The sequence below is a fragment of the Rhincodon typus genome, chromosome 3 (genome assembly GCF_021869965.1).
Source record: "Rhincodon typus isolate 14 chromosome 3, sRhiTyp1.1, whole genome shotgun sequence".
NCBI classification, from domain to species: Eukaryota; Metazoa; Chordata; class Chondrichthyes; order Orectolobiformes; family Rhincodontidae; genus Rhincodon; species Rhincodon typus.
In genome coordinates, this window is record NC_063334.1 from 63341387 (window position 1) to 63410709 (window position 69323).

Consider the following 69323-nt stretch of genomic DNA (forward strand, 5'->3'; position numbering starts at 1 on the left):
AAAGCCTCTCTGCTCCTATGATGCTGCTTGGCCTGCTGTGTTCATCCAGCCCTGCACCTTGTTGTCTCATGAGGTATGAGGTATTCTGAGGTATGTCGCCTTATCCAAATATATATTCCACAGCCAAACTTTTCGTGCTTCACTGGGGGAGTAGAACTCTGCAGTAAGCCACCGTGATAGACTCTCAACCAAAGTAAATGCTCCCTTCTACGTTGTCGACCGAGTCCTTGCCCATTCACTGTTTAGTGCACAAATGTAGCAGCCATGAAGTGTTGTCTTTCAGTGCTGGCTACGGAATATGTTTGTGAAATGGACATTTCAACTGCTGATTTTAAGTGCCTTTGTCTGATTACATTTCGTTAGTTGACATAACAAGGAGGCCAGTTTTGTGCATAATGTAATGGTGATGATGCCATAACTCTTAATATGCATTTTTGGTCAATTAATGATTGGAAGGGCCTCAAATGCCAAGACTTTTACTCTGCCACTAAAGAAAAAGAATTGTGACCTACTCTGCTCAGTTTACAAGCTGTGTCAGTCATTTTGTCTAGTTTTGCACAGGTAACTTTCAATCCAACAACTTTCCATCTCAATCTCAGTGAAATGACTTGCAGGCTCGGCCTATGATGCCTGTGAATTATCCCTCATCCTTTATGTTCCCTTCTGTATTGTTGTCCCTGTGTCGCCAGTGAACTTTCATCCTCACCCTGTTTCTATTGAACCACTTTACATGACAGTTACTATCCCCATTTACCCCAGACCCCATGGCTTTGAAAATTCCCATGTACTTGTTAGCCTTACATTCTCTCATTTAATGGCCTGAGTGAACTGTTTGAACTCTCCCCACCCCGCCCCACTTACCAGAGCTCCTATGAAGGGTGAGGTCCTTTGCAGGATAGGTGGTCGCAGCTGTGATCCCCTGATCCCTGCATAATCAGTGCATTGCGGGGAAGGAAGTGAAGGAGACATCTCAAACCTAGCCAGCTGCTGGTAAATTGTGTCCAGGTACTTCTTGGGCTTTGGCCTCAATGGGGAGTCTGTCCCGTGTTTGGAAAATCCTGAAGATGTCCCTAATCTTCCTATAATTAGCATTTAACTTTGTAGTCTGGTAACCTCCTTCTCGGTGGGTAGTCCTTGCCAGCTTTACCTTAAATTTGGCAAGATCATCCAGAAGAAGGAATGCACCAGATCACTGATCCAAAGTGATCTTTTCAAACTTTCTTTCTGTCTTAGTTTCAAGCATACTTGCAACAAAAAGGGTGAATTCCATTTATTGAATCACATAAAGCTGAAATACGTGAACAATGTAAAAAAGTGTCATTCTTCATCAATGACAGTCTTACTTTTAGGGATACAAATATTCTCAAGAAATACTTGTAATCAAGAGGAAACACAGAGTGACTTTCATTAGCAGATTTCATTATCACTTTAATACATTGATTAACTGACATGTAGTGTAAATACGTCTCAATGAAGTATTTGCAAATAATCAAGACTAATTGAAATACTCCTGTTACGAAGTTGTGTAGAATAATCATGAATTGGAAGGCAGGGAGCTAGAGTCAATACAATATGGAACTGGAGGAACGCAGCAGGTCAGGCAGCATTAGAGGAGCAGGAAATTCTATGTTTCAGGTCAGGATCCTTCATCAGGACCTGATGAGCCCTGATGAAAGGTCCTGACCCGAAACTTCAACTTTCCTGCTCCTCTGATGCTGCCTGACCTGCTGTGTTCCTCCAGCTCCACACACTGTATTGACTTTGATTCTAGCATCTGTAGTTCTTGCTATCTACGAGTGGTAGAAAGCTAGAATTTGTTTGTAAAAAATGATAAGGGAGAAGAGTGCATGGTTCCTTTTAAGAGATAAAGTGTTTTTCTAAGCTTAGAGATTTATACAGAAAAAAAGTGTCTATATGTAGCTGAAAACGTACAACCAGTTCTGAAATTGAAACATGTATCAATTGGCTGTATGATTGGAAACCTTAGGCTTGTTTTGATGTTTTGGCAACTAGCTGGGATCAGCCAATTAATTTAAACCAAGCACTTAGTGATTGAAAGCTAATCAAATTTAAATCTGTTGGTTTTGACAACTTTGGACCAATGCTATTGTAAGCAGGTTGATATGTCATCCAAGGTATATAAGGAGAAGGTTTTTGAAAATCAGTGTGAGAGCGAGCCACCATCTGAGAAATAACCATCTAGCTCTCACAAGAAATTTTTAAGCTCTTTATCCATCTATCCATAAAAGGTACTATAGCACTTCTAGCTAAGAGTCCTCACAGAAGACTTCACAGAAAAAAAACATCCCTGATAGCCGGATCAGTGGAAGAAAGGCGTTATGACTTGAGAACAGCAGAAGAAAGACATGTAGCCTATGAGAGACTAAGTTTACATTTATTTTCTTATTACTTGGGTTTATATAAGTGATACTTGTGTTTATTGGAACAGCATACCAGAAGAATTTAGATCAGTTAGGGAATAGTTAGTAGTTAAGGGGGAATTGTTCGGTTTGTTAGTAATTCTGTTAATTTGTTCACTGTTAGCGTTAAATAAATAAATTGTTACTTGTTACTTATAAAGAGAATATCAGGGATTTTCTTTCATTTAACCACTCTTTTCAACAGATTATAAAGACGAGGCGAGCTTGTCTGGGTGTTTCAGGTTTAATTATTACAAGGGAACCTCTACTCCCACCATAACAGATTAGGGGCTTGTGTTTTGGTTTAATTAACAGAAGGGTTGACCTCCCCCTTTGTAACACTTCAAACAAAATTTGACATGTATTTATTTCTGTGTATTGCCTGCCTCAGTAAACAATAACAAATGGGTAAAAGTAATAAATTTCATCATTAGGTGCTAAAATTAAACAGATTTCAAGAAGCAGCAGAAGACTATAAGATCCACAAGGTGAAAAATTATAACTTTGATGACATTCCCTACTTTAGTCTGCCGGAAGTTAGTTTATTTACCAGTTATGTGATGGTACTTGTAGTTCAACACCATTACTCATGTAATTAGGTTTTCTGATCAATTTTACCATTCTGTTCTAGGTATATAATCAGAATAAATTATAGTTTTTGGTTTCTGCAAAGTTTAACATTTCATATCTTCTTCACTGAAGTTTCCAATGTGGACATTAATATAGGATTAGACTCTATCTGTTTGGTGGGACTCTATATTATGTATAGTTGCTTTGCCATTAAGATGACACTTTAAATCGCATCTACAGTTTTTCTTCCAACTCAAGGTTCAAAACAACTGCAGTAGCACAGCAATTTGCTTCACAGGCATGCCACGTGCAAAGTAATTTTCCATTTTAGTTTTTGATGTGCCATTTGATCTGCATCCTCTGTTTCAAATAAGTTAACACAGTTATGAAATGCTGCTGATCAACTGTCCTTTCCAATGATATGTTATATACGGGGCGAATTGAAAATCAAATCAAAAAAGTAATTCAAGAGCAGTAATGTTCTGCTGCATTGTTACAATCACAATCATTGGAGCACTGTAGACTAAAGCCTATAGCTCACATTATCTCTTCCCGTTGGTATTAAGAATGATAAAACAGTTTTGTGAGAATATTGAAAACAGAAGATAAAATGTCGAACTAATAACCCAAAATAACTAAGTATACTTTGGTATATGTTAACCTTGGTTAATTTAAGCAGTAAATGAGCTATGAGTGAAATATTCTGCAAAGTTAATGTGAGTAGATTATTCATCCAAGCTGCTCTTCAGTTTTTACTGGTTAAGTATGTTTTAATAAGCTGTAGCAGTTGAAAAAGAAAGCAGTTTTTTTAGTACATCAATGGTGGACTTATGCAGCTTTCATCAATTAAAGTGCAAAAGCAAAAAGTGAATTAGACTTGTTTCAACAACAACTTGCATTTATGGAGCACAATTAACATAGCAGAATTTCTCAAGATTCTTAAAGTGAGCTTTAGAATGAAAATATTTCAGTCATCGCAGCTGTGATAGAAGTAAATAGTAAAATTTCCTGGTTGTGCCAGACATTAAAATATGGGGTACCATGGTCCCTTATATTCCCACTTCCTCACCCACCCCAACTAAGAAGTCACAGGAAATCTGCCCATGATCCTGACCAGTGCCCGGCAGCAATTGACACTTGGAGCAGTGTTAACTGCTTGAAGGTAAGCTTTCTACCTCTATCTCTATCGCTTGATGCAGAGAGACCCAAATCTAGGGCCACAGTTCTCAGTGAGGGCAGTGGGGGTTTGGGTTCAGGAGACTGCAGAAAGGTTAAAATGGGAATGATCTTTGATGGGGATACCTCTAATGAGCCACCTAGCTTGACACCAACTCACACAGCTAAAGCTGTTAGGCATCCTGTGTGGCACGGACCTTCCCCTGCTGTGAGTAATATACCAGAGCCTTCAGTTGCATGGTCACTGTGCTGCACCCTCTGCCCACTGTGATATTTCTGACAAATTGGGAGTGGGTGGAAATGCAGTGGGAAGGCCACTGACTACCTTGAAACACAGTAGCAGGGGAACGTAAACCCCAGGCCCGTATCTCAAATAACGGGCAGAGCCTTCTGCCAGCGACAGGTATTTCAACCTCTGGCTGGAGTGTCAGCAAGACCTCCAGGTCACTGCTTTCCAGGAAGGCCCATCAGTACTGCACGTTATTCAGGCGGTTGAGAGGCCAGCAGTAGGCCTTTCTTGGGAATCCGGATACTGGGGACAGAAGTCCCACCAGCGAACCTTGCCAGGCAATCAGAGGATGAAAACTCTTTTGAAAGGCAGTGCTACTGGGGAGGTGGTGGCTGCTGCACAAGCAAAACCCTCTTGAAGCCCTTGGCCCAGACGAGAGGCTGTGATATAAAAACAGAAAATGATTTGAGTCCGATATGACTCTTCCTCAGAATAGTGGTGAGTGACGATGGCTTTCACACTATGGTAGTTGCTGGGAAGGGGATGGTGGAAAGTTAGCAGGATGGACAGGAGACAGGCCCTGCCTTATTGATGCTGAGTCCCGTGATAATGTTTAGAAACTTTGAACGAATAACTACCCTTGGCAGCCAGAAAACAAACGTACCAGGTTTGTTCTTCATGCTCCCTACAGGGTGATCCCCTGTCCACATCTAGATTAGTGCCTGGGTTAAATGTCCTATTAGTATCTCCTCAATAATGGATTCTAGCATTTTTGCACTGACAGCTGTTAGCATAACTAGCCTATAGGTTTCTGTTTTCTTCCCTTGAATCATTGATGATACATTTGTAGCTATCCTATCTGTTGGGACCTTTTCAGAATCTAGGGACTTTATGAAAATTGCATCTAATTTTTTCGCCATCTCTGCTCCCCATCAAAGACTTCAGGGTGCACCGTTCAGTTCTAGGGGACTTGTTAGTTTTTAGTCTCATTGGCTTTCCCAGTGCTTTTCCTTAAGTGGTTATGAATTTTGAAGCTCCTCTTCCTTTAGCCTCTTGTTTTTTTTCTACAATTATTGGGAAGCCTTTTGTACCTCTTATTATGAAGACAAATACAAAATATGTGTTTAAAGCCTCTGCTATGTCTTTTGTTCCCATTATTACTTACATAGTTTCATCATCTAATGCACTAATCTTTCCCTTTTTATTTGAAAGGTTCAACTGCCTGTTTCATATTTTGTGCTCGCTTTTTCTAATACTCCAGTTTCTCTCCTTTTTTGTTATCCTTTGTTAGCTTCTCAAGTTTTCCCATTCTACTATCCAATCTTTGCAACACTGTATAACAACTCTTTCAATCTGATACCATCCCTAACTCCTTTTGTTAGCCATGGATGTTATTTATTTCCTGTACAGTATTTCTCTCTCAGCAGAATATATTTACATTGAGAGTTATGCAATATCTTTTGAAATGAGCCACTGCTTCTCCATCACTTTTCCTTTCAACTTATTTTAGCCAGTTAATTCTTCATACCTATCTCATTGCCTTTACTCAACTTTAAACACCAACTTCAAATCCAGATTTCTTACCCGCAAACTGAATGTGAAATTGTATCATGTCGTGAGCACTCTTATCGAGTAGTTCCTTTACTATGAGGTCTTTGGTTAATCTTGTCTCATTCCACATTACTGGATCTGAAATATACTGTTCCCTGAGTGGTTCACGAATGTACTTGTTTCTAAGAAGCTGTCTTAAATATACTGTCTGAACCCATCTTGCAGGATACCTTTACTAATTTGTTTCATCCAATTTGTGCCTTCTCTGCAATTTTCACATCATATGAAAGAATAAAAGAAATGATATTTGTTCTGTTTGGATTCCTGAGTAGTTTCGTCATCCAGCGGAGTCAGTGAGGATTTGTTCAGATTTCTTTCTGCATAATTAGACAGTTTTGCTTCATATGCTCCTTGTCCCTCACATGGTTATTGGTGAGTGGAATCTGTTGTAACTCATGCTTTAGGGATCATGGTTTTATGATGAACCAGTTAGTTTTCTCTGCAGTACATTTTACTGAGAACTTGATGTTAACCAAAAGAAGTCACATACTAAAATGTAAGGTAAGGCAGCTGGTTTACTGAATTACACCAATGTCTTGGTGTTTATTTTCCAACAGTGAGCATTGAAGTGGATAATGATGAAAGTGATGATGAGCAGAGTGAAGAAACAGGTAAGACATTTTCCCATGCATGTTCTGTATGTCCATCATGCATGCACAAAGATAGAATTACTAGGAAATGTCACCATAGTAAAAGTGATTTGTAATGAGGAGGGTACAACTTCCTAGATTTTGTGTTCACCACTCCCAGATTTTGTTTTGTTAATTGAGAGACATCAGTAAGGAATGTGTTTCAGATGTATATAGCGGAATTTCCCACCACTGTGATGCCCATGCACTTTGTTCTGTCATTCGTTAGAAATGCTAGATCTTATTTGGGAGAGTATATTGCAAACACAATAATAATGAAGTGCCAAGACCATAGGGTTCACTTTTCATCAGATGCAGGCAAAAAAAATTCTCTTCTTTGTTATGTATTGTTCTCTTGCATCTGTCTTTGTGATGAAGAGCTGGTAGTCATTCTTCTCCAACGGCAAATGTGGCACAAAGGCTTTCCCGCTTTGAATTCCTGGAGAAAACCTAATGTTAGGAGCAGCAAAAGAAATAGTGTGATTTCTTGACCTTTAAATAGCATTGGATTTTAACACCATCTGACCAGTTGGAAACAGGCAGAGACCATGTTAGTTTAACATTAGATCTGAAACATATTTCTTCTAAGATGTAACATTTCCTTAGTAATTGAATGAACTGTTAGCTGTCTGAGGAGCTATGATTTATCTTTTACATTGCTTATTTTATAAACTGTAAATTAACTGGCAATGCAACATATCATTGGAGCGCCAAGCATGCTGTCCACAATCTGCAATTTCAAACATAAGATTATAGGTTTGCTAAATTATTGTATCACACAAATCTTTAAATAGATTTAATCATATTGGGAATAGTGATACATTGGAATATATCCTTTTGGCTTTTACGTGTCTTAAGGATGTCACAAGGAATTATTCATTTATATTTTATTGTTCCCCAATGGTTATTATTTAGATGTACGTTTAGGAGTAGAGCCGCTGATTGAGTGCAAATGTAACCTACAAATCTGTTCATTTGTATTAAGATAATGACAGCTCAGAGGTGGAGCCACAAAACACCAAGGAATCAGTAGGAAGGAGTGGAAATAGAAAGAGAAAGATTGAACAAGAATCAGAGGAGAAATCTGATGACTCGGAGGAGGAGGAGGGGGAAGAAGAGCAAAGTAGAAAGAAAAATTTGAAAAATAGAAACAAATTAACTAACAGAAACAACTCAGATGAATCCGAAAAAGAAACACCTAAAAGTAGGAAGAACAGGAGAAATGTAAAATCTAAGAAGAAAGATTCTCACAACGATGATCATGATGATGAGTCACTGGACAAGAAAAAGAAAGGAAAAGGTGACAAAAAGGAAATGGACAGTGAGAGTGACAAGGAGGATAACAAGAAAAGGGGCAAGAGAAAGGATAAGAATTGTAAAAAAGATGGAAATAAAGGCAAAGGAAATAAAAAGAAATATAGTTCAAGGTATGTCTCATTTTTCCAAAAGTTGGAATTGACTGGATACAATATGTGGAATAACTTAATGAGTTAAGAACTGGTTTGGTCATGGTTTGCATAACTGATTAGTAATGTTTGCAAAAAAACAGTTATTTCACTGTTTTATGGATTCTTGAAATTCAGACTATAGAGATTCTTTTCATTTATACCCGTTTCAGATGTAGAAACTAGAACAGTCTGAGTCTTTTGCTGAATTTCTTTTATGACCTGACTTTTATTTACAGGTAGGAATTGGCAAAGATCCAAGAATACTTCACTTGGCAACTTGTCACTTCTCATTTGATGACTGATAAATTGTAGAAAGTAAAAATAGTGCAAATATAAAGATTGGCAGGGTGGAAATAAATCTATTGGTGTGATAAGCTTGATATGCAAACTTTGCAGGCCTCACATTATTGAACAACAAAAAAATTGTACTCTTGCTTTTTTTTTTATTTGTGAGTAGTATGGCATAGATGTGTTGCTAAGGATCTCAGGTTTGCTAATCAGTTTAATGCCTTTAGCAAATAAAGTAATAATGTAGTTTTAGGTCTAAGAAAAAGATAGATGAAGACATTAGATTTAATGTTTCAAGAAATCGTTTGGTATTCTATGTCAACAAATTAGGTATAAAAAAACCTATATATATAATGCCCCAGTTTATGGCGTGGATCTAATTGCTGCCGGGGAAAGGGAATCTAGGCAATCATCCTTTTCATCATTTTATTGGTTTTGACATTTCAAATTAGTATTACAAGATGACTTCACATTAATATCCATTCATAGAATTTCAAAATGAAAACTGTATAAGTTACTTGACTACAATTAATTCTCGTTCAAAACAGGCTCCAGTTGATTTGAAGACATTTTAATTAGGCCTAGTTCACACATCTTGCCCTATTCATTCTCTCATTTAAAAAGTTGTAAGGTGTAAGCATTAGGAAAATCTTGTTGTTTGTGGTTTTCTCCATGCAAGCACTGCAATTTCCAAAATCCTTGATTCCATCCTAAGTATGACAGCTATTGATTGCAGGCTGAGTGACTTCACAGGTAAGTAGTTTTTTTTAAACCTTTGAATACTTGACACTCCTTTGGTTTTGCCCATGAGCTGTGAGTGGAAGTGGTCTGCTTCATGGGTCAGACACAGTGATATTGACACTTTTTTTTTCATGAAATTTGCTATGGCTGACAATGTACAAAATTGTTGCCCATCCCTAATTTCCCTTGAACTGAGTTGTCTTGATGGCTATTTCAGTTGGCAGTTAAGAGTCAACAAAATTACTGTGATTCTGGAGTCGCATGTCGGTCAGATTGCTTAAGGATTGGATTTCTTTCCCCAAAGGGCATTCATGAACGTTGTGGGCTTTTATGTCATTCATTGACAGTTTTTGTAGCTACTGTCATGGAAACAAGTTACAAGTTCGTATTTGTCAATTGATTTTAAATTGCGCAAAGTTCTGTGCTGGGATTTAAACTAGTGCCCCTAGGACATTAGGCTAAACCTCTGTGACATTACCACTAAAACACCATTTCCTTAGCATTCCTACCAGATCAAACAGAGCAGGAATTTTCAAGGTTCAGTGTACATTACATTGAGTTCTAATTTTCTAATTCAAGACTATTTAGTGGTATCTACTGTTATTTAGGCTTGTCCTTGCATGTTTGATATTCTTTTCCTGGCAAGTTGCCAAAAGTTAGCAGAGGAAACTGAGGTTTGGGTTTCGATTTGGGTTGGCAATGTAAAGTGCAGGCATTTCCGAGTCTGAACTCTGGGCAGCATATGTGTTATTCATGTGATGCAATCATCAAATGTAAATGTTCGAACAGTAGTGCATTACGCGGAACTATTTGCAAAAGAGGAGACGCACAGGCAGAGACAGTCATGAGAGGGCTGTATATAAGCTTGTGATACTAAGAGAGAGTAGTTATAGATTAATTAGACATAGGTAGGTTTATGGGCTGAATTTTACGGGGAGACAAGTTCCCTGCCCCCAAATCCTGTCAAGAAGTCAATTCTAAGCCCGTTGACTCTGTGGTTAGCTGTCCACTGCAATATTAGGTTGGAACAGTCTGAACTGAGTCCGAATGGAACTGCTGTCCCATCTTGGCCTCCAGTAGCTCTGTAGTGACAGCAGCATCAGGTTTGTGTAGTGTCTACAGCTGAGAATATAAAGAATTGAAAGAAATAAAGGCAAGAGAAGAGTTATGTGGCCAGTCTCCCAAGTAACTCCAGTATTTTGGATAAACTTGACTATGAAGCCCCAGTGAGGAAGATAGGTGGCATCTGATCTTAGTGGGGTGCCTCTGAAGGGCACTGGAAGTTCCGAAGGAAGGTATACCCACCCCTTCTTGCTTGATAGTAGCCTGCACAGTGAAAGCTGCCGGGTTACTCTCCTTGTCTTCACCTTCCCCTGTCTCGTGATATAAAGCCAGAGGGAGAATAAGACCAGTAAGTAGCCAATTCCTATCCAATATAATGTGGGAGTGTAATGATCCCAGCTGATGGTAATATTGGACAAGTCAGAGTCAGGCGTGGTAGACCATAACTTTTAATTTTTTTGCAATTTGGTTATTGTGGTGGTCAGTCACTGAACATATTCACAAGGGGCTGTATGTGTAGCTTTAACAAAAGAACATCAAAGGCCATTGTGTGCAAAAAGAAAATGAAAGCTATTTTACACTCTATAAGAACTATTTGAAACAGTTTGATTACAAATATCCATAATAAACCCCTGAACAACCTTACAGATACTTAAACATCAGTGAAGGATGATGTTTTTTCCACTTTAAAATTGGCTAATCAGTTGACATATATGTACTTCCTTTCTTTCCAGCAAACTTCCACATTTACTTGATGTTATCTTCTTTAGTTAGTCTCTCTTCCTGAGATCCTTTTTAAAAAAACTACATCTCCTAGCTCATTTATTCCTTGACACATGTTCCTTAATTTCATACATTCAACAGCCTCACAGGATGTCTTCCTCTCTGACACCTTTCAAGCCTTCTGTTTTTGGAGCTTTTCTCTTACAAGCTTCTAAGCAACTTAAGGTTGATATTCTGCTGGAGACTGTTGAATTGGACAATTGATGTTACAGGCCTTTCTGCTCTAAGTGACCTGTCCTCTTTTTGTAAGAAACTTGCTGATCTTCTGAATAGTTCTGTATTTCTAAAATAATGTTTCACTCACTCCATCTCCCTGTGTCTCAGGTCACCTTGTCGCTAGGCAGTATACCATTTTTTTTCTCTCTTCTGCTCCTTGTTTTTAACAGCACTGAATTATTCAGCTTTAGGTTTCTAAAATAAATCTGACTTTTTTGCATTTCACCAACTTTGCAGACAACCCAAGAGTATTCACAGAATTCAAAAATGAAGTGAAAACTATGTCTCCCCTTAACACACACAGGATAGAAATGAAAAACTGACTTAAATCTATGCATAGTTTTGTTCACTTTAGAATGCTAGTTTCTAAATAATTCTATGTCATGAACACCTTCATCACGGAAAACAAGGCAGGTATGGGTGGGAAGGTGGTGGGAAAGTAACCCATTTTATTTATGAGAGATTCACATTAAGATGTGGTGGTGGGGAGTGGGAGCTTAAAATAGACTTTGATATTTCTGAATATCTGAATAGCTAAATCGTGTGCATAATTGTTAGATTTTACCTAAATTTATTTTGGTGATAGTTTTTCTTTGCAACAGAAAGCTATAGCGTATTGATAAATATTGTGCTTTTGGTTTCTAGTTCAGAAGAAGAATCTGAAGAAGTTATTACTGAAGAAGATATGGCCAAGCTGAAAGATGAAGTTGATGAAAAAAAGAAACTAATTGCAACTTTACGTAACAAACCCTCACCCATGAAACATAAATTACAATTACTGAAGTGGGTGCATCTGTTTTATAAGTTATAACAATTCCTGGTCAAATCTAAAATCATGACCAAAACACTTTTGAAACATGTAACCAACACGATAAAAATAATGGAATAGGTATTGGCCTAAACTGGTTTGTGAGGACAGGGGTGAATATCAAAAGTATTCACTGTGAGCGTAATTTTCTGCCATTATGCTGTAAGTGTGAGATGGCACCTTTTTCTGAATTCTGAATTCAACTGATTTACGTGTTGGGTTGCCTCCCTGGGAGTTCTTCCTGGAGGTGGTGGATTAAGATGTTGCATTCGAGGCTGCTCCTAAGTAAGGATGCAGGATGTGTCCTTGAAGGTCCAATCAGAGGGCCTTAGAAGAGTGGTGGCTCCATTGATAAAGGTAGGCAGTAAGTCTGTAGAAGGGGTCTATGACGGCGCCTGCATATTATCAAGCCTTCTAAAGAGGTTACAATTAAATAAAGTAATGGTGGCCACATGTCACCCTTGTGGAGTGGAGAATTTTTCACAGGATGGCCAGTGACTGCAGCTGTGCCCTGCTGATGGCTATGACTCCAGTGGGTATTAAAAATAGAAGGGTTCAGGGCCATCCATTGGCAAATAACCTTCATGCATCTTCCTCATTGGGTTTAGAGTGGGACGAGGGGATGGTATACCCAATCAGCCCAAAAATGGGCACTTAATTATACAGATTGACCAGCCATCAGTGCTGGAGAGTTTGATGACCGGCCTCTCAGAAGATTGTATGTAGTCGTGAATACATTATACCTCTGGACACCCTGTTGCAGTTTTGTTCCTTGACATTTTTAGTGGACATTCAATGAGCAAACAGCTGCCCTGTCCACCCAAATTTCCCAAACCCTCCCCTCCCTTGAGATTGTCAGGTAGATGACAGAGTTTGTAACTATATTCGAACAGTTTGGCTACGGACAACACTAATTCTGGAGCACAAGTACTATTGCAAGAATGTTGGTCAGGGCCCAATTACTTCGTAGTTTCCATTGCGTTTTAGATTTGTCTGTTGCTGCTGCAGTCATCTCCATTTGTGGTGTTGATTCCTCATCTTGATGATAATAATTAAGTATGGTGTCATGAGTTACAGATTGTAGTTGAATACAATTTTGCTGCTAGCGATGACCCATAGCACTTCCTGGAAGCCAAATATTGACTTGTTCAATCTGTTTGAAATCTATCGCATTTAGCAATGTGGTAGTGCCACACAACAATGGAGAATGTCAACATGAAGATGGGACTCTGACACTACAAGGACTGTTCTGTGGTCACTCTTGCCAATACTGTCACAGACAGATTCATATACAATTGATAGATTTGTGAGGACAAGGTCTTGTAGGTTTTTCCCTCTTGTTGGTTTACAAGTCACCTGCCTCAAACTGGCAGCGATGCCAGCCTCAGCCAGCTCAGTATGTTGTGGTGCTACTGAGCCACTCTTGGAAACTGACATTGAAATCCCCTTGCCCTTGCACCCTTGGTGCTTCTTTGAATTGATGTTCAACATGGAGCAGTACCTGGAGGGGAGGGACAAGCAGTACGTGGTAACCAGCAGAAGGTTTCCTTACCCATGTTTTACCTAATGCTGTGAGACTTTGTCAGGTCCAGAGTCAGTGTTCAAGCCTCATTGGAAATCTTTGTCCCAGTTGTGTACTGTAGTGCCATTTCTGGTGTGTCAGTCCTGACTGTGAAGTGGCACATAGCCGAGTGGTGATGCTGGTGGCTCTGAGGTATGATTCCATGAAAATGATAGGCTATTGCTTGACCAATCTGTGAGACAGCTCTCCCAATTTTGACACAAGTCCCAGATCCTAGTAAGGAGTATTTTTCATGGCTGGCAAAATTGGGCCTGCCATTGTAATTTCCGGAGCTTAGCTTAATATTAGGAGATCTGTCCAGTTTTATTTCTTTTCTTTAGGATTCATAGCAGATTGATACAACTGAGTGGTTTGCAATGCCATTTTAAAGAGTGGTTAATGTCAACCACATTGCTGTAGGACGGGAGTCACGCATGTACTGGACCAGGTAAGGATGATAGATTTCCCTTTCTAAAGAACATCAATGAAGTTGTTGTGTTTTTGTAATGGAGAGTGGTATCATGTTCATCATTAGAATAAATTTTAGTTCCAGATTTATTAATTGACTTTAAATTCTGGTAGCTAATATGGTGGTATTTGAACCTGTGTTCCCAAAACATTGGCCTGGGACCCATTAAAATAGTAATCCACTAACATTATCATTACATCACCACTTTCCCTAATTGAGCTATTAGTGTTGTGTTTTCTGGTTCCCTTAAGTTTACATAGGCCTGCTCTAGATTCAAAATGCTCGAACTTCATTGAATGTATTTCTTCCAGCTCTCCACATATCTGGTGAACCAGTGCATTGATTCCCAGTGTCCAACTGAGGTGCAGTAGTAAATGTAGCAGCCTGGTTGTACACTTGCATAACAGTTAATTCCTCACTCTTTTTAAAAAAAAGAACAATATCATATCCTTCTTTGTTTTTAAAAATGTGGATCTTTTATATTGTTCCAATCATAAGCTTCTAAAAAAATATTCTATCTAACTGAGTGTAAGACAACGTTCAGTAATGAATAGCGATGGTGAAATAGAGTGCTGAGCTGGGGTGCTTGAGCAGCAAATGGTGATGGTGAGAGAAGGCGGCAGTAGCACCTCTCTGGAAGAAAGGATATCTTTTGGGGGAAAGATGCCTCATAGGAAGAAAGAGCAGATAGACAAAAGGTTCCTCAATGCAATGTAAATTCATCTAAATACTTCCTTATTTAACCTTAATTTCCCTTCATGGTTGAAATGACCTGACGCCAGTGGAATACCGAATCCTTGCTTCATGATCTTTGGGCTATACCTATGCCCAAATCTTGTGTTACATAAAGAAGATTAACAATCAACTTTTATAACTAAACAGAACAGATCTAGAGTCTGTTATAGAATGTTTCTTTTGTGAAATTATTATGTATCGCTTAGATGAGGATGTTTTGCCTCCATCTTGTGGATTTAGAGTTCATTCCCCTCAAGGGTAAATTGGTGTTGACAACTGTTTGTGTTCATCTTGACATTGTAAGAGATGTGCTTGAGTCACTGTTGTTACGCCACCTGCCAGTGATATTGATAATTCACCACTTGTTTTTGATGCTGGTGATGTTGGCTTGCTGGTTAGATATGTTATTGATGATTTTTTTCTGCATTTCCAGCTCAGTTGTTAGTTGAGTTTAGGCATTGTTCCTCCTTATTTCCTCACCAGCTGCAGTGTCAATGAACTCTTTAACTCCAACAGCTTTTTCTAGGTTTCTGGTTTTCATGATTAGATCCTGTACAGGTACAGTTTGTCCTTTCAACGATTCTGATTTGGTATTTTTCAAGTTTTAAATCCATTTACCTGTACATCCATGAGCTTTTCTCTTACTTCATTCTCGTCACTTGGAGGAATTATTTGCTTTGCAGAATTGTCTTATACTACTTTTTTCACTCTGCATGTGACTTCATATCACCTTTGAAAAATGGAGATAGGAGTCAAAAAGGCAGGGGTTAGGTTTTCCTTTGCCTTGGAATTTCGTGAGGGTTTTGTCTGCTGTCTGTAAATCCGTGTCCTCTTGGGTAATGTGGTGGTGATAGTGAACACATGCTTATAAGCAAGTTCCTTAAAATCATCTGGAGGTGAATTGTTTCCATTGTCACATACTACTCTTTCAGGAATCTTTTGGTGCAGAATGCGTGCTTTGGTTCTCACGTTTTTCACTTTTCAAGTAAAAGGAATCATTGAATAGTAGTCTGCACATTTGAGGTACCATTCTTGGTTGTGAGTGAATAAATCGGCTGGCACCATATGCAATCATCTGGATGATACTTCAGTAGCTACCATCTCCTCGTTCTGTTGTATATTTCTGTATTTGAGGCATGTAGTACGGTACATGCAGACACTATTTTTCCATTGACTTCATAAATGCCTATCCAGTACTCAACTGATCTGGCTTTCAGGTTACCTGTTTCCGTTCATGTGGCCTTCATGATTTTTCTGGAGAGGTCCTTCTTTGAGACTGATGCTCTGGATCCACCAGCAGAAAGAAGGGGTAGTGTAGTGGTAACATTACTAGCCTATTATTTCAGAGATCCAAGTTAATGTTCCATGCATATGGGTTCAAATACCGCCATAGAAGCTGGTGGAGTTTAAGTTCAGTTAATCAATCTGGAATTAAAAGTTAGATACAGTAATAGTGATCATGAAACGAGCATTAATTGTCGTAAAGATATTCACCAGGTTCACTGATATCCTCTAGGGAAGGAAATCTTACCTGGTCTGGCCTGCATGTCATTCCTGACCCATGGCAATGTGGTTGACTCTTAACTGCCTCCAAAATGCTTTAGCAAACCATTCAGTTCAAGTGTAATTTGGGATGGCAATAAATGCTTACCTTGATGGCTAGCCCAAGTTCCATGAAAGAACGAAGAAACAAAAACACCATCTTTTGGTGATATGTTATTTCTGATATATCAATATTGCCATATTACTGCCAATGTTAGCTGTATCCTTGGCAATCCCAGAATCACTCACTGAGAGACCATTGGTTGATTCTTGTCTTTGCTGGTCACATCTTTAATTTAATCAGTTTCACTGGTGTTCACCAGGTGATGGAACTTCATACCTAGGTCTTTTCAATCATGTTTCTTCTGTGGTGAAAACATCTGCTGGAATCATTTCTCTTCCTGGCCTGTATTTCAGAGTGATGTATTCTTTATTCATTAAATAGATGTGGGTGCTATTGGCTAGGCTGGCATTTATTCCCCATCCCTATTATAACTCCTCCAAAGTAGTCTTTGCAGCCTTACCAGCGTCTAAATTGATTTTTCTTGTAAATCTTCTCTTGTGAACAATGAACTTTCTCTACTATAAACTTTTTGTCCAAAAGTTAAGCGGAATTTCTCACATCCATATTTGATAAACCTAATCTGTTTTCTATGTAAACAAGTATGTTAAGGTGGCGAAATGCATTGAGCTGCAAAGTTTGCATGTGTGGATATTAGGTGAGAATTGAGCCTGACCGTGATATCCTCTAGCATGAAACAGCCTAATAACTTATGGGGCTGAATTCGCTCCTTTGTAGTATTATTGTGATGAGGTAGGCCTTCTGCTAACTATCCCAATATGCACCTTGACCTGGATTCATTTTTCCTGGGTTGAGTTTATTTATTGGGAACATGAGCCCTGCAGGATCCTAGCCACAAGGAAATTGGATGTCTCTGCTGCTCAGTGCAAAGCCTTTGCAATGCTCCAGTGGCAATGTTTTGTAGTTCCAGATTATGCTGACAGGAAAAACCTTGAAGATAATCACAACAAATCATTTTCAGCCGTGACAAAGGTCAAGGCTTAAAAGATCAAGGCACAAGTCTGAAATAGTGGGTGAGGAAGTTCTTTCTAGGTCTGCACCTTCCATTAAAAGAAATCTGAATAAAGCCAGGATCTATTACTACCACTCTGAAACAGCATACACGCATCACTCTGGGAGTGACTAACTTTTCTGTCAGCGAACAACTCTGTGCTGGATTTTTGGCATAGCTGACTAGCCACCAATTTACTCCACTTACGTCATAGATGCACAATTTCTGCACTGGAAAAGTGATTTCCGCTGGGATTTAAATGTTATTATGGTTTTAGAGTATAGAATCTCCTTTGACATTTTGAGTAGTACAGGAAGAAATTTTCCAGCAGAACTGTATTTTTGGTCTTACTTTGTTTACCTTCTAGCAAAATTGAAATTGCCATTAATTGCCACTAGCTTGTGAAGGCCACCATTTCCAGTATGAATTGGCTAAGCATATAGGATTTACCTATCTTTAGTTTCATGCTATATCATAAGCAGAATATGAGACAATACTTTGTTTCATCCGAAGCAAACTTTGACAATGATAATATCATTACTAGTCACTTGATAAACAAATTCTACTCAAGTTCCATGTTTACATGTCGGCTTTAATGCGATTAGTTGCTACTTCTTTAAGAAGTTGTAGATTTTATTTCATTGTGTTATTTCTGCCCAATTTTAAGAGAAGCACAGGAATTTGTGGAGAAATTTGAAGGCGCACTTGGGAAAGGAAAAGGCAAAAGGTTTTATGCCTATAAAGTAATGATGACCAAAGTAAGTGACAACTCTTGTGATGAAAATACATCTGTATCTTTTGATTGATTGTCCTTCATCTGGCTCTTAGTTTTTATGGAAATGTTTCTTGCAAGATTTCTGCATAAGACTACTGTATTATTACTGGTTGATGCTGGTTCAGTTTTCTTAACTTAATCAGTATATGTACAATGTCATAGTGATTTCCAGTGGCCCTACCTATGGGACAGATGTTCATGTTCAAGTCCTACCTCAGGACTTGATGGTCAAGGCTGGTGTGTCATAACGTGGCTAAACACGTTGATAATAAATTTGTAAATCCTGAAAATTCGCTTAATGGTAGGAGACAGAGGGTGGTGGTCGAGGAATGTATTTTGGACTGGAGGCCTGTGACCAATGGTAGGGATCGGTGCTGGGTCCACTGTTGTTTATAATTTATATAAACAATTTGAATAAAAATTTAGGAAGCATGGTTGGTAAGTTTGCAGATGACACTAAAATTGCTGGTGTAGTGGACAGTGAAGAAGGTTCCCTAAGATTACAAAAGGGATCTTGATCAATTGGGCCAATGGGATGAGGAGTGGCTGATGGAGTTTAATTTAGATAAATGTGAGGTATTGCATTTTGATGAAACAGACAAGGACAGGACTTATACAGTTGAAAGATAGGGCTCTGGGTAGTGCTGTAGAACAGAGACCTAGGGGTTCAGGTACATAGTTCTTTGAAAGTTGCGTTGCAGGCAGACAGGCTGGTGAAGAGGATGTTTAGCACACTTGCCTTCATTGCTTGGACATTGAGTATTGGAGTTGGGACGTCATGTTCAGATTATACAGGAAGTTGGTGAGGCCACCTTTGGAGTACTTTGTACAGTTCTGGTTGTCCTGCTATAGGAAGGATATTATTAAATTGGAAAGGGTTCAGAAATAACTACCAGGATGTTGCTGGGACTGGAATGTTTGAATTATAGGGAGAGGTGGCATAGGGTGGGACGTTTTTCACTGGGGAATAGGAGGTTGAGGGGTGACCTAATAGAGATTTATAAAATCATGAAAAGCAGAGAAAGGGTGAGTTCCAAACTAGTGGTCATATTTTTAAGGTGAGAGGAGAAAGATTTAAAAGGGATCTAAGGGGCAACTTTTTCACACAGATGGTGGCTCTTATATGGAATGAACTGCCAGAGGAGTTGGTAGATGCACGTTCAGTTACAACATTTAAAAGACGTTTGGACAGGTCCATGAATCCGAAAGGTTTAGAGAGCTATGGGCTAAACACAGGCAAGTGGGACTAATTTAGATTGGGAAATTTGGTTGACATGGACGAGTTGGGCTGAAGGGTCTGTTTCAGTGCTGTTTGACTCTATGGCTGTATGACTCTTAGGTCTGTGTCATGTGATAAAAACAGGAACATTTCAAACTGTGTGATTGCTGTAGCACTGCAGACTTCCCATATTAAAAATACATAAAGTGCAGATTCTTGCCATGAGCACATGTCATCCTTGATGTGAAGAACTACCACAAATACAAAATGCATTTGAATATTTTTGAAATTGTGCATAGTCAAATTATCTCCAATTTGGTTTGATAATTCAAGCACCTTCTGTTTGCATGCCCTCTTTCTTTCAATTATTTTTTTCAAAAATTATTCTCAGGATGTAGGTCTCCTTCTCAAGCCATTTATAACTATAACGTTTTGGAGTAGATCTGTAGCTCAGGTTGTGGGTGTTGAGGTTGGTTGGCTCGCCGAGCTGGTTTGTTGTTTCGCAGATGTTTCGTTACCGTGCTTGGTAACATCCTCAGTGCAGCCTCTGATGAAGCGTCGGTGTGTTTTCCCACCTGGTTTTTAAACTTTGGGATCCGTTGCGATGGATTGCCTCAATTCCGGGTTTCCTCCGTAGTGGAATGTATATGGGGTCGAATTCAATGTGTTTATTAATAGCCTGCTTCGTGGAGTGCCATGCTTCCAGGAATTTTAGTGCTTGTCTCTGCCTAGCTTGTCCCAGGATCTTGGTGTTGTCCGAGCCAAAGTCGTGGTTCTCCCTGTCCATGTGGATTGAGATGAGTGAGTATTGGTCGTGTCTTTTTGTAGCCAGTTGGTGTTCATGTCCTCTTGTTGTTAGTTTCCTTCCTGTTTGTCCGATGTAGTGTTTCTCGCAGTCTCTGCAGGGGATCTTGTAGATGACATTGGTCCTGTCCATGGCAGGGAGTGGGTCTTTAGTTCGGGTGAACACTTGTTGTAGGGTTGATGTGGGTTTGTGTGCCACTCTGATGCCCAGCGGTCGTAGGAGTCTTGTGGTGAGTTCTGACATGTTCCTGATGTAGGGTACTGTGATGAGTGTGTCGGGGGGTGTAGAATCTTTCCCCTGCAGAGACTGCGAGAAACACTACATCGGACAAACAGGAAGGAAACTAACAACAAGAGTACATGAACACCAACTGGCTACAAAAAGACACGACCAATACTCACTCATCTCAATCCACATGGACAGGGAGAACCACGACTTTGACTGGGACAACACCAAGATCCTGGGACAAGCTAGGCAGAGACAAGCAGGAGAATTCCCGGAAGCATGGCAGTCCACGAAGCATGCTATTAATAAACACATTGAACTCGACCCCATATACATTCCACTACGGAGGAAACCCGGAAGTGAGGCAATCCATCTCAACGGACCCCAGAGTTTAAAAACCAGGTGGGAAAACACACCGACGCTTCATCAGAGGCTGCACTGAGGATGTTACCAAGCACGGTAACGAAACATCTGCGGAACAACAAACCAGCTCGGCGAGCCAACCAACCTCAACCATTTATAACTATCTCTAATTTCCAATGAGAATGTGATAGTGAGCTTTCTTCTTGAACAGCTGCAGGTCATGCAGTTAAGCATTTTTCTAATGGTATTAGGTAGGGAGATCAGGCTTTTGACCCAGTGACAAGATATGTCCAAGTCAAGATGGTAATAAGTTTAGAAGGGAACTTGGAGGTGATGGTGTTTCATGCCCCTGGTACACTTGTCCTTTTTGGCATTAGAAGCCTCATGTGTGGGGCATTGTGTCATTTGACATGAAAAGATGTTTCTTAACAGCTTCATTTTTAGTCATGCCTATTAAGTCAAACCATGATAGAAATATGACACAGTATTACTTACTGAGTTGGCCAAGTACTAAAATAGATTGGCCAGATTGGGCTGTGGCAGGTCACGAGGGAACCAACAAGAAGGAAGTACCTACTTGACCTCATCCTCACAAATCTGCCTGTCACAGATGCATCTGTCTATGACAAGGTAGGAATTGCATAGTCATTATAGAAACTAAGTCACGTTTTCACGTTGAGGATAGTCTCCATTGTGTTACATGGCATGACTACCATGCTAAAGGGGAGAGATTTTGAACAGATTAGCAATTTGAAATTGGGTATCCATGGAATTGAATTGAATTGGATTAGCTTTATTGTCACGTGTACTCACATGAGTACAGTGAAAAGTTTACAGGTCACTACTAACCATGCCATCTTAAGGTGATGTAAGGTCAGGAGAGCAGGGCCATCAGTTCACTGGAGGGATAAGTGTCAGATCTGGGGAGGGGTCAGGTTGCCAGTGGGGGAAGAGGGCAGCAGAGGATGTTTGGTCAGTGTGTTTGTGTCTGGAAGGGTCAGGTCAGGAGTTGGAAGGTTGTGTGAAAGTGGATCGGGCTAGTGCTAGTTTGAAATTTGTTTGGGAGGTGATTGTCTGGTGCCTGTGAGGTGTATGGAATCAAAGGAGGTGAGGCTTTGTGTCAGTGGTGAGCCAAAAGTCAGTTTAATATTTATCCAAAAGTTAACTAGGTTCTTTTCCTGGGTAACTATCAGCTTAAGTAATGTTGAAGCCTGCAGCTTTTCCAATTTCAATGGATTCTTTCAGAGAGTTCCAGATACAGGTGAACTGTCCATTGGAAAATTTAATTTCTTGGGCAATTCTCACTGAGTCAGCTACGTTAGAGATTCTGCACAATCCCGATGCACAACTTCAGTCAATGCTGCAATATTAACTCTCTGACTGGCGGAGGCTCAAAATTCTGCACCTTTGGATATACCCCCACCTTGTTGAAGAAGGCAGCTCACTGTCACCGCTTTAAGAGCAACTAAGGATGAGCATCAGAAGCCAGCCTAACCACTGACGCCATGTCCCATTAAGAATTAAAAATAAACAAAGAATCCCATGTCCAATTCCCATTATTTGTGAAACATTTCAGATACCAATGTGGATGTTTCCATCATTCATTCAGCATTAGGTCCCTTGCAGCTCACCTCAGTAATTCCTACATTTGTCATCAGTGCTATTCAAAATTGCTGAGCTCTTTAATCTTGGATCAGTTAGTAAACAGGCCCACATTTGTGGGAATTTCTTACAGAATGACCTGATTAATTCATTATTATCAATCAATTTTAACTAGTTAAAGGTATTCTGGGAGTTGGAGCAAAAGCAGGTAAATGAAGTTAATCTCGCCATGATCCAGTCAAATGGAGAAACAGTCTTAAAGGACCAAATAATACTCTGTAGTTCCCATGTACAGCATTGGAACATGTACCAGATTTTAAACATAAGTTTGGAGTTAAAAGTTGGAGTTAAAGTTGAAAATTCAGAGATTATGTTTAAATCTTGACCTCAATCCAAAGTAATGTTTATTTCTAAAAGTAGGAATTAAATATATCTTTGATTTGCTTATGCAAGACAAGCTATAGATCATCTGAGATGGTTGAGAAGCACAAGTAAAGACTCAGTCCTACTTACAGAGAGATAAAGAAAAGCTCAAAAAAAGTGTGCATTTCTGTAGTGTCGTTAGTGTACAGTAAAACATCACAAATATGATTTATTGAAGTCTTCTCAAACTGAATTTAACTTAATAATGAGCCACATAACAAAATATTAGGACAGATGGTCCAAAGCTTGGTCAGATTGTTATTTTAAAAAAAAGAACCTTAAAGGAGAAAAGATGCAGAGAAAGAAAGGTTTAGTAAAGGAATTTTAGAGCTTTTGGCCTAGCCAGCAGAAGGCATAACTAACAATGGTGGGGTGCTTAAACTCTAGATTATACAAGAGATCAGAGCTGAAGAAGTACAAAAATCTGAGAACTCTGTAAGAGTGAAGAATTTTGCAGAGCTAGGAAGTGGTGAGGTCATTAAGAAATTAAATAACATGGATGATAGTTTTTAAAACTAAGGCCTTGCTGGAGAGTGACCAAAAGCCAATGCATTGTCAGTGACCATGGGCATAAATTAAGATTTCAACTGCAGATGTTTGCAGTTAATTATATTTACAGAAGGTGCAAGATGGGAAATAAACTAAAGAGAATTGGATTAAAGTGAGCCTGAAGATAGAAAAGGCATGGATGAGTATTTCAGGAATGGATGAGCTGAGGCAGGTATGGAGAAGGGGGAGATATTACAGATGGAAGACTTGGTGATGTAAAGGATAAGGTATTGGAAACTCAGTGCAAGATCAAATAACATGTCAAAGTTGCAACAGTCTGGTTTACAACAATTCCTGAGGCCAGTCTTCTAGGCCCAACCATCATCAGCATTTCATCAATGACCCTCCTCCCAACATAAAGCTGAAAGTAGGGATATTTGCTGATGTTTAATTCACACTATCTTAAATAATGAAGCTGTCTGTTCCTGCACTCAGCGTATACTACATTCAGGTTTGGATGGATATGTGGCAAGCAACATTTGTATCACACAAGTGACAGAAATGACTATCTCCAGACGAGATTCCAAACATCTCTCAATGGAATTTTTATCCTTAAACCCACCACTGTGAAAAACCTAGAGTTGTCATTAAATTGGACTAACTGAACTAACCAAGTAAATACTGGGGCTATGAGGACAGGTCAGAGACTGGGTATTCTGCAGCAAGGGTCACATCATCTGACTCACCAAAGTTAGAAGACACAAGTCTGCAGCGAATGAAATAACCTTCACTTGCTCACCCAGGACGAGGCAGCACAGTTGATTGGTAAATCATCCAACAGTTTAAATATTCACTCCTTCCACTACTGATGCATGTTGGCTGCAGTATGTACTACTGCAAGATGCAGTGCAGCAACTAACATGCTAAAGCTCCTTTGACAACCCTTTCAAACCCATGACCTCTGTCACCTAGAAAGATAAAGGCAGCAGACGCATGGGAATCTCCAAGTTCCCCACCAAGTGGGGACACGAAGTGATTTGGAAATATGTCACTATTTCCTCATCATCAAAGTGGGTCAAAATGCTTTAACTCCCTAACTAATAGCACACAAAGTGTAGTAGCTGAAGAAAATAGTTCATCACCACCTCCTCAATGGCAATCAGGAATGGACAATAAATGGTCAGTGACATCCATCTCCTGCAAATCAATTAAAAAAAGCATCAGACAGTGGTCGTGGAAAAGTAATTATTTAGTTCCTAATAACTAATTCAAAGAATGGTACAATTACAAAACTAAAATACCGTGGATGCTGACAATCTAAAATAAAAACAGAAAGCCTTCATTCCAATGAAAGGTCTAACTGAAATGTTAACTGTGTTTCCCTCTTTTCTTCCAGACCCATGAATATTTTCAGCATTTTCTGTTTCTATTTCAAGAATATCACTCGCCTAGAATCAGGCTGTATTTCTACTGTCACATTTAGTGGATAAATAATTAAAAGAAGAGCATTTTCAAGAGGAGATTAATTGAAATGTAAATGAAAGTTCTAATTTTCAATGATAGAAGGCTTACATATCTTGCATTTTCACTTTCAGAAATGGATGAAATTTCAGCGTGATTTTGAGAATTTCAAAACTGCTTGTATTCCATGGGAAATGAAAATAAAAGAGATTGAAAGTAGGTGGAACAAACTGTCTTATAAAGTCTATTACAAAATGAATTTATTTGATTGTCAGGGAATAAAGCTGATGTGGCATGGCAACTGGTTTTTCTAAAATTGCTGAACATCCTTACAATAAATATTTCCTTTCCTGGTCAGCCATGAGATGGAAAGAAAATTTTATCCTCTATCATCACTATTCATATTTCCAAATTACAACATGCATTTAAAAATGCACATTGACACAGTAATTTGGACTTCTTGGGGTGCCAGAAGTCTCAGTTGGCTGGATGGTCGATGTGGATCATGCTAACAGCATGATATTCAATTCCTCTTCTCGTGCAGTTGGATCTGATAACATCAGAATGGACACTGGTTGAGTTTTTGTGGTGGGAGAATTAATGTTGAATGATGAAGGCATTGCCTCAGCAATCTCAGTGATCTGCTGGAGGACAGATTGCTGAATTTATGTAGCATTCCTTTGTTACACACTCCAATAATTTATTGTTCAATGTTTGTCTAATGGTACAACAACTAGTAGTTGACTTAAACTGCTCCCATCATTTTCTGACTTTTGTTATTACCAATCTCGATCATACTGAATCTACTTCACAGTCCTTTTGCCCAAGATCATTCCACACTAATGTCCTTACATTATCCCTTATGCTCAGAGCTACCCTCTTCTCTTGCCATCCTGTTTCTCTTTCCATTATATTGTGTATCCTGGAATACTTAATCCTCAACATTGGACACCATGAAACCATGCCTCTGTAATGGTGATTAGCCATTTATTTTTAACTGTGCGATTAGTTCAACTATCATTATTGCAGATGCTTTGTACATTTAGATAAAGTGCATTTAATTTGATTATCTTGTTACATATTTAGGACTCGTGTATCTCTAAGGCAACAGCACTCAAATAATCCTTCATTTATAACAACAAAACACAAATTGTCAGTTGAAATTCTGACAATGCGGTGGATGGTTCACACAACCTGTTTCGTGTGAATGGAGAAGAGGACCTTTGCAATTGAGCATTAGGCCCAAGCACTTTTACCCTTTTGTTTCCCCATTTCAATAATTTCTTTAACTCTTGGAATAATTAACTACTTGCAATGTGCAATAACATTTTTTGTTTGTTTTTACCAGGTCACTTTGGTTCATCAGTTGCTTCATATTTCATCTTCTTGAGATGGATGTATGGAATCAATATGGTTCTGTTTGGCTTAACCTTTGGTTTGGTCATGATCCCTGAGGTAAACTTTAACAAAAAACACAGTTGCTAGTTTCATCATTAAAATACCTTGAATTTAAACTGTGTTTTATGAAGTAAAACAATAAGTTTTCAAAAGATAATTAATTTTTGTTTTCTAAGCTAGCTTTTCAACTTCTTCATGATTTAAAAATTTCTGTGGAATCAAAGTTGTTTTTATCATGTGTTTCCAAAATTAGGATTACCTTGGCAAGGTCATACTCATTGCCTATTCCTAATCGTGTTGAAAAGATGGTGATCCTTTTTTTATGTTGCAGTCTTTATGAAGCTCCAACTACAATATTAATGACAATATACTGTTACAGTATGCTAAAACTTTGTCAGGATCCACTTACCTGACAATCAAGGACCATTTCAGTCAACCCCTGGTGGCAGTTTGTGCCCTGCTCATCCCATTGACTCTTGCCAAAATCCTCACGCTTCACCTCACTGAACTCCTGCTTGTCTTTGCACTCAGGTTAAAATCAGAGCCATCAATCTATGTGTACACTACTGCAACTTTTACATTCAGGGTTGTGGCAACATTGTGACTATATAGCTGAGCTGGCATTCTAGACTAGTAATCCAAAGACTGAGTTGAAATGCCAGATCAGAAATCTGAATTCAAGTATTTAAATGAACTGTGGAATTTAAATGAATTCAATGATGCTAAGCATAAAGCTTGTCATGTAAAAACCTACTCCGTTCTCTCACATCCTTTTGGAAAGAAAGACAGTTATCCTTACCTGGTCTGACTAAATACGAATTCAGACCAGTGTATAATGACTGTTAACTGCTCCCTGAATGTCTGAGCAAGCTACTCAGTTGTATGCAAAATGTAGCTCATCGCTACCTTCACAGCAACAATTAGGTAGGGACAGCAAGTTCTGGTCTTACCAGGGATCCATGTTGCATGTTTGAGAAAACCCTTAGAGGTGTTACTAGATGTTGCTACTTTTGATGAATTATTTTGAGTCTTTTCCCTATTGGGCATCTTCTGAGGTCACCTTCAACCTTCTTCCTTGTTCCGGTTGTCTAGAGTGGATCATGGCTGGATATGGGTTGTCTAGACACTGGAGTCTCACAGAGGTGACAGTGAGCTCAGAGTTTTTGTTTACTTCACTTGCTTTGTAAGCAAAGGTGAACTAGATTACCTGTGGAAACTGTTGATGTAAGTGCCAAACCTCTTGCCCTCTTAACTCATCTGTGTTTCTGCCTTGATTAAGTGTCACTGTATTCCAAAGAAGTTTTAATATTTATCCTTAAAAACAGGCCTTTCCACGATAATTAATTATCAGTTTTTAAGGTAGGTAAATAACTGAGTAATTGAATGCAATTGACATCTTTGTAAAGTATACTTTAATCTGTTGACTTTAGGCTCTGATGGGAAAGCCATATGGCAGCATGCCAAGAAAAACTGTTCCAATCAGTGAGCAAGACTCAGCCATGAATTTTGCTACATTGTGGGATTTTGGGGTAAGTTTGAATTTTGTTAGAAAAATGTCCATGAAGAAAACATTTATTCCAGAAACGAAGATCACTACTTTTGTAAATTCTAGCTTATTTGCTGACGTAGTTTTTGTGAAAGCTAACTCTTAAAGAAACCTCTATACTTTTTCCAGGGCTATGCGCAATATTCTGTCCTTTTCTATGGTTACTATAATAATCAGCGTACAATTGGGTGGCTGAAATTCAGGTTACCTTTGGGCTACTTCCTGGTGGGAGTCGGTACAATCGGATACAGCTTCACGGTGGTGATTAGAACGTAAGTTTAACCTTCCAAGTCAGACTTTTATCAACTGTTTCTTGTTGAAAGTATCCAAACCAATTAATTTGCACAGAAAGGTGGACCCTTTCAGTCCTCACTTTTTTGAAATTTTATTGTTTATCATAAAAGGCCCAATTATTTACCTGAAATAATACAGTACCTTAATAAATCATTGACACTATGGAAGATTTTATTGATGAATGATGTGAATGCAGTTGACATTAAGGGTGAAATTTATTTGTCCTGATCCAGGTGCTGGCAGCAGACTTGGAAGTGAGTGCATTACTGCCAGCAGCCAGAATAGCCAACCGATAAACTTGATGCAGGCATGGGTTTTTGGCAAATAATGCAGAGGGGATGGGAAGGATGTTTTTGAACTCACTGTCAGCTGATGAGGTTAGAGGCCTGGATGCCAATTGCATGCAGCTCTTCACATTCCAGCAGTGACTATAAGGCAGCAGCTTTGATGTTGCAGAATTAAAGAACAATCCTCAACCACGTGTCCAGAATCCATCTTATTTTCTTCAATTGAACTCCAAGCACATTGTGCCGACCTCCAGCTCTATGCTTCCACTCCTTCTGCATGGACCTTCGAGCAGCAATATGGCCACGCAACGTTGAGCGATCATTGTATCAGCTGCTTCAATATTTAGCCTGTTATGTGACTTCCATTGAAAAGATACTGTCCAATTGGCCCATCGCTCAGAGCAGACAAAGATCAGCCCACAGTTTAGCGATGCCTCACTGTGGATTCTCCTTCAGGCTGTCTGGGAACAGCAGGAGGTGATCTTCCTCACCAAACAGCATCAGGAGGCATTCCCACCTGGGAGTTTGAACATAGATCATAACAAAGCTTAACAGCCATTGGGCCCCTAGGCACAATTTGGTGGCATATTAAAAGAAAGAACAGAATATATACAAAGCAAAGATTGGCTAAAAGATAAATAAAGGAGGAAAAATTTATGTACAAGAGAAAGATGGCTAAGAATATAAAACTTGATAGTAAGATTTTTTTAAAAAAAGGATTAATAATGTGAACTTTGTTTTGAAAGAGAATGAGTTTGGAGAATCAATAATGGAAAATAAAGAGATAGCAGATAAGCAAAACAGGTATTTTTCATTGGTTTTCACTGTAGAGAATATAAGGAACAACTTTGAAATTGCTCTAAATCAGGAGATGGAAGGGAGGGAGGAATGCAATAAAATTACAATTACCAGGGAAGGCGTAATGAGCAAATTGTTGGAACTGTGGGCTCACAAATCTCCAGGTCCTGATTGTCTTCATATGAGGATCTTAAAAGAAGTGGCTATTGAGACAGTTGATGCATTGGTTTTAATTTTCAAAAACTCCCTAGATTTGGGGAAGGTTCCATTGGAATAGAATATTGCAGTGACCTTTTTCCTGTCTACAGTGACCTAAGGTCTCCCATTAACCTCGTCCTCTTCCATGATGATTCACAACTCCTTACTTTTCTTCAAAGAAAACTGCTGAATTGTGACTGGCAACTCCAGATAGCTTCTCCTCCCCTCATGAACGAACTCACCTCCCTTCTGCAGTCCATGATCCTCATATTTAAATCCAAAAATATCATTTAATTGTGAAATGTTCAATATTACTGAGGGTTAGTGACATGCTAATCCATTAAAATTGCCTTCCAGCTGTCAATAGTGCGTTACAAGTTCCTATCCACCTCCCGGTCAGAAGCATAGAGTCATACAGCACAGAGACATCCTTTGGTCCATCGAAGATAGTTTGAGGCTTTTATCCTGATGTCAGAAATTTGATGTGGCATCTCCCATATAATTCAACACATCACCCCAAATTGTTCCCACCTCCCCAGACAGCATTAAATCTTACCTCAAATGAATTGTATAATCAGTACATTAGAACAACTGTAATATAATCTGTGTGTCAGGAATAAGCAGTGCAGTATTCAAGTATTTTAGATTTGTGTTGGACATCAATTGGACCAAAAACACACATCAACCCAAGCCTTATGAGTTTGAAGATGAAACACTTCATGAAAAACAATGCAATTCTATGTTTTATATTTCATTGTAAAAAAATGAAGCAACAAGCTGACAAAAAAGAATGAGCTGAGCTTTATCTTTTTATTACCAGCTCCAGCTGTGATGATAATGGTGGGATTGATATTAAATCAATGTGGGTCAGATTAGGTCAGTTCAAGCTGACAGTTGAAACTGAGGCTGATTCCATCTTACCCATCATTTTCTGAGAACTGAGTAAATTTATTCTGAGTGAATCAGCAGCAGGTGTAGAGCTGACTATGAAAGCAACAAATCTTGTCCTGATTGTAGTGACACAAAAGGATCAGATTGACTGAAACCTTTGCCATAATCCAATGTGTATTCAATGCAATCAATTCATCAGTGCCAAATTAGTCACTTTACATGGTATAAATGATGTCCCCTTAGCAGTTAGCAGCATATTGGCGTAATTCAGAAACACCTTGGCAGAATTTGTTACCAGGAGTTTCCAACCGCCACATTAATGCTGATTGCATATATTGTAGATACATCATTCCACTACATTTCTGGAAGCAACTTCTCTTTTCTTTAATTCTGCAGTGAAAAATACATTCATTGAAAGATTGGCAAGGACCTGTACTGGTGAGAGTCTGATGAACACGACTCACCTTTGAGCCTTTTACTGGTCAATTTCAAAGAAGCTTTTTTGTGGGAATGATTTTGATGTTGATTTTGATTTCATTGTCGTGTGTACCAAAATACAGTGAAAAGCTTTGTTTACGAGCGATACAGCAGATTACAGCAAGCAAAGGATGTACAGATCAAAAAAACTTCGAGGCATACAGGTTACATTATTTGAGGCTAGAGTCCATTCAACACTCTGATGACGGTCGGAAAGAAGCTGCTTCTGAACCTGCTTGTCTGTGTGTTCAGGCTTCTGTATCTACTGCCTGATGGAAGAGGTTGTAGGCGATCATTACTGGGGTGCGATGGGTCTTTGATGAAGTTAGCCGCCTTGCCGCAGCAGCGAGCCATGTAACTAGAGTCCATGGATGGAAGGTTGGCTTCCGTGATGGTCTGGGCTGTGCACACTGCCTTCTGTAGTTTCTTACGGTCCTGGGCAGAGCAGTTGCCATACCAGGCCATTATGCACCCAAACAGTATGCTTTCAACGGTGCAGCTGTAGAAGTTGCTGAGGGACGTTATGGACATGCCAAATTTCCTGAGCTGCCTGAGGAAGATGTGTTGTTGTGCCTTCTTGACTGTCGCATTTATGTGGGAAGTCCAAGTCAGGTCATCGATTATCGTCACTCCGAGGAACTTGCTGTTCTTCACTCTCTCAACCTCAGTTCCGTTGATGTAGGTGGGGGCGTGTTCTCCTTTCTTTCTGAAGTCGATGAACAGTTCGTTAGTTTTGCTGACATTGAGAGACAGATTGTTTTCATTATACCACATCACCAAGCCTGCTATCTCCCTTCTGTATTTTGACTCGTTGTTAGATATCCGTCCCACTAAGGTAGTGTTGTCAGCGAACTTGTAGATGGTGTTTGTTCGAAATTTGGCAACACAGTCGTTGGTATACAGGGAGTACAGTAGGGGGCTGGGAGGCTCCAGTGTTGAGTGTTATTTGTGGAGGAGTTGCAGTTACCTATCCTTATTGATTGTGGCCTATGGGTCAGAAAGCTGAGGATCCCAGTTGCAGAGGTCGGAGCCAAGACTAAGGGGGTTGACTGACTTACCTTATTGATTTTGGATGTATGGCATATGGAAACATAACTCCAAAAAAAAACTGAACAGAAAGTCACTAGTTTTTCAAGAAAAGGGAAGACTAGAGGTCTTTCAAATTATGAGGGAATTTGATAGGATCGATGTAGAGCAGTTGTGAATAAGGGACAGTATTATTGGGCATCTAGACGGAGGCTTGGAGGTTGTGGAGTGAGAAAAATTAGAAAAGTTGTGTTGTTTCTCCAGTTTTTTCTGGAGGCAATTTCTATGTAATGATGGCTAACTGTCTAGCAGTGGTATGGAGTCAATTGCACTTCTTAAATGAGCAATTGGCAGCAAGTTTCCTAGGGTGATACAACTTTTATTGTGTCAGAGCTTTATCTACTCAGAGGAGGTGGCTAGACAGTGGGAAGCCAGAGTGGCATAGAAACAAAATATGCTGTGACTGTTTGGTACAGATGGTGAGTCTAAGGGCATACACAGCAGAAACCTGCCTTTGCAACAGCAACTCCGGGGGATTACCCTTAGAGACACTGCTTGGGATATAGAGGTGACTGTCAGTTTGCTCAGCTTTTCCTCACAGACATTGCGTTCCACCATCCTTTGAGGCGTTCACTTGAGTAGCACACTGACTTTGAAGCCATTGAGAGGGTATAAGATCTCCTGCACCTCAACCCTCCTGTTAGTGTTAATTGGATGACAAAATGGGAGTTGGTATGCTAATTATTCCAGAAAATTGATCTAGAAGCCATCTTGTGCTGGCAGCCTGATTACTAATGTGTAAAATAACAGAATAAAGAAATGTTACAGTGCAGGAAAGATCTATTAGGCCCATTGTGTCAGAACCAGCTCCCTGAATGAGCAACTCACTGAATGCCCTTCTCACACCTTCTCCATTGACCCCATAAATTATTCCTTTTCATGAAACAGTCTAGTTCCCTTTTGAGTGTTTCTATTGAATCTCACAACGCTTTTGCTTCATACAGAATTGAAAATAGTTCTGGCTGCTGAGACTATTCTAAATATGGCGAACTCAGCTTGACATTTCCACTTGTGAATCAGTTCAGAACTAGGGCAATCGATAGTTATTAATAAATCAAATAAAGAATTCAGAAGAAATTTCCTTCCTCACGAGACAGGAGTAAATGACAACAACATTGCAAATCCATCTAAAACTTTTCCTGCAACATAGAGAAATATTCAGAGTAATAGAAAGTGTTTAAGCAGTACCCAGAAAAAAAGGCTCAGGAGCCTTAAAATCACAAAGTACTGCATGATCCTTTCAATAACTCCAGGGAAACAGGCTTCCTGCTGTTCAGTTCCAAGCTGTGCTGTACGAATGAAGTAGTGGGACATTCAAAAATCCAGAACTGGCCTCGCAAAAGTGCAGGACCATAATTCAAATAACGTGTTCTTGACATTTGGTGTTGCCTGTGTGGGATCCACCAATATAACCTGCATTCTCAATATAACGGTGCAAACTTCAGCTGGAAACTTCTCCTACCCCTCGCACCGGGGGCTTAGTGAGACTGCTAGTGTCCAAAACGTGGGTGCTGCATCTCTAAATTTCTAGATCATTGCCTTATGGGCGTATAGTAAAATTTGAGGTGACCTTTGTCACTAGCAGCATTGTCCATATTCAGCAAAATGCTCAAGTTATTGCTGCAGCAGATCGCATTCCTTGGTTACAATTTAGAGTCATAGAGCTGTATAGCACGAAAACAGACCCTTCAGTCCAACTCGTCCATGCCGACTAGATATCCTAAATTAATCTAGTCCCATTTGCCAACATTTGGCCCATAACCCTCTAAACCTTTCCTTTTCATGTACCCATCCAGATGCCTTTTAAATGCTGTAATTGTACCAGCACTTCTTCTGGCAGCTCATTCCATACACGCACCACCCTCTGCATGGAAAAGTTTCCACTTAGATCCCTTTTAAATCTTTCCCCTCTCACCGTAAACCCATGCCCCCTAGTTTTGAACTCCCCTATCCTGGGGAAAAACCTTGGCTACTCACCCTATCCATACCCCTCATGATTTAAAAAAATCTCCATAAGGCCATCTCTCAGCCTCTGATGCCCCGGGAAAACAGTCCCAGCCTAGTCAGCCTCTCCTTTAGCTCAAACCCTACAAGCCTGGCAACATCATTGTAAATCTTTTCTGGACCCTTTCAAGTTTCACAACATTTTTCCTATAGCAAGGAGACTGGAATTGAATACAGTATTCCAAAAGTGGCCTTAGCAATGACTTGTACTGCTGCAACGTGACCTCCCAACTCCAAAAATCAATGCACTGACCAATAAAGGAAGTGATTCTTTTGTGAGATATTTGATATTTCATAAATCATTGCACGTCTATGTGCAGGAGGGTCCCTTTGCTTCTGTGTGTTTGCTAATGTCTCTTTGCAAAACGTATCCAATGAACTAATGTTAATGGAGGCAGGGTGGCTTTCTTACTTTCATCCTGTGGTTCAAATATGCCCTAAATATGTAGCAGTTCATTGTGGCTTAACAGTGTCACATCACCGAGTGCATATTTCTTTGTTTCCTTGAACATGATAACAACAACAATACCCTCATAAGATAATGATGTAACACTTCCATGTGTCCTCAGAATGGCAAGCAATGCGAATGAGGAAGGTGGTGGAGATGACACAAGTTTTAATTTCAGTTGGAAGATGTTCACAAGCTGGGACTATTTGATTGGCAATGCAGAAACTGCAGACAATAAGTTTGCTTCCATCACTACCAGTTTTAAGGTACAGAATTCTTTTGCCATTTGTCACTTGTAGTTTTATTAAAAAATCGATTGATGCATTTCAGTGCTTAGCATATTACATCAAATTTCAAATTATTCTATTTGAATAGATATTTGAAATGATTCATCTCAATTATTAAAGTATGTTTATGGTTTTGTGCGTTCAAATAAATGTCATGTCGCCTATGAGTCGGTTAATATGACAACATAAGTGTGGCAGAAAAAAAGCTCTTTGGAATATTAAGTCCAAGACCTTATCTTATATTTGTGGTCATAGATTCTGCCCATTCTACTCCATTGTCTGCATGAAGAAAGCAACTGTCCATGGGTAAAATTTCCAGAAGGGCACTGCGTGAAATGGCCTCCCATGATTGAAGTAACGGGCAAAACTTCAAACTTAACTCAACCCTGTATTATTTAACTCTATCAAAGTCCATTCTACTTGTAAGTCCTTCATAATCCCAAAAGCATCAATATATCCAAACCTCAAAATTATTTTGAAGACTATGGCCTAAATCTTCTAGTTAGCATCAGCATTGCAGCATCTGAAGCTGACAGGTAGAAAATGGTGCACTTTTCTGGATACGTTTAAAAAGGCCAGACGTCTGATACAGATTCCGGAAGAACTCCCCCAGTACGGCTACCCTTTCAGAAACTTGTGAAGAGGATCAATGCAGAAAATACATTACCATTTTACAGCACTAGCTGCCAGTTTCTGATAAGCATTTAAGAGTGCAGTCTTTTAATGGATGATTGTGGATTGGTGAATTGATGGGTGAATGGATAAGCAGATGAATGAGTGAATAGATGAGTGAGAGACTGGTGAGAGCAGTGAGTGGGAAGGTGAGTAAGTGAGTAGCCAGTTGGGTAGGTGAGTGGTACGGTGAAATGGTAGGTGATGTGGTTATAGGGACAAGTGTATTCAGATTGTTGGATGGTCGGATAGCCAGCGGTGTTGTAGTTGGGGGATGGTGGGGTAGTTGTAAGATCAGGCAGTAATCAGTGATCCAGGGTTGGAGTGGGATAGTCAAATCTGGTTTGTGGCAGTCGACTCTGATTGTCATGGTTGTCAGGTTCAGTCAGAGGGTGATTGGAGCTCATTGGGTAGTAGGTGGGATAGATTGGGGAAGGTAGTTGGGTCGTGTGAGGTTGTCAGATTCAGTTAGAGTATTATTTGGGTTCAGGAGAAAGTCTGGTTGCCAGGGCTGTATTGGGGTTATTGGGGTGGGGGGGAGGTGACAGTTTCCTGGTTGAGAGGAATTAGTTGGGTAATCAGTGGGGGCACATGGTTGGTGGGGGAGATGGGGGTCAGTTGTGCAGTTACCCAAATGTTAAAGTAAGTCTTATATTTCCTGGGCAATTGCCAGGTAAATGCTGTGGATCAGTTCAAAGTTTGCAATTCTGCACTAGAGTTGGAGATATTCATGGAGGGTCCCAGGGAGCAGAGAAATTTTCCATCAGAATTTTAAGTTTAATGGGCAATTTGCACAATCGTGAGGACTTCTGTATGATCCTCACACACTTTATCAATCGTATGTCTATCTCTGATTATGCAGAATTCAGGAGGTTTGGACCAAATCATGTTCTCTTTCATTTTACTTCCCTTTAGCTACAGAAAGGTCTGCATAACTTAACCATTTGAATATTTGAGATAAGTTCCCAGGTCCTTGATGGGATCTATCCCAGAATTTTGAGGGAGGCAAGATAACAAATTGTTGGAGCATTGACAGGCATCTTTGTATCCTGTTTGGCTACAAATGAGATCCCAGAGGACTGGAGAATAGCTAATGTTTGTCCCATTGTTTAAAAAGGGTAACAGGAATAATCCAGGAAATTACAGGCCTGTGAGCTTCACAGCAGTGGTAGGGAAATTATTGGAAAAGGTTCTCCGTGACAAGATTTATAAGCATTTAGAAGGAAATGGATTTATCAGCAATAAATAGCATGGTTTTGTGCAGGAGAGGTCGTACCTCACTAACTTGATTGAGATTTTTGAAGAAGTGGCAAAGATGATTGCTGATGGAAAAGCAGTTAATGTTGTCTATATGGATTTCAGTAAATTCTTTGACAGGGTCCTTCATGGCAGAATGGTACAAAAGGTGAAGTCACATGGTATTGGGGTGAGCTGGCAAGATGGATACAGAACTGGATTAGTCATAGGAGACAGAGGGTGGCGATAGAAGCCTGCCTATCAGAATGGAGGGCTGCAACTAGTGATATTCCACAGGGATCAATGCTGGGACCTCTGTTGTTTGTGATCTACATAAATGATTTGGAGGAAAACATAGCTGGTCTAATTAGTAAGTTTACAGATGATACAAAGATTTGTGGGGTTGTGGATAGTGAGGAAGATTGTCAGAGGATACAGAAGGATATAGATCAGCTGGAGGCATGGGCAGAAAAATGGCAGATGGAGTTTAATCCGGACAGATGTGAGGTGATGCATTTTTCTAGGCACGCATGCATGTGCGCCAGTATAGTTTGAGATCAATGTAGATTTCAGCATTATGCCTCTTTTCAATAGATTTCAGGCTGCTTCATGGGCAGTGGACTTTAGGTAAGTTAGACAGGCAGGGATAACAGGAGTCGGGGGCAGTTGCAGATATCAATGGTCATTAGAAGTGCTTCTGAACTCAGAAGAACTCTTGCTCCTCAGTGTTCAAATGAATAATCCTGTGTACACCAGATCGAATGCCTGCCCCATTCAGGGCAGACTCATTTTGCTGCGAGGTTTGAAGAAAGGTATTGGACTCCCCATTACCACGTGCAAGGGGCCAAACACTATTTTAAATGGCCGAGGTCAGCCTGCTGGCCAAGGTCATCATGGCAGTGGATGTTTCTAAAAGATCATTGGATAATAGGAAATTGTTACAATGATGACCTGTTTATCTCCCAATATTTCTAAGTGTCCCCTCCCATCACTTCTAGATGGTAGAGACAAAAAGAAATCTGGAGTAGATCCTGTGGAACTTCTATTTGTAGCTGACTCCACTTAGTCTTTCTATTGACCAACCTTTTTCTTATATTTAAATACCATAGAATACAGTTAGAATATATAAGTAAATGTTTTATTGTATATTATCCAACACTATTACATTTCAACTTTGTGAATGAGTGACTATACAACATTTTTCACGTGTTTTTCAATTCTTGTTTGATACTGGGGCTAATTATGAAGATAGATTACACAGGCTGGGCTTGTTTTCCCATTAGTACAGAAGATTAAGAGGGTGATTAAAAGATTTGAGAGGGCAGTTTAAATTATTTCGTCTGATGAAAAGTCCAGAATCAACTTAGATTGCCATAAAATTAGAAATAGGCAGTTCGAGGATGATCGAGAAGCAATTAATCATTAAGATGGCAGTGGAAATCTGGAACTCTCTGCCACTGAAAGCTATTGAAGCTAAAGTAATTGAAAATATCAAAACCTGGAATTTTGTTACACGTGGGAATTAAGGGCCAGGGAACCAAGGTGATTAGGGAGACTTTAGATACATAACAGCTATAATGTAAGTGATAAGTGGATATGATCAAGGAGCAGAATTGCCTGTTTCTGTTTTCAGGTTTCTGTTACAATATATGTTTAAGATCAGTATCTTTTGCTAGTAGCATTTGGTATAAAGGCCCGAGTTTAACTAAGAGCAACAGTTACATGATGCTTTGTCTATTTGGGAGAGATTAGCTTGGTTGTCTAAACACCCTAGTTTGCAATGCAGAGGGATGCCAACAGCGTGAGTTCCGTTCCTGCACTGGCTGAGATTACCATGAAGTATTCTCCTTCTCAACCTTTTCCTTCACCTGAGGCATGGTATCCCTCATGTTAAACCAGCTCCAGTCATCTCTCTCTCATGAGAGAGCTGCCCTAAAGTCTGGTAAGACCATGGTGATTTTACCTTCTCTATTTCTATGTCCTTCTAAATTAAGTTATTTCTTAAATGTTTTATCCACTGTTATTGCTAATACAAAATAGTAAAAAAATGAAAAATCCACCAGATAACCATGATCTAACTGCTGCTAAGTAATTTGTTGTGTTATATGTGATGTTTGGGGACACCAGGCTGATCCATGTACTGAGTCATATTTTGATACAACACAGACCTTTATGGTAGCATGCCTAGATTATTAACATTGTATCACTCTGATGGATCATCGAGCTTGTATGTAACTATAAAGTATTATATTGATTAAAGGTTCACGTGTTAGAAATTATTTGCTCTGCTTAATTTGCGTACAGGAATCTATACTTGAAGAACAGGAGAATCGGAAGGAAGGAAATATCCATTTAACCCGATTTTTACGTGTTCTCGCCAACTTCTTGGTACTCCTCACTCTTGCTGGAAGTGGCTATCTTATTTTCTTCGTTGTCAGAAGATCTCAGAAATTTGCACAGGAGGGACTGGATGACTATGGATGGTGGGAAAGAAATGAAGTTAGTGCACAGAGTATTTTTTCACAACTCTGGGAGCAGGTTGACACGTGGAACAGTTACATAACTCCACCGTACTTTGAAACATGGATTTTAATTATTTTAAGTAGACTATTTGTCAATCTGATCTAAATTGAGCCTTATGATTTTGTAAATACCTAAATCTGCCCAATTCTCTTTTAATGCCTCTTTCTGCATTGCAAGTCAGCAGTCCAGTGAGGGTTCAATTTCCATACTGGCTCAGGTCACTCTTAATCTTGCCTGAAGTGTATTAATTGTGTTAATCTTACCCTCAGTTTAAACTCACCATCAGTTGTCTCTCTGTAATGAGAGAGCAGCCTATTGTCTCCTAGGACTATGGAGACTTTAATTTCACTTTAGATGCATTACTCCCATTTTTCGGTTGCCTGTCGCCAGCTTAAATTCATAAATAAATAAAACAATAAATACTATCCTGATAAACAACCTAAAGCAAAATCAGAGGATTTCCCTCTTATTTAGATGACAAATTCAAATGTTAGCATTTATTAGCACATTTTCTGAAATACTTGATCAAACGATCATCAAATAAAGAAAACATGGAATGAGTAATAACCTTGAGACATGGCTAATAACTTATTTGGAGGCAGGATACAGAGAAAAAAAACATTCAGTCATCTATGTGATGAAAAGAAATTTGGAGCTGCTACCATAACTACTCACAGCCACAGACTACAAAATGCATGTAAAAGTGTGTGTTGCCACAGCAACTTACACTCCCTGAGTGGTCTGTAATGCAGCACCACCAGGTGACCTAGAATAGGGATGAAATCTTTCTACTCTGTGGGACGTGATAAGTAATGTATCACGTGGATCTGTACAGAGTCTGAGCTTTTACCATAAATAATGAATACATGGATAAAGATGTAACTACAAACAGATATTAAATTAAATTGAAAGTGTAATAAATTGTTAGATTTGAACAAGAAATTAGAAAAGAACATATACTAAATGAGTGTTGAAAATATTGTAATGAGAAATATAACACTCTTCACTTTCAATCCAAGATCCAAACAATTTTGCAATGGTGAAATTCTAAGAACTGTGATGGAGAACGGGATTTGGAGTTCATGTAAATAAATTGCTAAAACCTAGTGCACAGCTGCAAAATGTAATGAGAAGTATCATGAAAAGACAAATAAATGCAGATCATCCAGACCATAATTCTCTGTAAAATCTTTCTGATGGCATTTATGTCCAAGAGGACTTCTAGAACAAGTGACTGCTCTAAAAACTTCTGTTCATATCACATTATATATAGAAACCTCCTGAAATGCAACTGCATGGATCTATGAATCAATAATCTCCTAGAATGATACACTCCGCTGATTGCGTTCTCTTGCAATGGGGATCTCTCACAATGTTATTCTGTTAATTCTTTGCTAGGAGAGAACACACCAGTATAAAGAGTGGAAAAATTAATAGTGTTGAAACAACATTAGAAGAGCTGTCAACAGACATCGAAAGGTCAGAAGGAAATTGAAGATCAGTGCAGCTTAACCTTTGAAGGCCTAGGCCAAGATACGTATTGGAGGTCAGATTAATGGGCAGAACACAACTACAAAACCCTGTATGAAGGAATTTTAGTACCATTACTGATGCTTCCTTAGGCCAATAGTCATATTTTTCATGATGGTCCTGGGAAGCAATAGTAAATGGGTCAACAGAACTGAAATTTTGTGGGTCTAGGACAACACTCTTTAAACTCTCACCCACATCTTAAAGAACAGAGTATCTACCACAGTTCCCAGAAGAGGCATTGCGTAAGAAATATAAGTTGAATTATGGTTAGCAGTATTCTGCATTTCAGCATTTGCATTCTATTTTCTGCCTAAATCCTATTGTCTTCACACAGGATTACTTGGGGGAATCACACCCATGTTATTAGCTAACATAAACATATTATTTACATATCTGCACCTTAACCGGAGTAGAAGCATTATAATACCTTCCATCACTTCTCATGGAATATAAGGTAAAGCCATGTGTTGGTTAGCTTGGATGGCTGGTTTGCAATGCAGAGTGATGCCAATAGCATTAGTTCAATTCCTGTGCTGGCTCAGCTTAACATGAAAGATTCTCCTTCTCAACATCTCCGCATGCCCAAGGCTTGGTGACCCTCAGGTTAAACCACCATTGGCTCTCTGTCTTTAATAAGAGGACTATGGTGACTTTACCTGTACTATGGTAAAACTGATAGTTGCAAACTAAGTCCAAAATTCCAATTAAATTTATAAGTTCATAATATTTAGGGGCAGAATTAGGCCATTCAGCCCATCGAAGTCTGCGCCGCCATTCGAACATGGCGGATGTGCTCCTCACCCCCATTTTCCTGCCTTCTCCCGATAACCCTTCAAACCATTACCAATTAAAAATCTGTCTAACTCCTCATTAAATTTACTCACTGTCCCAGCATTCACCGCAGTTTGGGGTGACATATATGTGTCATTTTTTTGACCAAAGCTATGAACTTTCACCTAGGTCTTTTATGAGGTGGAAAGATAATACAGACATGTAATAGATGGAGAAATTTAAAACGGAAATAATGGGTCAGAGTTTGGAAAGATACCTGCAAAAGGAAATGAATAAAATGGACAGTTATAAGTTAGGACATTGATTGAACAGGGAGCTGCTGGTTTGCTGCACATGTTACATATATACATAAGTAACAGTGGGGAACCTGTAACAAGTTGTGGAGACACATTGCTACGCCAATTGCTGATCTAATGCTGTAGGTATACAGAGAAATGACAATCTAGTACAAGAACAGATCAGATAATTATCAGTAAAGCCATATTCAACAGCATATTTTTCTTAAAAAATGCAGGTTATTTGAACCTGAATAATCTGAACCAGGTAAAATCTTAAATTTTCTTTCTTTAAATATGTTTGAGTTAACCAGTTTCAGATTGATACCTTTCATTTTAGTTGGTGAGGAGCTCACTAATCAACAGGCACATGGAATAGTTGCTGGAATTGTTTGGCATTGGAGTTTGGAATCTCTAGTTGCGCATGGTTGAAGTTTGAATTTTGATGTATACTAGTCAAACTGTCTTAATACAAGTGAAAATTAGAACAGTATTGACATCATGTAGGCTCAATTAAACACACACATATTTTTCATATATATATATATGTGTATGTGTGTGTATATATACACACACACATACAGACACACATATATACACACACATATATATAAAATCTACAGAATTGATAATGTGCATCATTCTGCCAGGCTAAGAGTGAATGATTTCAACAAGATAATTGCCTTTTATTTTTACTACATTTTTATTGCATTTATTTTTGATTGCATATTACAAAACCAAGCTGATGTTTATTCTTTAAATCTGTTGTTACTGAGATTATCAATATTCAACTTCTTGGGTTCAGTGTGAAATGTATGGTAGCAGATCAGTTATGTACCTCCCTAAGGTTTCATCTCCATTGAAACAAAATGTACAACCTGTTATTGGACTGTTTGCTCTGTCACACAGTCAAAATTGTTCTCTCCTATCTGCAGATATTCTCTTCAGACTTAGTTTTCCCTTTATCGATGTAGACATATACATCGAAGGAATCCATCAATAATCCACTGCTGTAGTTAAAGCATGTCACTTATTATAGTAAGGAAATGTTAGGGAAAACTTTACTCTAGACCGACCCGAGGTAGGCGAGAAAGAAACTCGGGCAAGACACTATCTACTACTCTGAAGATTTCTCACAAACCTCAAATAGGTGTATAATATTTCTGGTCATGTACCTGTGACATTATTAAAATGAGCTTCAACTGATGTCATATAATACATTTCCTTTCATGCATAATATATGAACTCGGAGTGTTAAAAATGAAATGTCTTTCTCCAATCTAAGGTTGTTATGAGGCTGTAGGGGGTTTTAAATTTTAAAGCACTGAATGTAGTCAATTGCAATAATTAAGACAAAGGGATTCCAAATTAATTTCATTTCCTATTTCAAGCATTTAGCCTTTCTATCAGATCTTGTATCCATGTTACATCATAATTCCTTCTTCTCACCTCAAGTGGGCCACCCTATTGTAACGCAAGGACAAGAAGCCAGCTAAAGTTATAATTGTGATTTACAATAAACCAACCAGGATCAGTAGTGCAATCAGATGGTAGGTGGGCATACAATTCCAGCAAAGTTTTCCAACACTGTGCCTGACAGAACGCCTGCACGCTCATATCCTTATTAGTGGTGGGCCTGTATACGTTTTGGGAATTTTCACACTGTCATCCTGGGGGAAGCATTATTCTGATTATTATATTTATTGACTTTATAAATGCAATAAAAATAATGTATTAAGATTTATGTGCACATAAGAAAAATTTTCAAATGAGAAGACAACTGGCAAATAGCTTTCCTGCTCCTCTGCTGCTGCTTGGCTGTGTTCATCCAGCTCTACACCTTGTTATCTCAGATTCTCCAGCATCTGCAGTTCCTACTATCTCTGGCAAATACTTGTACCTTTATACGGTGATCCATTAAAGTTAGTTGCACTTAAAAAACCTCATTGAACAAGATTTATTTTGAGTATCTTGATATTTGTGAACTCTTACATGTGCCTTCAAAAGACTGAAATGTCACACTGTTTCTTCTCTAAATTTTTCATGTTGTTAAGATTTGTATGATGAGATTAATCTTGTCTTATTTTAATTAGGTAAATATGGTCATGTCACTGCTGGGCATGTTCTGTCCTATGTTATTCGACATCATTAGTCCTTTAGAGAACTACCATCCACGGATTGCACTCCAGTGGCAATTGGGCCGCATTTTTGCATTATTTCTTGGTAATCTCTACACATTTATTATCGCATTATTGGATGAAATTAACCTTAAGGCAAGAATAATGCAATAGTTTATCATTATATGTCTTTACATACCAAATAACAGGCTGAAGAAGTTTATATCTCTTCACATTATTTATTTCAGCTTGAAGAAGAAAAGATTGTTAAATACAATATTACTATCTGGGAGAAGAATCTTTATAATGGAAGTTGGTTGGAGAACTCAACTTCACGTCCTGCATTAGATATAGATCCTGCAATTGTACCCAGAGGGCCTTGCTGGGAGACCATGGTGGGGCAGGTATCTTTTTGTCAAAAAAAATTATTACATGAGTCAATCCAGTGCTAAAGTCTGTATAATTTGAACCTAGATTCCCAAGATCTTCATCACGAAGTCAGTTAATTGAAATAGGTTTTAATTTTCATGTGATTGACAAGTCAGTGTGCCAACCCTCTGATTGGTATATACCTTATTCTAGATCACATTCCTTTGAAATGCCCTGGACACATGTATATGGCATTGGTGATCGTGGTGTTATGGCCAGACCCCAGGTGAGATTCCCCAATTTGATAGGCTTCAGATGGAATCCCCAAACTTTTAATCTCTTGGGTTATTAGAGATTAATTGGGTTCCCTTCTTTTATCGTCCACCCTATCAGTTGGTTGCAGCAAGGTTAATTTAGAAAGGATGCTTTTCTTGTGGTTACCTTTCTTCCAGATGGAATGAACATGTGCATTAAAAAGGAGCCAATTTAACCAGGCTTTCTTGAATAAACAAAAAGAGCTTATTAATTACTAGACTTTAGAAACGGTATTTACACAATGCACATACAGACAGATTAGGAATAAGAGGTGAGCCCAAAAAGATAAAAAGTTAAAAAAAAAAGCCGGTATTTGGATCAGTCTATGAATGGTTCACGACGAACCGATAGTTGAACATTGCAAACACTGCAGTAAATGATAAATTTAATGCTGACAATGGTAGTTGAACAGTTGGTTTCACAATCCTTGGTTTTGTAGATTGGTTGAGTATTTGTGGTTCTAATTCCTTTTGGTCATGATTAAGTTTCACTGTTTAAGGTGAGAGAGGGTTCTTTTGTTGTCCTATTTCTCTTTTGTCTGGCTGCCAACTAGCTGACCTCAACTGTTCACAATCTATATAAATGATCTGCCAATGGGGACAGAGTGTAACATAGCAAAATTCGTGGATGATACCACCATAGGTCAGAAAGCAGGCTGTGAGGAGGAGATAAAGAGTAAACAGAAGGATATTGATAGGCTAGGAGAATGGGCCAGAATCTGGCAGATGGAATTTAGTGTGGATAAGTGCGAGGTTATTCATTCTGGGCAGAAAAATAAAAGGGCAAATTATTATTTAAATGGGAAGCAGATTCAAAGTGTGTTAGTGCAGAGGTATCTGCGCGTCTTCGTGCATGAATCACAGAAAATGGATATGCAGGTGCAGCATTTTAATAAGAAATGCAAATGGAATCCTGACATTTATTGCAAAAGGACTGGATTATTAAAGTAAGGCAGTGTTATTATAATTATGTAAGGCATTGGGTATACCACAGTTGGAATATCGTTGTCAAGTTTTGGCCTCTTTACTTGAGGAAGGATGTGGTGACACTGGGGGCAGCTCAGAGGAGATTCACCAGATTGATCCCAGGGATGTGGAGACAGCAAGGACTGCAGATGCTGGAATCTAGAGTCAATAAGTGTGGAGCTGGAAAAGCACAGCCGGTCAGACAGTATTCGAGGAGCAGGAAAGCCAACGTTTCGGGGATGAAAGGGCTGTCGTATGAGGAGTGGTTGAATTGTTTTGAGCTTGTACTCGCTGGAGTTCAGAAGAGTGAGGGGTGAATCTGATGGAGGTATGTGAAATGCTAAATGAGATTGATAAGGTGGATGGTGATCAGATGAGCCCTCTTGTAGGATAGTTTAGAACAAGAGGTCATAGAAAAAAGAGTGAGGAGGTAGGTTCAAAACTGAGATGAGGAGAAACTATTTCTCTTAGGGATTTGTGAATCTGTGGAACTCAGTGCAGTGGAGGCAAAATCAATCAACAGATTCAAGAAAGAAATAAATACGTTTCTGATGAAAAGCAGGATAAAGGGCTATGGGGAACAGGCAGGAAGTGGAGTTGAGATTAGGATAAAATCAGCCATCATCAGAATAGGCTTGAAGGGTTGAATTACCTACTCCTGCTCCTAATTCCTATGTTTCTTTGGCTACTGGCACTCAGAGTGAGAGATAATCTTGACCTAAAACACTGGGGAGACCAGGGATAGTTCTTCAACTGTGGCCTTCATAGCAGTCTGACACCTGAACCTGTATTGGTACACATGAGAATCTTCAGGCTTTAAGGGGTAAAAATAAAGTAGTATTTTAAAGTTCCCAACCATCAGAGTAATTGAAAAAAAATTGAATATAAAGAACAATAGACATATGGCAGACATTTTCATTCTCTTTGTCTTGATCGGTAGTATATTTTCAATTCCAACCAGGTCTCTTTTGGTTCTGTACAGATTGACTGCCGTTCTCTGGCAATGTGGGTGATTTTTAAGTGGTACAGTTGAAGAACAAGCTTCAACAGAAAAACCCAGCATTCTGCATCTTAAGATTTCTCACAAAAGTTAATGAGTTGTCAACAGTTTAAATCTGGTCGCTGTATACTCATTTCAGATATACACCTCAAAGTCTTTGAGAGCCAGTAATAAACTAAGAGTTTCCTTTTCCATTGTGGACAGCTGTCTCCGATATTTGTTTTTTTTTTGGAGTATCTCTATTTTGGATTTGTCTTCCTGAAGGTGAAGAACCCCTATCCTGATATCACTCACATCAATGGCTACTTTAACCACTTATTTAATGTTTTGAGCTGCAAGAACAGCCTCACTTGTTAAAATTATCTTTAGCATTTCAAAAGCAGTTTATCATTTCTCAGTTCATACTATCTTTGCTTCTTTCTGAAGTCGGACTGTCAATGGCACAGTATTGAGCTGTGGTTTAGAACAAACCTTTGCTAAACCCAAGTATTCCTAAGGACTTCATGATTTCCCATTTTGTTATGGGGATAGGGAACCATGCTACTGCTTCTACCTTTTCAGCCCTGGGAAGTATTTGCTTTTGACCCAAATGTGCCCGAGATGGACACTTTGGTATTAGCAAACCCATTCTTTGTGAGATTGATTGCTCACTCAGGTGATTGTATTTTCTGGAAGAGGGTGTCCAGTCGCTCTAAATCCATTTCCCAAGAGTCACTGTACACTGGAAGGTTTTCTAGGTACACTCACCAATTAGTTAAGCTTGCCACTATCAAATACTTTCAGCCTTTAATAGGTTTCGGACTCCAAATGTCATGGCTTGACACTGGTATAATCTATTTGGAGTTATGAAAGAAGAGATTTTCTTCACACGGGTAGTCAAGGGAACCTGTCAGTATGCCTTGAGTAAAGCTATCTCGGTAATGTAGGCTGCTTTACTTACGCAATCTATGTAATCTTCTAGTTGGGGTATTGGTTAGCAGTTGGCTCTTGTCACAGCATTAACTTCTCATTGGTCAATGTAGAACCTCACGGGGCCTGAGTACAACCAGGGAGCTCCCACGACTGCCCTAATCTATCAATTGGTGCTCCCTAGTAAAGTTAGTCACCTTCTAAACCTGGGGCAACTTTCCCGGACCTCGAAAATATGAATGTTACTTTATGAGAGGGGCATCACTTGTATTCAAATCATGTAGAGTTAAAGTGGTGCTGACTGGATTGTCTGTGCACAGTCCCTTGGATGCAGCCTTGTTAACTCTGCTCACTGTTCTGCACTTAGTGTGTCAATGAGAGTCCAAGTTTGCTATAGTTTCTGTGTTAGTTAGATAGGTAGTAGAGGGTTCGATCTGGACCTCACTATCTCATCCCTCTAATTCATTCCTATTGTTACCCTTCCCTTTAATTTGGTGACAGTGAAGACAGATCATTGCCTGCTTGTCCCCTTCTCAGCAGTGGTATTGCTATATTATGTTGTCATGGCACAGCCTTTGCTTTTTTTTAATCTCCCTGATGTGGCGTCCCAGTCAGGCAATTCATTTCACCGAGCTTCTAGGCTCCTATGTAAGAGTTCACCTGTATGTAGGAAATTAAATGGTAGTGTCCTGGCTGAAATGTTTGAGCCCTGAAATGCTTGTCTACCTGTCATATTATCACTGCTTTGATAAATTTTCAAGTGTTCCCAGGCCATTTCACAAGTCTAATATGGAAACTTTCTCCTTTTGTCCAAAATAAACATCTCCTTGAGTAGAGTTAGAGGCTGTTGTACTTGATGGTCGTAAATTAATTTAAATGGAGTAAAACTGATGGACTGATTGGATGAGTCCCTAATGGTGATTAGAAGATCTGGTCTATTATCCAAGTCTTGAAGATACTCATGGCAGTGTACCTTGATCATTGTTTTTAGGATCTAGTGGTGCTGTTCTAGTGCCCCCATGACAGTGAGAGATATACTGTAGACTTCCACTGGTTCACACTCGGTTTACCCATAACTTCCTGGAATACTTTGGGCAGGAAATTTAAGCTCTGATCTGACTGGATTTCAGTGGACATGGCATACATAGAAATAAGGTAGTCAGCACTCATTAGCAAGGTTCTGAACTTGCTGTATAAACCTGAAGGGGAAGATATAGAAATTTTTCTTGATTTCAAGATTCTGTTTTTTTTTAATTTTTGCCATTTTCTCATCATTGCCCATACCACTCCATGGAGCAGAAAATTCTGGTCACAATTTCTGCTTAAGTTTTCAAAAAATAAATCATTTCTACAAATAGAACATTTAAGCTCCAGTTTATGTAGGGGAAGATTTGTCCAAATTTATGAAATAAACAATAGTTATTGGTGGCTGAGGACTTTTTTGGAGAGTGAGAAATGTAACTGCAATAAATAAATTTTCACTTTCTCATAGGAGTTTGTACGGCTCACTGTTTCTGATACATTGACTACAGTCATAACCATACTGATTGGAGATTTCCTTCGTGCTGTTTTTGTCAGATTTGTTAATTACTGCTGGTGTTGGGACCTTGAATATGGGTTTGTAAGTACTAACTAATTATGGGCATTATATTCAAATACACATATAATTACTATGCATGATGAATATAAGCAACTGTAATTTGTAATTATTGCTTGGAATAAATCATTGAACAAAAGCTTTTATTTTATCTAGCCATCCTATGCAGAATTTGATATCAGTGGGAATGTTCTGGGTCTGATCTTCAATCAAGGAATGATATGGTGGGTGAAGCATAAAAGTAACACACATTGTTTTCAGAGACATTAATATGATTGTTATCCGCATGCTTCATATGGTCCTCCAGAGGAAGCTGGAAACCAAATTCTGTGTACACCAGCTTTAATTCCATGTATGAAAAGGGATGGGAGATTCATTGAATCTACCTTTCTTATAAGAGAATACATGAAGACAAATGTCTGTCATTCTTCCCATTCAATATCTTCATCATTAATGTAGTAAATAACATTATAAAAAAGTGTCTCAGAACGTCTATTCTGGGATTTTCTGAAAGAAACATGATTTTTTTTGTAGATAATGCCATGCTGTTGGCAGAATCACTTGGGACTTAATAGGTAACTTTACAACTTGGTGTTGTGAGCAAGGCGCCTAATCAGTCAGAATAGCATGATGGATCAACGTTGAGTCATAGAGATTGTACAGGTTGAAAAGATACCCTTCAGTCTATCATGTCTGCACTAGTCACCAAACATCCATCTATTTTAATCCCATTTTTTAGCACTTGATCTGTAGCCTTGTAATATTTGTCTTTTCAAGTATTCATCTAAATAGTTCTGAAATGTCTTGAAGGTCTTGCCTCAACCACCCTTTCAGGCTGTAAGTCCTAGATACCCCAAACACTCTGGATGAATTTTTTCCCTCGAAACTTCCTGCTCCATACCTTAAAATTGCTGTTGACCCTTCTATTAAGGGGAAAGATTTATCCCTATCTAACCTGCCTGGATTCCACAGTAAATGGAAACATCTTTCCTGTGTTTACCCTGTCTGGTCCTGTTGGAATTTTCTTAGTTTCAATGAGACCTCACTTCATCCTTCTAAACCCCAGTTAATATAGTCCTAACCACTGTCATGTCTCTTCGTACATCAGTCCTTCTATCCCAGGAAACAGTCTGGTAAATCTTCATTGCATCCCCTTCCATAACCAGAACATCATTCCTCAGATAAGGAGACCAAAATTGCACACAGCACTCCAGGTGGGGCCTCACTAAGGCCCTGTAGAATTGCAGCAAGATATCCCTGCTCCTGTATTCAAATCCTTTCACTATGAAAGCCAACATAACATTCACTTTCTTCACTGCCTGCTGCACGTACACGCTTACTTTGAGTGGTTGATATACAAGGACACCCAGGTTTCATTGCACCAGCCCCAGCCCCAGCCCCTTTCCCATTCTATTGTCATTCAAATAATAATCTGCTTTCCCGTTCTTGGTACCAAAGTGTAGAAAATACTGAAATTGGAAGCTTCCTAATAGTACTGCCAAGAAGTAATGAAAACATATCTCATAGTTGTTTTAGAAAGCAGAAAAATTCTGAAATTTATTAAAAAAAACAGATAATTACATTTCATTAGAGCATTTTTTGTTAGAAATACTGTTTGTTTACATTATTTCTTGATATGTCCAAATAAATCCATCCTCAAAAGCATTAATGTAACATTATTTACAAAGTAGGAATTTCCACTGTGTTTACAATTATAAGATATATAATAAAATTATAATATAATATTAAAAAGACAAATAAAAATATAAATAAACCAAATTATAATAAAATTTTATTATATCTGTAATATAGGAAGTAAAGCAATTGTTCCTTTTATTGTCCCCTTAGGATGGGTGCCTTTTATGCTCCATGCCTTCCAGCTATCAATGTTCTACGCCTCTTGGCTTCCATGTATCTACAGTGCTGGGCAGTCATGTGCACCAATGTTCCACATGAGCGTGTGTTCAAGGCTTCAAGATCAAATAACTTCTACATGGCCATGCTGCTGATCATCTTGTTCCTGTCAACATTGCCTGCAGTTTATACCATTGTCTCAATACCACCATCCTTTGATTGTGGGCCATTTAGGTGAATAACATTGCTTGGAAATTGACCAAGTTTACCTATACATATTCTCACTTGTCATTCACACACATGCATTTTCCAGCCATTGAATAACAATGAAGAACTCTGAAAAAAATTCCAGTCAGTATTCCTCAAGGTTTGAAGCTATGTGTAGCACTCCTACTGTTCTCTGGCAGAGATTGACTCACTCAGAATAAGGCCTAAGACCTAAGACCTTTTGGTCTTAGTTACCCATTTGAAAAAAAAATTCTTGGAATTCTGCTGATCTCCTTCCAGAATAATTCCCCTGAGGAACTGGGCAAATGGTTGAAAAGTGCATTTTACACACTGATTGCTTAAAAGCTGTAAGAGACATGACAGGTGATCAGAACACCTTGCAAATTCAGGCCAATTTTCTTAACAAAATGAACTGTCAAATGAACTTTTAATGCTATCAATTTATAGTCTTGAAGCAAAGCAAACATCATGGCAAAGTTAAATCAAATACAATTCCTAAATGATATTAATTTCTATTTTACAGTGGGAAAGATAGAATGTTTGATGTTATCCAAGAAACACTGGACAATGACTTTCCAGCATGGTTTGGGAAAGTTTTTACTGCTGCAACAAATCCCGGTTTGATTCTGTCTTTCATTTTACTTCTGGCGTGAGTATTTGGGTTTAATATTTATTTACAATTTCTGTGTTTTTAAAGAATTGGTGCCTGTTGTCATGTGGATTTTGTTATCTTTGTTATCTGTAAATGTCTTAAAATATTTCTGAAATTTGATATTTGTAACTTGCAAAGTCTGTTACAATAAATGTAATATTGTAGAACTCTTAAAGGAGGGTTCTGAACTAGCTTAGTTGCTAAGGCAGCAGATCATGTGTTATAGAGACCAGCAGGCTCCAGATTTGAGCATTTGTGGTGTTGAATTAGGTGACCTTCATTGGCTGGCAGTAGGGAAGCTAATTTTGACCTCAATGTCCTTGGTTATGGAAGTAAATATGTATTCACTCACTAGCCCAATGTCCCTGCTGAAGGTTCATATAGAATGTTTGGACTGAGGATAGTATGAGTTTGAATCGTGTGGTCAACCATTAATGAATAATTTGCTGACATTGCTAAAGCTTCTAGATAACTTATTGACTCAGACAAGATATCACCGGCAATGAATAACCAAAGCCAGGTAGACCTTCAACAGATCAGGAGGAGTAAGAAGTAAGCAGAAACAATGAACTTTAAGAGGATGCCATTCAAACAAAATCATAGATCTGACTGTTTCATTTAATTCCATATATATGTACTTGGGAGTAATTATTTATAAGGAAAGCCATGAAGTGTCATTGGTTTTGAATCAGATCACTGAAATAGCTTCATGAAGCAATCATGGTAAAAAGTACGAGTAGAATTGATAAATTTGTGGTCCAGTGTTACTTTTAATAAATTATAAAGACTTATGGGTCAGTTTGAATGCCTCTATTTGTGATATGCCCTCTTGGCCTGTACAGATCTTGATGAGGCTGTGTACTTAGACAATCCACTGAGTATTCTTCTGAGATGCAAAATCCCATGGTCAGATTAAGGAACTAAGTTATTTTGTAAATTGGTAAGGAAACTAAAGAGATATTTTGACGTACCTTCTTGACATGTACTTATCAGGACAGATAAGAGAATGCTAAAATTCAATGGGTGCAACAATTTATGCTACATGAGAAATGGGTGCAGATTAGTTAGTTAGTCACCTCTGATTGTTCAAGGTGCTGCCATGGAGAATGCATTAGAGAACTATTGTGCAGTATGTTTTTGTTTAATTTAACAAAGGTGCAAAGCTAGAACAAATTTCTTTTGTATGCAAAGAAAAGGTCCCTGCATACAAATACACATACAATGCAATTTAAGATTTTCAGTTAGACTCACAATGTAGCTCAATTATGCCTGCTGGAAGCTCCATATATTCAAATGTGCTGTGCATGCAGAAGGAATTTTTTCAGGCATTATGCCTTTTTGAATTAAACATAAGCTGGGAAGAAAATGTCCCTGCTGAAGGTTCATATGTTTGGCGTGAGGATAGTATAGGGCTCATTTTCCATGACAACAACTCGACCAACCACAGCCCAACTTGCCAACAAATTAGTACGTTTTTCTCATACAGTATAAATTATTGTTCCTTTTGAAATTTGGCATTCTTGCACCTATCCTGATGATTGCAAATCAAAAAGCTTTGACAACATGTCCTTTTTTCAGCAATAGTCACATTCTCTGATACCAAGTGATTATTTCTTGTAAATGTTGTTCTTTTGCAGTTTGGCTATCTATTATCTACAGGCAACCTCTGAATCATATAAGGCTGCAAACTTGGAATTGAAGAAGAAACTACAAAATGTAGGTATTCTATCTAACAAAAGAATAGTATGATTTATAACAGTGACACCAGTACCTAAATTTTATTAAAATATTTACAAAATAACAGCATGGTCAAGTTTTCTATTGTCACTGTAATTTGTCATCAGACTAAGCAGGGATAGAGCAAGAGAAGACACTTTTGTATGCTTTTTAAAATTAGGTTCTATTGCTAGATGCATTACAAATTTCTGCCTGAGATAGGATTTAGTTTCAGTATTGTCCACATTTTGGTAGCAAGAATGGGAAGCAGATTATTTTCTGAATCGCGATAGACTGGGAAAGGGGGAGGTGCAATGAGACCTGGCTGTCCTTGTACAACAGTCACTGAAACTAAGCATGCAGGTGCAGCAGGCATTGAAGAAGGCCAATGATATGTTAGCCTATGTAGTGAGAGGATTTAAGTACAAGAGCAGGGATGTCTTCCTTCAGTTGTTCAGGGCTTTAGTGAGAAAATACCAGGGGCATAATGTGCAGTTTTAGTCTCCTTATCTGAGGAAAGATATTCTGGCTATGGAGCGGGTGAAATGATAATTTGCTAGACTGATTCCTGGGATGGCAGGACTGATGTCTGAAGAGAAACTGGATCGGTTCCGCCTACATTAACTGGAGTTTAGAAGAATGAAGGAGATCTCATAAAAACATATAAAATTTCTAGGCAGAGTAAACATAGGAAGGTTGTTTCTGATGACTGGGGAGTCAAGAACCAGGCTTCACAGTCTAAGGATACAGCATGGGCCATTTTGATATGAGTTGGTGAGAATTTTTTACCGCCCAGAGATTGGAGAGCCCATGAAATTTTTTGAGGCCAGAACATTGAATGTTTTCAGGAAGGAATTAAATATGGTTATTAGGGTTAAAGGGATGGATCAAAGGGCATAGAGTGAAAGCAGAAACGGTACTGAGTAAGATGATCAGCCATGATCATATTGAATGGTGAAGTAGGTTCGACGGGCTGAAAGACCCACTCCTGCTCCTATATTCCGTGTTTCTAAGTTTCCCTCTGAATTCTTCCTGGAATTCAGGAGTTCGCTTGTCAACCAAAGTAGATTTTTCACTCGACAATATATTCTGAGAAGGTTATACAAATGTACAAATTAGGAGCAGGAGCAGGCCAGTCAGCCCCTTGACCTGCTTCACCATTAAATAAAATGGCGGCTGACCTGATTACTCCACATTCCCACCTAACCCTAAATAACCTTCACCCATTTGCTTATTAATGATCTATCTGCCATTGCCTTAAAAGGATTCAGTTATCTGCTTGCACTAACGTTCGAGAAAAGTTGTTCCAAAGATTCTGAATCCTTTATGACAAAATAAATTCTCCTCATTGCTGTCTAAAATAGTGACAACTTTTTAAAAAATGGTGACGCCCCAGTTCTAGAATCTCCCACAAGAGGAAACATCCACATGCATACTGTGAAACCTATCCTTTCCATTCCTTCTGTTAACCCAGCAATAAAGTTTCAAGTGAACTATTTGTAGTTTGAAGTAAGAGACAAGTTATTTAGTGTCCTTAGTTGTGGAAAACAGTAAGGAAAGCTGGCTCACTAAAACATTAATTCCTTCTGCAGGGTTTTGTTTTGCAATCACTTATTTTCTGATTTTTAAGTGGCTTGAATCACCCCCAGATCCGTGGTTCTGGACACTGGACTTATTTAGGAAATGTGAAATGAAGAGGGCTGTAGACAGATATTTCAGGGCAAAAGAATCTCTTGTGTTTATTTAAAATACAAAAGGTAAGTATAATACAAGAAAAATAGGTAAATGCAATAAACAAGGAAATTGACACAATTAATTATACAGAGAACAGTTGTACTATTAAATGCACTGTTAGCTAGATTAACACTATTAGAAACTTATCCTACTGACACACACGGAAAACAACAGTTTTAATTACAGTCTTTAATCAGAATTCCTACATTGGGGTCCCAATGCACACTGCATTGTCGCCACCTGCCTTCCCCTCCCTGCTAGTTAGGTAAGAACTTTGCGGTCTTGGGAATTTATGCTAACCACTCAAAACTGGGTTTTGAAGTTTGTCCGGTTGCTGAGGTTCTTGCTGTCAGTTTTCTTGGTTTGGAACAGGCCTGTTTCTGGAAGCTCTTGTTCGAGTAGAGCTTGGTCGGCTTCCCCCCTCTCAGACGCCCTTTGATCTGGTGATGCTTTTGGTTCAGCTTACCGATTCAGCTTCGCTGTTCGTGCTCTCAATTTGGCTTCTCTTGGGTCTTGCTTCGGTAGCTGCTGGTTGGGGGTAGAAGCCTGTGGGGAAACTGTTTGTGCAGAAGCTTGTTGTTGAAAAAAAACCAATCTCAGGTGAGATCCCGGCTGGCAGTTATACTGACTATGTGCTGCATGAAACTTTCAATTTCGAACAGAGCGGTTATATCTAATATATTCTTAACTCTTTTCAGTGAGAAAAAAGGTCAGATATGCCTCAAACATAGTAACAATGTGCAAGGGTATGGGTAAAATGCATAAGAATGGCATTAATTCAAGGTACTGGTTTGATGTGGATGTGATGGGCTGAATGACCTTCTTTGCATTAACACTTCTGTGATTTGTTTGTGAACAAGACACCTCTTTCATAATACTTAGTAGAGTGCAAATTGAATATAATTTGTGCCCTCTTTAATTACACTAAACAGATAATAATTTGTTTTTGTTGAAATTATTGGTAGCAAAGTGATGAAAATAAAAAGAGAAACAAAAAGAATGCCAAAGCTGCAGCGAATCAGATGGAAGAACTGCAGAATTCCTTGCAGAAAGGTAAGGAAAAGGAATCTAGGTGAACAGTAAAAAGATGCTGTTATTGACTTGTTTTCTGTAGCTTTGCACGGATACATGCCTTACTCCCTTACTTATGTACAGAAAAAAAAGGCTTTTTACACAGTCAGCTGAGAAATTATAAACTATATCACACTTAAGGAAGCCATTGAAGCTACAATTCTGTTTGGTCTTTGAAAGAGCCATCCCACTACACAAGGTCATGCTTGCTCTATACCCCTGCAAGTATTTCCTTTTTAAATTTTATTCAATTCCTCTTTAAATATTAAAGTTGAATTTGTTTCATCCACTCTTTCATACAGTGAATTCCAGCTCATTAAAACTAAATTCTCCCACAACACAGGTAATGTCAATTTGTCTGACTTAAATTTAGAAACTTCTGCGTGATTCTTGCTTCTCCCTCTGCGGAATATGGATTATAGAACTTTATTCGTCTCTATAGCTTCTAACTAACAATGAAGGAAGAGAACTAATGAAGACTTTCTTCATGAGGGCTTAACAAATTGAATATTAGGCCTTAGTTCAAAGAAAATGCTATTGACCTATGAATGATATAGAGAAGTTAAATTTGCAGTCATTTGGTTTCCTGTTTGGTCTTCAAGTGCTTATTAAGTTTTCTTTTGAAACCTGTACTGAGCCAGAAAGCCATAAACTCCCCAAATGCACTTGGTGTTCAGTCCATATACAAATTATAAAATTAAACATTAGCTTATAAATAAGGACTGACAGATTTATTTTATAGAATCTCTATGGTGCTAAATTGTCTGATTACCTGTCTAAAAAGGGCTAGTCTTGATGTTCTCTCCATGCTGTCTTCATGGGGATTAGGTTTTTGAGAAGGAGATGGATACTGGGAGTAAGGAAAGTTCCATGTCCACAAGCCCATCTCCTTTAAGGGCACCCCTGCCTACCATATTTCATTTCCAGATGAGTGGGGTGCAATGGTGTCAGGAACACTCAAATTCAGTTAGTGAAACATTGGCCCAGTGCATCAGCTCTCAAATCTTCACCCTTCATCCCACCTACATGCCTTCCATGCTCTATCATACCCCATGCCTTGGCAATATTGCCCAATGCCACTCACAAGTATTCACTATAGACCTCAGGAGTTACTTAATTGCAATACAAAGGTTTTGAAACAGATATGTAAAAAAATTCTAACAATCCAGTCGAGCTGTCACTCATACGCACCATACTAAAAGAAAGACCCAATGAAAAGGATCTTAAATCCACTCCAAGTGGTCATTACATTGCAAAAACAAACAACATCTGTTCAGCACATCAAAGATAGATAATTCTTTAATAACATTTCAAAACTTACAATCCAAATGTGTACATCACCTGCTGAAATAAGTGTTATTTTACAATTTTCATAACTTAGCCAAGCATTCATAGTAGGCTCAGCCATCAAATTACACCATCATAGCTCCATGCAATAAAAGAACTTTTTATAACTTCAAAGAAACTAGATTGTTAGGCAAAGAATTTCAGCAGCAGGAAGCTGAATTTATTGGTTTCTCACATTGGTCTCAGTTTCCTCTAGAATGCCATAACCCACATCTACTTAGAGAAGGGATCTTACTCCACAAAATGTGTGCAGAACCTTTGATCGGTGAATATAATGAACAGAAGACCCTGGAACAGAAATTGAGGGAGGAATCTTGAAATCAAGTCCTGCACTGTGTCTATAAAGACTTCCAAATCAGCCTAGCTTGGTAAAAATCCAGGTCCATATGTCTAAGTAGAGAAAACCTTAGAAAGTCCCTATTTTAGACAGCTTAAAGTTTGCCCTGCTTGGTTCTACAATTCAAAAGTAGAAATGAGAAATTTATCATCAGTGTCTTACACAAAAAACTGTGAGCTGTCATCATGCAAGCTTCACACTGATCTGCAACCTATGAACCATTATCCTGAAATATGGATTGTTCAAAAACAATAGTAAGGTCCTTCAGCATTGATATGAGAAACTTGGAGCACTAACTTGAGTAGAGACAAACAGTCTGTTCTGAATATGACGTGATACAGCCATTTTTAATTTCCCTACAATGTAGGGAAATTCCCATAATGTCTGTAGAGGTATTTTTCAGTTTCACCTGAGAGAGGGGAGACTCACTCACAATAAAATTGGTACAATTTACATCCCTGATTTCAATGGACAGTGAGGTGAAAATTGCACACTGTATATTTGAAAATAAATTTATTTGCATTTACACTGATATTTACAGTTTGTAGCTCTAGAAGAAAAACAAAACTGTAATATGATTTAGCAAATTTGTAATTACAACAGGATGTTCATGCAGAGATACACTTGCTGTTGTTTTAAATGGTTGCAGGTCATATGTCATTATAGATTTTGCTTAATTATACACTCTGCCCTGCCATAAAGCGAAGAAAGCTTTTAAAAGTAATTTTTAAAACTAATCAACCATGAAATTTGTTTTCTTATTTACCATTCAGCCAATGAAAGAGCAACAAGCGGTGATGCAGACAAAAAAGCAAATGGAGTTAATTCTTCAAACCAGCCTTCTGCTCAGTGGGCCTATCCACCCAATGGAAGAGGAATGAGACTTGCTGTTCCACCACATGTAGCTGTGACTCGACCACCAAGGCCAAGAGGACCTGGCCAGTTGCCAGGACAACCTCGTTATCCTGGACCACAACAGTACCATGGAGCTCACCCAAGGATGCCCAGGGCTGGTGCTGCTTATAGATAATGTGAGAAAATATGGCTGAAAACAAACTTACTTTATTTTAAACCTAAGATAAAATTAATTTTAAAATGTACTAATGTTTTGAGTGATTCTTTGTGAAAAAAGTACCTGAGTCAAGAACAAAGCAACCGTACAGTGTAATAAAGCTGTGTGTGCACTCTTTGCTAAAATAAACTATAACTGAATTCAGTATATATGTTACAGTAATACTTTTTAGTGACTTTGCTAATAGTGTCTAAGAAGACTTAGTACCCAAGAATTTGGAATAAATCGTAATTTTTCTGATTTGCATGATCCTTTACTGCTTATACCATAGACACTAAACAGGCAGTGAAAAAATAATAATTATTAGATTAAGCTGTGGAATTGCATCAACACTGAAATTCACTAAATATCTATACTGATAAATAACATACATACAATAGCTGTGTCAGCAATTGTCTCTGTAGTGATGAGACTACGTAAAGCCTTAATAATTCTCTGTTAGAGTACTGTGCGCAGTCTTGGGCTTCTTGTTGTAGGAAAGGTGTTGAATTATTAGACAAGGTAAGATACAAATTCACTTGCGTCTGGTGTGAGGAAAAATAAATACTAAGAAGGGATAAAATGGGCCTTTAAGTATGTGCCAACATAATTGAAGTACTTAATTGAAAAGAGACCAGTCAAATATGGGAAAATTGCTGCTAAATGTACTTGGGAATATTTATTTGCATGGAAACAGGGGTTAACCACATTCCTGTGAGTCTGGAGTCATATATAGCCCAGACCAGGTTAGAACAGCGATTCTTGTTCCCTAAAAAATGTTAATGAAACAGCTGAATTTTTAAGGACAATTGATAATGCTTTCATGGTATTTATAAGGCTAACTCAAATTCCTCCATCTGCCATGATGGGAATCAAACCCATGTGCCCAGAACATTAACCTGGCATTTTGGATTAATAGTTCAGTGACATTGCCACATTGCCTGGTGAATTAGTTATCAGTCTTGAGTTTGGTTGAACCACATAGATTTTGTTGTCTCTCTCTTCTGATACTTTGCAATTCTTCTTTTGACTTTCATTGGAACTTGTGCAACTGCAGTAGACACCTCTTTGTTGAATAAAGCATGATGTGTCTCTGCACAATGGCTCCCTCAACTGGACAATGACAACATACCAGTGCTGTTTATTTTCTCTAAGCACAGAAATAGTCTTTGAGATATGAAGATCTATGATACCATTGCTGAGATGTATGAATTTGACGTTGTAGTCCTGCATGATCAACTCAGTTGCATGGTCCTGCAACATACGTGACCTTGAAGATATGCTTATGAAAATGATCTGACTATTTGTAGATGTGCAAATGTTGATGACCAAAGCCTGATGTAATCACCAACATAGCCAGTGCTTCATGATGATGAGAAGAGGGAATCTTCCATCATAGAGATACATGCCCCAATGTTCACAAGTGTGGAAAAAGTGCTTCCTGTTCTCCAGTGGAGTATTTGCATTCAGTTTCTGACCATAGCCACAACATGTAAATGTAGATCATTCACTTCCTTCAATGTTCTGTGAAAGTGTAACTCCAATGGCATTTTCTGATGCATCTGCTGTGACATATGGGTTGAAATGGATGAGGATCAAAGATGATGTTATTTTCTCCTTTAATATATAAAATACTGTCTGCTATGCAATTGTTCATTCCCATTTTGCATTGTTTTGCAGGAGCTTCCAAAGACATTTTGTGTTCTCTCCATACTTAGGGATGGAAGTTGGTAATGATTGCAACACTTGCACATGAGATGGAACAGGAAGCTCATGAATGACGTTGAACTTATGAGTAGGCTTTCCTCCAGGCTATTACGCTATAGCCCTAGAAAGTCAAACTTAAATGCCACAAATCTATAGTTGTTGATCACAAATTGTGATATGTAAATCAAGTGAGCATTATTGATAATTACTGATTGTGTTTTACTTTGTCCCTTCCATGGACAGCAATGCCATCGAGTAGCATCTCCATGCCTGACAAGATGGAAGAAACAATCTTCTGGAATGTACTATGTGCAGATTTTTATATGTATACCATTCTGTGCTACTGAAACACATCTTTCTGAGTACTCCAGCTGTAAGATGCTAGCTTTGCTCAACTAGAGGTATCTAGAAACAGCTGCATTAACATTGAGCTTTGTGGAAGATGGCGTCATGAAATGATGCTGATTTTCTTGGATTGTGGGAAGTCATTACTTGTCTGGGTTGATAACTTTGTTGATGGTCTTAAGTCGACATATAGTCTAAATTTGGCATTTTTGTGTTGTATGATAACTAGGCTCGATATTTACGGCAATACGTTGATGAACTCAAATACAGCATTTGCGTACAGTCATTTCAGCTCCTCTGACACTTTGAGATGGATTGCAAATGGCAACTGTTACAAGTTTTGCACGTGAAGAAATTGACATGTCAATGTGGAGTGCAGAACATCTTAATCTTCTCAAATCTGTTAAATAAGGAAATGCATTTGATGGTGTAAAATTTGAGTCTTGCTGAAAGAAGACACATTTCGGCAATACTCAAAGAAGGAAAGATATCAGCACGTGCAATCTGCTCTGAGACAATGTGTGAGTAGCATCTTCTTGTGGACACTAGTGTAACCAGTCTGTCCAGCTCTGTCTTGATCTCTGAAATCTGCTGATCCCATGACATGGCTGCACTTGGAGAAGAAATAAATAGTGCTAGAGCCAGAACATTTAAACTTTTCTCTAACATTCTCTTCAACATTAACTTTGTTGCACATTTGTACGCCTCTGGACTCTGCAGAAATGACACAAGTGTAACAGATTTTATTCAGTGTCTTAAATGTGGATCCATACTTATAGTTCTAGCTTCTAGCCATTTCCACAGTTTGTTTACTTCACCCTGAGTCACTAAACCTCGCTAAAGAAACATAGTCAATTCCTTCATGATTCATGTGTCCTCACATGACTCTGCAGGCCAATTCTGGAGCTATAAGCCAGTGGGAAAAGAAGAAGGCATTGCCCTAAGGAAAGGGGTGCGTTGAGGAGTTGGGGGTGGGTTTCTTCTTGAATCAGGATTCTGCTCTCTGTCATTTTTGCTTTCATTTCTCTTCCATAAACCCAAGACTTTATGGGGTCAGTTTCCAACTGCGTTATGCTGGATATTTCCCCTTATAGGACAGATAAGAACAATAGGTCACATTTTAAGAAAATGAAATCTCATTTTTAGGATGGATCTGGGGGAAAGTTTTTCTTGCTCAGAGAGTTGTTAATTGCTGGAATTCCTTTCACAGAAAACAGTTGGGATTTGGTGTTTCCAATTGAGAATGTTGCGTATATCATTCTCATTGAACCAGTCTTGATGCTTGCGAGCTTCAAACCTAATGCATTTCCCTTGGGGTACAAATTTGATCTTTTCCCAAGACTCTTCCTCACTACCACCTTCAAATCTTCTGTGTGCAAGACAGAAAAACAAAAGTTGCACCTGGAATTGTTCCATTGTTTTTACATTCTGAAAAATATGGGCTGTTAAAACCTTTCATGGATTCCTTTGAAAGTCATGCATGTTTGGGCACCAATATTGGCTCACGGTGGAGCATAAAAGTCTGTGGTCTTTCCAGCCATCATTTGCACCCTGAATTGAAGAGGTGGTAGCAATAATCTTCCTCTGCTGAATTCAGACAATAACATAATTCAGGAAGTGTCAATGCTTGGACTACAGATATTTTCAGGTTGCTTTTCTGATGAAAGCTTGCCTTTGTGGCAGTGAGTCAATATTCAGAGGTGGAGAAGACCATTGCCATTTGATTTCCCCACCACTTCATTCCCAATGGTGCCTTTAAAAGACAATTGCCTCCAAACCTGAAATTAGAAACTTCCAATAGAATCAATTTGTCTAATTTTCCAAACAGAATCCATGTCTATACAGAATCCAAATCTGCATGAACTCCTTTAGAAACATGAAATGGCACATTTAGTAATGGCACTGAAACAAGTGGAACGAAGCACACTTTGAGAAAATACTTAAATATGTAAAATAAAATTATTTCTTTTTTTGTAATAATGTTGATAGGAACTGTGGCAGTAATCAATACATAAAGTGTTAGTAGTTATATAGTGTGCCTATTTCAAGTCATCATATGTTTGCATGCTTAATTATTTTAATATTCACGAGTACTCAAATAACATTTTATCTTTCAGAATTAATTGATTTATTCATTACTAATGTTAACCAGGTTTATTCTGACATTCTCATATAATTTGGTTCATAAGCTTAAAGCTTTGTATCTAATTATAATTCTGTCAATTTGACCTTGAACTGATTTTAATTCATTTATTTTAGTTTTCCTCTCCATGGAACTCTTCTAAAATTGCAGCTTTGACTAATTCTGTCTACATTAACATCACTTCATAAAATGAGGATGATACAATGTGCTGAAATAAATTTGAAAGACAGAAAATAAACCACCAGATTTTAGCTTCATTCAATAACGTCTTGAAGTAATTTGCTACAGCTCTTAAGAATAACAGGTTGCTTTTGCTTAAACACTAAAGTTCATTTCATAACGGACACTCATTGCTCAGAGAGCTCATAATTAAGTTGTTATTAGGAATCATTATTAATTTGCAGCTACACTCTCCTGTGCCTTGATCCCTCCTAGTGGTATTCCCGCTGTTAGCAAGCTGTAGGAAAGAGCATGAGGTCCCTTAGATATGGTAATCAGCAGCATAAGATATGTTTTAGGAATCTAATGGGAAACAAAGAAAAAAAACTGAGCATAACATGGATCTGGAGGAACACAGCAGGCCAGGCAGCATCAGAGGAGCAGGAAAGCTGATGTTTCAGGTTGGGATCCTTCTTCAGAAATGGGGGAGGGGAAGGAGGCTCTGAAATAAATAGAGAGGTGGGGGTGTTGCGCTAGGGAAGGTATGTGGGATGGTGATAGTAGATAGGTAGTGGCAGGGATTGGTCAGTGAGGTGGGAGAGAAGACGCACAGGTCAAGGAGGCGGGGATGAGAGGGAGGGTTGGTCTTGGGATGAGGCCAGGCATGGGGAGATTTTGAAGCTAGTAAAGGTGGGATGGCGATAGGTGAGTGCAGGTGGGTAGTGGTGGGGTTTGGTCAGTGAGGTGGGAGGAGCGGACAGGTGGGAGAGAAGACGGACAGGTCAAGGAGGTGGGGATGAGAGGGAGGGTTGGTCTTGGGATGAGGCCGGGGATGGGGAGATTTTGAAGCTGGTAAAGTCCACATTGAGACCATTGGGTTGTAGGCTTCCAAGGTGGAATATGAGGTGCTGCTCCTCCAGTTTCCGGGTGGTGTCGTTGTGACAGTGGAGGAGGCCCAGGATGGACATGTTGTCCAGGGAGTGGGAGGGGGAGTTGAAGTGGTTTGCGACTGGGAGGTGTTGTCGTTTGTCACAAACCGAGCGTAGGTGTTTCACAAAGCGGTCTCTGAGCCTCCGCTTGGTCTCACCGATGTAGAGTGGATGCCAGAATCTCCCTCTAAGTTTTGACGCATTCACAATTTCCAAATCTTCCGGAGCCAACACCCATCTAGCGTACCATGGCCACCCTTAGCCTTGCCCTGCTCCTTCTTCAATCCACCTGCTCCTTCACCTTCACTAGCTCACTTCATGACCTTATTCTGTTTCCCACTCTCAAAATGCAGTTTCTGCCCTTCCTTGCCCCCCTTTCCCTGTCACTGTGGCTCTCCCTTTTCTGTCCCAGTTGCCTATCTCCAGTCCCCAGGATCCTTTGAGCACCCATAACAAGTACAGCCTTTAAGCTCCTTGCCTTACCCCTCTATGCTTATCTGTTGATCCCCTTTCCTTTGAGCTTCAGCTGCTTCGGTTGGGCAGTTGCATCCCTTGCACTATGACTGGTAGACAACCACGTTGCAAGACCGGTTATAAATGAGACTCCTCATGAGCTGAGTGGATCAGTCAAAATGAACTGTAATAGTTCAAGCAAAGAATCACCTTGGTTATAAAGTACCCAGGCCACCGAAGAAGTCTGTATTCACTAGACCTTTCAGGAAGAAGTCTATCTTATAGATGATTAGGTTCGTGAACACATTTTGTTCAAGCTTTTGCCTGGAAAGGTTATGTCCTTGAGTGTAATTCCAGTGCACTGGGTTGTTAATGAGTATTTATGATAAAGGATTGAAAAGATGTCCTCAACCATTATGGTCAGGAAGGCCGATCTGCCTGAGAAGTTCTGAGAACTTAATACCAAAGCATTAAGTTGATGGGAGAACTCCGGCCCAATTAATCTCCCCCTCCCACCTTTCTAAAGATTCTGCCCAGGGCTTCAATGTTCAAGATCACAAGAGCTTAAAAGCAGTGCCTCAGAATGAAAGAGAGAAGGCTAATGGAAATTTTATGAAAAATGGAACAGAATATTAAAACGAGAATGTTTGAAAACTGACTTAAGGAGAATAAAATATAAAATGTTGCCATTGGAGGGCAGTATTGTTCTCCTACAAAGTTTTAAACAACAAAGGGCAGGAATTGTTCTGAGTTAGTTTATTGTCAACATACTGGAAGAGGAAAACCGGGCCTTTGAAAGGCACTTTCTTAGATGGAGAAATAGTAATACTGGAAGTAAACATACTGAAGCTTTATTCTGAAGTCTGTAAGATGGTTCAAAATGTCTCACTTGAAAGTTTTTTTCTTTCTCCACTGGTGCTTTAAAACAATACCTTTTGAATATCTTGCTCCTTGCACAGAAGTACGTTGACAGTGAAAGTTAAGTCTTCAAATGAACACCGAGAGTGAAGGCTGATGATGCTGAGGTTGAAGCGGATGAAGCAAATGAAGCAGGAATAAAAAGACATAACTTTAAGAATCAAGACACTTTTATGTTGCTCTAACACATTGCTTAATATTGACACCAGCTATACCCTAATGACGAAGCCTGTTGAGATTCTCTTCACTTTTTGAATCATGTTTTCCAGAAAAAACAATCTCAGCTAATCCAAGGCCCTGTATAATTGCAGCAAGGCATCCCTGCTGCTGTACTCGATTCCTCCCATAATGAAGGCCAACATACCATTTGTCTTCTTCATTGACTGTTACACCTACATGTTTGCCTTCATTGACTGGCAGATCCCCAGGTCTCATTGCACCTTCCCCTTTCCCAATCTATCATCAGTCGGGTAATAATTTGCCTTTAGTCATTTTTTTTTGTTCCTGATTGTGCCACAAGGTGAGAGTCGTGTGGAGAAAATTAATTTTCAAGTTCTGCATCTAGATTTGGCCATTTGCATCCCTTTTCTTTTCAGGTGAGCAAAATCTGTTTGAACTCTATGATGCTTAGAAATGTGGTTAAAATGCTGGACCACTAAATGCACCTTAGCTCACCTGGCTGGGTTCAGAGTTCTGATGTTAGTTATCTTTCAGCTGTATAAATTTAAGGTGTTTATTTCATTGATACTTGTTTTTGTAAACCAAAGGTAATATTATGGAACATGCTTTTTAAAAATGGTTACCAAACAGATTTTGATTGCACAGTTAGAATATTGTAGTAATAAACACAAAATTTGACCTATCTTATTGTCACTCATTTTCTTTTGAATTTAGAACGAGAACATAAGAACAAAAAGCATGAGTAGGCTGGTCTGTCATTTAATACTATCGTGACTGATCTCATCTCAACCTCAACATTACTTTCCTGGTTGCTCTCCATGACCCTACAACTCATTACTAATTAAACATCTGTCTATCTTCTTCTTAAATTTACCCAATGGCCCACATCCACTGCACTCCAGGTTAGTGAATTCCACAGATTCATGATCCTTCAAGAGAAGTAACTTCTCCTCAGCTCTCTTTTAAATCTGCTACCCTTTACCCCAAAACTATGATCTCTCATTCTAGATTGCCTCACATGAGGAAACATCCTCTGTATGTCTCTTGTGTCAATCCCTTTTAGCATCTTATATATCTCAATTAGATCTTCTGTCATTCTTCTATATTCCATAAAGTATAGACCTAAACTATTTAATCTTTCTTCATAAGATAAACCCCTCACTTCTGGAATTAATATGGTGAATCGCCTCTGAATTGCCTCCAATACAACTACATCCCTCCTCAAGTAAGGGGACCAAAATTGTATGTAATACTCCAGTGTGGTCTCACTAATGCCATTGTATAGTTGCAACAACACGTCCCTATGTTTATACACTATTCCTTTTGCAATAAATGCCAACTTTGGACCTTCTATGTGCTGTTCAAGAGCTGAGTTATATATAGAAAGTAGGTTACGGGAAATGATATTAGGAAGCTTTAATTGGAAATTATAGAAATAATTGGATTTCACTGCTCTGAGATGTAATTCTTCTAATATAACACATGCTTCCTCTTGTCTTATTTCATCTAACCCTAACAAATATCCTTATATTTGTCTCTTCATCATGAATTATGATTTTGAATGTGATGCCTGAAAGTTTGAAGAAAGCAAATTCAAATGTAACTTTCAAAAGGAAATTGGGTAGATGCTAGAAAGTGAAAAAAATGGGGAGAAAGCATGAAAATGTGACAAATTAAAGTGGCACAGGAAACTGAGTCTGAATGGTCTCTTTTGCTGCAAAACCATTCTGCACATCCTTTTTTAGAATATGCAGGCATAACAGGCTGAATTGGGAAAGTTTGTTTACAAAGCATTTTCAGAATATTATTGGGACTCAAATGACATGGAGTATTGCGAGAAATGTGGAAGAATCATTCACAAAGTCCAATGAGGCCTATGATGATGCTGAGAGCAACTTTCTGCATCTTTTAGCGAAAGTCCTAAGATTGGATACATTATGGTTGTTTTACTTAAAATAAAGGAGGCTGAGAGATGTTGTAAATTGTACTTAAGGAGTATAAAATAATGATGGGCTTGGTCAGAATGGACAGAGAAGACCTGTTTCTCCAGTGGAGAAGTCATTACTGGGGACGCTGAAGGTGGCTGGTTGAAGGATTAGAGGGGGCATGAAGAAAAATGTTTTCAACTAGAGGCTGGTGGTGTGTGGACTTTACTGCCCAGTTTGGTAGTTGAGGTAGAACACCTCAATTAATTTAAAAGGAATCTAAGATGGGCAGCTGGTTTATTCCCCGAGTGCAGACATGATGGGCTGAATGGCCTCTTTCTGTGTTGCAACCTTTCTATGGTTCTCTTGTTCTAATAACCAAAATAATCTAATCAATTCCTCGAGCAATATGATTATCTACGTCCAAAATCCTCCTGTGCAATGGCAGCAACTATAAGGAAAGAAAAAACAGAAATACATGGAAATGAATGTACTGGCTTTGTTGGAGCTCCATTAAAAAATACATATGAGATGAGTCACATCAGTATGTCTCATTTGCCAGTTTTTCTGGCTTTTCCTTGCATGAGTGAGTTGCATATGCGATGTTTGTAAATATGAAGTAGCCAATTATTTACTTAAGGTTCATTTATAACTCACTTGCAAAGTCCCTCGCATTTCATGTGCACTTTCACTGAGAATAGATGCACCTGAACCTACACCAGTGCTTTAAATAATGGCATAAGCTATGTTGATGTTCTTACCAAATTAAAACAGTCATATTATCTATTACAAATACTTGCTTTCAAGTTGTTATGGTGATTGTTCCTATGGGAAGACTGATTGCCTCAGATGAAATAACAATTCATGTTCATTTCACTTGCACAACGCAAGGGGATTCTTGTTACAGCATTGCATTAACATTGACTCTTTGAATCCCAAATGTTTCAGGCCTCGCAGATGCTTAAACTAAGAGGGACAGATCTCTTGAGAATAGACTTGCCTTTACCCTTTTAAACAACGGCTTAGAAATCAGCACCACATGTTTTTCAGATAGTAATTTTACAGAGTAATTCTCAGAGGGCAAATGAGCAGAAGTTGTTGTACTTACTAGTCTAATGACGGCCATGTAAATACCATTCTGATTCATTAATGTCCTGTAGGGATGAAATCGGCCATCCTTAACTTGTCTGGCATATTATGTGACTCCAGATTCACAGTGGCGTGGTGGCTCAGTAGTTAGCACTGTTGCCTCACAGTGCCAGGGACCTGGGTTCAATTCTACCCTCAAGTGAATGTCTGTGTGGAATTTGCACATTCTCCCCCTGTCTGTGTGGGTGTCTTTGGGGTACTTTGATTTCCTCCTACAATCCAAAGATGTGCAGGTAGGTGAATTGGACATGCTAAAATGCCCATAGTGTCCAGGGATGTGTAGGTTGGGTGGATTAGCCATGGGAAATGCAAGGTTACGGGGATTGGGTCTGGGTGGGATGTTCCTCAGACGGTTGGCGTGGACTCGATGGGCCGAATGGCCTGCTTCCACACTGTAGGGATTCTATGAATGTGGTTGACCCTTTGAGAGACAAAGGGGCCTTAGTGTACATTTGTAGATTTCAGGCTGTCAGAAAGCTTAGATAGGGTCGTGAAGAAGGCATATGGGATGCTTGGCTTCATTATCTGCGGCATAGAATATAGGAGCAAGGAAGTCTTGTTACAACTTTATAAGACCTTGGTTAGGCCACAGATGGAATAATGTGGGAAGTTCTGGTCACCACACTAAAGGAGGGACGTGATTGCACTGGAGAGGGTGCAGGCAGATTCATCAGGATGTTAGATA

The 69323-nt window shown here is 38.9% G+C and overlaps 1 protein-coding gene across 1 annotated transcript; it reads left to right on the forward strand.

Moving 5' to 3' along the window:
• Positions 1–4871: 4871 nt before the first annotated feature.
• On the forward strand, positions 4872–58855 carry LOC109927356 (transmembrane channel-like protein 1). The gene is made up of 20 exons (XM_020527354.2): positions 4872–4893; positions 6564–6617; positions 7621–8062; positions 11819–11956; positions 18029–18119; positions 24858–24939; positions 26072–26178; positions 27552–27650; positions 27797–27939; positions 34272–34416; positions 38650–38844; positions 43562–43741; positions 43834–43989; positions 48636–48764; positions 48897–48964; positions 50589–50828; positions 51346–51471; positions 53112–53190; positions 55890–55977; positions 58453–58855. The coding sequence occupies exons 1-20, from the start codon at positions 4872–4874 to the stop codon at positions 58707–58709; spliced, it is 2841 nt and encodes a 946-aa protein (XP_020382943.2). The 3' UTR covers positions 58710–58855.
• The last annotated feature ends 10468 nt before the right edge of the window (positions 58856–69323 follow it).

Coding starts and splice junctions, on each gene's coding strand:
- LOC109927356 (XM_020527354.2), top strand. CDS start 4,872: ATGACTCTTCCTCAGAATAGTG. Junction 11,957..18,028: donor CATAAATTACAATTACTGAA/GTGGGTGCATCT, acceptor CCCAATTTTAAG/AGAAGCACAGGAATTTGTGG. Junction 38,845..43,561: donor GATGGTGGGAAAGAAATGAA/GTTAGTGCACAG, acceptor TATTTTAATTAG/GTAAATATGGTCATGTCACT.